The sequence below is a fragment of the Hemibagrus wyckioides genome, linkage group LG11 (assembly GCF_019097595.1).
Source record: "Hemibagrus wyckioides isolate EC202008001 linkage group LG11, SWU_Hwy_1.0, whole genome shotgun sequence".
NCBI classification, from domain to species: Eukaryota; Metazoa; Chordata; class Actinopteri; order Siluriformes; family Bagridae; genus Hemibagrus; species Hemibagrus wyckioides.
Window position 1 is genome coordinate 7,066,684 of NC_080720.1, and position 64,168 is coordinate 7,130,851.

At 39.2% G+C, this 64,168-nt stretch overlaps 4 protein-coding genes, 1 non-coding gene and 1 pseudogene across 9 annotated transcripts in view; 4 read left to right on the forward strand and 2 right to left on the reverse strand.

Moving 5' to 3' along the window:
* il23r (interleukin 23 receptor) overlaps positions 1-12,794 on the reverse strand; it is an 18,013-nt gene extending 5,219 nt beyond the window's left edge. The window contains exons 1-11 of one of the 2 annotated variants that reach the window (XM_058401894.1): positions 12,398-12,794; positions 12,239-12,315; positions 11,876-12,163; positions 9,997-10,139; positions 9,549-9,711; positions 8,613-8,695; positions 6,950-7,154; positions 5,945-6,133; positions 5,694-5,786; positions 1,156-1,227; positions 1-83 (exon numbers count right to left, since the gene is read on the reverse strand). The exon at positions 1-83 is cut by the window's left edge and continues 5 nt beyond it. In XM_058401894.1, the coding sequence (XP_058257877.1) occupies positions 1-83; positions 1,156-1,227; positions 5,694-5,786; positions 5,945-6,133; positions 6,950-7,154; positions 8,613-8,695; positions 9,549-9,711; positions 9,997-10,139; positions 11,876-12,163; positions 12,239-12,302 (1,383 nt within the window). In that variant the 5' untranslated portion in view covers positions 12,303-12,315; positions 12,398-12,794. Of the gene's footprint in view, positions 84-1,155; positions 1,228-5,693; positions 5,787-5,944; positions 6,137-6,949; positions 7,155-8,612; positions 8,696-9,548; positions 9,712-9,996; positions 10,140-11,875; positions 12,164-12,238; positions 12,316-12,397 lie in introns of both variants that reach the window. The other variant, XM_058401892.1, reaches the window with a different exon arrangement.
* Positions 12,795-21,387: 8,593 nt separating this feature from the next.
* On the forward strand, positions 21,388-27,062 carry LOC131362073 (uncharacterized). Of its 2 annotated transcripts, none has more exons than XM_058403811.1 (2): positions 21,388-23,535; positions 25,463-27,062. In XM_058403811.1, exons 1-2 carry the CDS (start codon positions 23,533-23,535, stop codon positions 26,351-26,353), a joined length of 894 nt encoding a protein of 297 aa, XP_058259794.1. In that variant the 5' UTR covers positions 21,388-23,532; the 3' UTR covers positions 26,354-27,062. The 2 variants fall into 2 exon arrangements, with proteins under 2 accessions (XP_058259794.1, XP_058259793.1); XM_058403810.1 differs by having other exon boundaries at positions 21,389-21,482.
* Positions 27,063-28,888: 1,826 nt separating this feature from the next.
* slc35d1a (solute carrier family 35 member D1a) lies at positions 28,889-45,963 on the forward strand. The gene is made up of 12 exons (XM_058403907.1): positions 28,889-29,116; positions 31,300-31,333; positions 31,415-31,501; positions 33,560-33,627; positions 34,000-34,071; positions 34,216-34,284; positions 36,770-36,872; positions 39,333-39,425; positions 42,599-42,666; positions 42,775-42,853; positions 42,937-43,019; positions 43,109-45,963. Exons 1-12 carry the CDS (start codon positions 29,007-29,009, stop codon positions 43,215-43,217), a joined length of 975 nt encoding a protein of 324 aa, XP_058259890.1. The 5' UTR covers positions 28,889-29,006; the 3' UTR covers positions 43,218-45,963.
* A 227-nt stretch (positions 45,964-46,190) lies between these two features.
* On the forward strand, positions 46,191-55,976 carry mier1a (mesoderm induction early response 1a, transcriptional regulator). Of its 3 annotated transcripts, none has more exons than XM_058403820.1 (13): positions 46,191-46,282; positions 49,009-49,036; positions 49,294-49,433; positions 50,243-50,392; positions 50,485-50,596; positions 50,680-50,735; positions 50,817-50,889; positions 51,131-51,282; positions 51,375-51,456; positions 51,634-51,728; positions 52,839-52,885; positions 53,616-53,734; positions 54,975-55,976. In XM_058403820.1, exons 1-13 carry the CDS (start codon positions 46,274-46,276, stop codon positions 55,181-55,183), a joined length of 1,272 nt encoding a protein of 423 aa, XP_058259803.1. In that variant the 5' UTR covers positions 46,191-46,273; the 3' UTR covers positions 55,184-55,976. The 3 variants fall into 3 exon arrangements, with proteins under 3 accessions (XP_058259803.1, XP_058259802.1, XP_058259801.1); XM_058403819.1 differs by lacking the exon at positions 46,191-46,282 and adding an exon at positions 46,948-48,061 and having other exon boundaries at positions 52,842-52,885; XM_058403818.1 differs by lacking the exon at positions 46,191-46,282 and adding an exon at positions 46,951-48,061.
* On the reverse strand, positions 47,386-47,458 carry trnaf-gaa (transfer RNA phenylalanine (anticodon GAA)). The gene has a single exon. It is a non-coding gene; the product is annotated as a tRNA-Phe (tRNA).
* Positions 55,977-58,675: 2,699 nt separating the features above from the next.
* On the forward strand, positions 58,676-59,211 carry LOC131361428 (sodium channel protein type 4 subunit alpha B-like; annotated as a pseudogene).
* Positions 59,212-64,168: the final 4,957 nt, after the last annotated feature.

Here is a 64,168-nt window from a genome sequence, read left to right on the forward strand (position 1 = left end):
TCTTGTACATTTCCAGTACAAAAGATTCACGAGGACAACGATAGGGACGGCAGTTATGAGGCAAATCCCGATGACCACTTCATCTGAAAAGGAACCCAGGAGATTGTATGACTTAATGGCAAGTATCTGAACTGCGCTGAGCTTGCACTTTCAGGCTTCTGTACATGTGACTTAGCTATACAGTTCTATACACTTCTGTATTTCTACTCAGATATGTAGTGCTACCTGGTTTCAATCTTATAGTGAAACTCTACAGTAAAAGCTTTAATAACTTCACTCGAAATTCTGCTGACGTTGGCCTTCATTGGATCAGGGAGCGCTCAGTCTTACAAAATACTACACATAGCTGTCTTTAAATGATTACAAATGGATTCAAGTAGCAAAGTCGAAATATGAAATAAACACATCCAATTGAGTTACCGCCAAGTTTCCGTCCTGTAGCTGTCTGCTAATCTTGCTAGCAGTAGTTTTAATGTATTGTAACGTTAGCTGGCTTTTGAATTTGGCTACTACTGTTTTGACTACACAACATAACATTTAGCATATTGCTAACTAGCCTGGGCTACTGGTTTAATGTACATATAACTTTGCTAGCAACGTCATCTAGGCCTATACAACATAATAGCCAGTTAGCACTTGTGGCTACTGGTACACAATATGATATCTTAAATATATCTGATTTGCTAGTTTTATGTATTTTAAATACGTAATAAAGCTAACGTTAGCGTACATGGATAGTTAAAATAATTAGCCACTACTGGGGTTCAAGTGTTTGTGCTCGGTTTGAATTAATGTGGCAGTGGGAACTCCTAAAGGCCTTACATAAAACCTTGAGTGACACATTTATTTTGTTAAATCTGACCATACAGGAACTAAAGAGGACTTATTTCCTAACATTAGCTGGCTAGTTCTTTCAAAGTGATTTTTTTTACCACTCTGTAGCTTGAATACTTGTAATAAGGTTACGTGTAAAGCCTAAATCAGCATTACATGAACTCCTAGCTATATTTAGACAGCTCCATTGTAAAATGTCTGTTGGAAAATGTATGCTATGTGCACTTCTGTCTTTTTTCTTTTTCTTTTAAGATACTTTTAAGCTTAAGAAGATGATTCATTACTGTATATGCTGAACAGTGCACTGTATATCAGACTTACTTCTTGTTTTTTCTGGAGGAGGATGCTTTTTTAAGTTGTCTACGTGAGGGTCATTCGGTATTGTGGTAATGCCTGTAAATAGAGGAAAGGTCAGTTACAGATTTTATTTACCATGTATTGAATGCGAATATGTATTGAAAGCATCCTCCTGCCATCTGGAAGGAGGAACTGAAGCTTTCGGGCCCTCACAACCAGACTCCTTCCCTCAAGCCATCAGGATCCTCAACATCCAGAACTGAACTGTACCAAACGCACTCACACACACACACACACATACACACACACACACACACACACTCCCTCAACTGTGTGAACTGATCTCAGCACATACATGTTTACAACTCAACATCCAGAACTGATCTGTACCAAACTCATTCACACACACACACTCCCTCAACTGTGTGAACTGATCTCAGCACATACATGTTTACAACTCCACCCATATTATAATCTGTGTACATGTTGTTTTTGCACATTATTGAATTGCTGCTGTTTTGCACATTTCAACTGCTGCCATTACAGAAGTGTATATGGTTACCAGAGCCATCTTATTTACTTGTTTACCCTCTTGTTCCACTATTTTGCACATTGTACTGCTAGTACATTGAACAATGTGTACTATTTTTTCTGACTATATTATGTATTTTGTGTGTCTGTGTACTGCTTTTTGTTTGTTTGCACTGTCCTTTGTCTTGCACTGTTTGCAGACTTTGCACTTTATATAGCAAGGGCAACTTTACTTTCTGTCCTTGGCTCTGTGTTGTTTTTGTAGTTACATCTTGTTATGTTGTTTAACCTAGCACTAGGGTCCTGGAGAAACGTTGCCTCATTTCACTATGTACTGCGTCAACTATATATGGTTGAAATGACAATAAAAACTTCTTGAATTGACTTGACAATCATTTCACCGCAACCAAAGAGTGCCCTGTTTGGACTGGATTGGTTTTACGTGATCAGTAGAGCTCAAGGGCAGTGTTATGCTCGAGTACTCCCCCCCCCCTTCCCTCTCTCTTTCTCTCTCTCTCTCTCTCTCTCTCTCTCTCTCCCTCCCCCCCTCTCTCTCTCTTTCTCTCTCTTGATTATATCCCATCTGATCTGACATTCACATGTTGGTAACAGTTACATTCTTTTATATTCCATTCACTCATATTCTGATGGAAACAAGTTTCCTTGGACAAAAATATAGATGAAATATAAAAGGCCATGTCAAGATTATAAACATGTTAAGTTTTAAGATATAACCTCTATAGTTCAACTCTACAACAAGAGACAATAATAATAATAAAATAAAATCAGTTTGCATTAAAAATATGAGGCGCTCATAGTATCCTGAAGACACTCCATTCTTTTAGTGTATATGTACATTGTTTATCCTGTGTGAATCTGTAGTACATTTCCTTCTTACTTCCTCCATTACTTAAAATGTAGACATACACCGATCAGGCATAACATTATGAGCAGTGAGAGGTGAAGTGAATAACACTGATGATCTCCTCATCATGGCACCTGTTAGTGGGTGGGATATATTAGGCAGCAAGTGAACATTTTGTCCTCAAAGTTGATGTGTTAGAAGCAGGAAAAATGGCCAAGTGTAAGGATTTGAGCGAGTTTGATGAAATTGTGATGGCTAGACCACTGGATCAGAGCATCTCCACAACTGTAGCTCTTGTGGGGTGTTCCCAGTCTGCAGTGGTCAGTATCTATCAAAAGTGGTCCAAGGAAGGAACAGTCATGGACGGCCAAGGCTCATTGCACAACACGTGATTGTGTGACTCTCATGCTGCTTCGGGAAGTGCGTACAGGAATTGAAAATACCAAGTTATTTCATAGGAGCTTAATGCACTTGTTAGAGATCTGAACACAGGGAACACAGAGACACAAAACTGAAAGCTTGTAAAAGCACTCGAGGATAACACTCAGGCGTTGCATGTTTTTATAGAACGGGTTTTGACTGACGTACTTTGGCAACAGTGAGCTGCTAAATGTTTAACGCCTTGCTTGGAACAGTTCGTTTGTACAGAGTGACACATCATCCGTTTTCTGCCTCTACTTCCTGTTACATGTTAAACCACATGTTAAAAAAAGCAGCTTATTGACTTTAGTCCACTGAAACACTTGTGTAAGGACACAAGCCTGTCCAACTAACTAACTAACTTTGAAGTTCACTTTTTTCCCCATCACCTATGAATTGAAAGATTTCCATTAAACACACTAAACAAGTCTGGAGAGGCCTTGAAATTTTTCTCTCACATTTTGTTTGTATTTATAAAACCATTAGATGGAACGTTCTAGCAGTCTTTATACTAGCCAGTTTTTTGTTCTCACACTTCTTAAGCTGAAATGAGACATAACTACTCAGTAAAGCCATCAGGTGGGTGATTCACACACTCAGGTTACTGGAAGTGGATGTAAACTTTCTCAGTATATGGTGGAAAAAGCTGCTGTCGCAATGTGGGTTTGAGTCTTAACACCAAAGAGAGGTAAACACTTTCCATGATCCATGTCTGATTCAATTCCTTCTATAGATTTATTAGGAATTTTACAGGCAGTGCAGAGCAGTAAATATGTACCGGTTGGTTGATTGCTAGTGTAACGAGTTAAAGTTGCGTGATAAACATGCGTATTTACATGCACATTTGTGAAAACCATACACCACATCACACTTCCTCTCCCACAATCCTTTGGCCCCCCTCCTCCACACATGCATGTGTGCAAACACACAGAGCCTCAAAATGACATGTATCACATGGTCTAGGTTTTTATAGAGGGTGTAGTCAGTCATCATATAAAATTAGGCGCTATACAAAATAAACTGAATTGAATTGAATCATACCCATCTTCTCAAGTACATTACTAGCCAAATGTGTTCAGTAAAATTTTTCCACAATTTCCTAACACCCAGTACAACTGTAAGGATTGTGTAGCTTATTCATACACACACTCATTAAAAGCGCACTGATGGCTTGTTTTAATTGATCCACTCCAATTTTACCGCAGTTCATTTCACTAATCAAGCCTTCATAAGCATCATTGTAAATCAAGTGTGTATGATTGCGTAGGTTTGCACGAAAACGTTTCGATGAACATGAGATAAAAGATGTCTCTCTTTGTTGCCCTCTCTAGTAGAAAAGTGTTACTGCATGGAAATCGTGGCACGTGGGTTGCACTGCATCTGTCTCTACCACATGAATTAATCTTAGTAGAAAATCAGTGCACCTTAAAGCCATAATCATGGCTGTACCACTAACCACAAAGTGTTACCTAAGAAAGATGCCTAAATTACACCACTGGTGATCTGTTGTGAGAATAAAACCATTCTTTTGTTACTGAGTATTAGGCGATTTTCAGTTATTGAGTATTATTGTCTTCCACAAGAGAACGTTAGCCAGCTAATTTTTTTCCTATCACTGATCTAACTGTCAGCATCATGGTGTAACTGTATTTCGAGCCAAGAGTGCAAGATAGACAGTTAATGACAGCTAGCTTCCAAAAAACACAAGCTCTAAGCAGTAATCACTAACGGAAAGATTTGCTTTGCGGTAATCCCTCAGTATGCTATTTGTGCCTGTAACTGGTGATGGTAAGCTAGCTGGTTACCTTTAATGAGCTGGCTAAAAGATGTTATGGAGAATAAAACTGTTGTTTGTTGAGATGTGTGTATTTGTATTATCTAATCTGTGTTGTGGTTTTGTTTGCTGATCTGTCTGGCCTGACCTTTCAGCAATCTAGTTAACATTAGGGAGTTGCTCACTGCCTTGAGCCATGTACAAAGTCACGATGAATGATGTACCCGGAACTGTGTGTGATGCATCTATAGCTAAAAATAAAAAATATAATCATAGTATGTCAAAAAACATTGTGTTTGAGTGTTTTTCCTCTCTCTGGTATTTATAATGATGTTTATCAATCAATCAATCAAAAACAAAATTGTGCATCGTTATTATTGCTTAATACGCAAGATATAATGAGTATCAAATTTCACAATACAGAGGAACTGTAAACGTGTAAATATAAATATACTATATTGCCAAATGTTTTGGGACACCCCTCCAAATCATTGAATTCAGGGGTTGAGCTTGGCCCCTTAGTTCCAGTGAAAGTACCAGTGCACAAAGCAAGGTCCAAAAAGACAAGGATGAGCGAATTTGGTGTTTTAAAATGGCTCACAGTCTCCGCTCTAATTCATCCCAAAGGTGTTCTATCAGGTTGAGGTCAGGACTCTGTGCAGGCCAGTCAAGTTCCTCCACACCAAACTCTCTCATCCATGTCTTTATGGACCTTTCTTTGTGCACTGGTCTACAGTCATGTTGGAACAGGAAGGGGTCATCCCCAAACTGTTCCCACAAAGTTGGGAACATGAAATTGTCCAAAATGTCTTGGTATGAAGCTGAAGCATTAAGAGTTCCTTTCACTGGAACTAAGGGGCCGAGTCCAACCCCTGAAAAACAACACCTGAATTTGTAGGGGTGTCCCAAAACCTTTGGCAATGTAGTGTATGTGTGAATGTAAATATATATTTAAAAAATGCATAAACATACCGTTCTTGGTGATATGAACTTGTTTAGAAGGGCACGACACTCCGTCACTGCTCTCAACATAGAGTGAAATGTCACACAGACTGGGTTGTGTAGCTGTAATTAAATGAAAGGAGAGACACATAGAGATCATCTTCAAAATCATCAAGAATACAAATATAATATAGCATATATGCAGCTTGTCAGCTTAGTCACTATACATTTCTTGCTGATTTTTTTGGGATGTGTGCTGGTTTGGGAGGCTTTGCTCTTACCCTGAATGTATACAGAGTTGGAGTTTCTTACACTTCTCTTCCACTGCACTTGAAGCGGGGTGCATTGCCATTGAACTAAAAAACCCAGCATTTTCTCTGACGTCCTAGCTGAGAAGTGAGATGAGTCCCACTTAAGGTCAATGCCGCCCCCTGCTGCATGGCTTGATATTATTTCTGGAGCTGGTATTCCTGCTAAATTGACAGAATTTGAAGACAAGAACAACTCCTTAAATACATAATCATATTCACATAACTCATTTGATGATAGATGTGATTTAACACAAGAATTTGATTCAACTCGGTATGTGAATAATATAATAACGCGTGGATAATAATAATAATAACAGAGTATAGTGCCTTGTATAATTATTCACCCCCTTGTAATGTTTACCCATGGAACTTGAAATTAAGCTGATGTCCTGGATCAAGACAAAATACCTCATGAAGATAAAGTGTAGAGAAGAGATCACTGTAGTTTATAGTGGAAAAAAACTTGTGGTTGCATACGTATTCAGCCCCTATGGTGTTTGTTTCTCAGATTAATGCAAATCACCTGGTGGATGGCCTCATTTCTAGACAGTTTTTTCCCACTCATTTCCTCTCCAAATTGATTATCTGCCAATTCCCACCTACCAGACAGCTCTGCTCGATTCATAAGACAACTACCACTTGGGGAAGATGAATGCTTACCATGTGTTTCCTCTGAGACATGTACAACAAGCCAACTGCAACCTTTTGAACTCCCGCTCATGCCTCACCGCAGGGCAGCAAAACATTTTTGGAGGAAATGCTATGTGCCTCTTCACATGCAACAGTGCTACTGTATTTTGTGAACCTTCATGACATGAAATCCCAATTAAGTCCATTTCATTTCCAGCGTGTAATAAAATGCATAAAGGTTCAAAGGACTGTGGGTGTAGTGTGACATTAATCAGTTCACATACTGAGATACTCGTACACTCATTTGTTTATTTTTAAAGGAATCATTTGTCGAAAATGTCTTACCTGAGCAGGTCAGTCTCACTGAAGCTGGTGGTGAACTTCCTGCTGATGTAACAGCACTGACATTCAGCTCTGTCACCTCCAGGGGCAGATGAAGAGTGTACTGTGTAACAGCCTTTGAGCAATTCAGAACGTGTGTAGTGCCCTTTTCTTGATAGACTATTTCATAATGGTGCAAATCTCCTTTAAAGTCTTCTGTACCTAAAGGCTGGGGATGATTCAAGTCACATGTTAGTCATTTAAGACATTTTTATGCGAAGAAATTATTTTCTTTGAACTAGACCTCATTTTTAACAATTTTATAATAAGGACAAAAACTCAAACTAAGCCATAACATTGTGACTTATGACTAATATTGTGTTGGTCCCCTTTTGCTGCCAAAGCAGCCCTGACCTGTTGGGGCATGGACTCCACTAGATCCCTGAAGGTGTGCTGTGGTATTTGGCACCAAGATGTTAGCAGCAGATCCTTTAAGTCTGCTAATTTGTGAGGTGGGGCCTCCATGGATCGGACTTGTTTGTTCAGCACATCCCACAGATGCTTGATTGGATTGAGATCTGGGGAATTTAGTCAACACCTCAAACTCGTTGTTGTGCTCATTAAACCATTCCTGATCCATTTTTGCTTTGTGGCACGGCACATTCCGCTCCCCACATGCATCAATGACCCTTGGCCGCCCATGACCCTGTCGCTGGTTCATCACTTTTGATAGATACTGACCACTGCAGACCGGGAACACCCCACAAGAGCTGCAGTTTTGGAGATGCTCTGATCCAGTGGTCTAGCCATCACAATTTGGCCCTTCGTCAAACTCGCTCAAATCCTTACACTTGCCCATTTTTCCTGCTTCTAACACATCAACTTTGAGGACAAAATGTTCACTTGCTGCTTAATATATCCCACCCACTAACAGGTGCCATGATGAGGAGATCATCAGTGTTATTCACTTAATAATGATGGTGCGAATAATGTTATGGCTGATGGGTGTTATATACATATACATTTATATAAACCACTGTGTTCATTGAAATGTTTCAGAAGTAATATATACTAATTAAATGCTATAATAAACCTTTCATGGTGACCCAGGCTAGCTAGTCAAAGCAAGTCTAGTAAAGTCAAGAGGTAACCTTTGCTAAAACTACTTAGCTAACAAGTAGCAACTTATAGTTTAGCTTTTTCTTGATTTACTTAGCATTAGCAAACTCAGTCAGACACCAAATAAATAAACAAACCGAAGGAACTTGTTTAGCTAATGTTACTTCTCTATGCATCAACATTTGACTTTACAAGCTAGCCAGGCTCACTAAGGTTAGGCTAATAACTGTCATGTACTTCAAACCATGCACAAGCAAGCCAGGTAAATCATTATTGGATAAACCAATTATGTAATTTAAATCATTGGCCTGGTTTAATCTTAGATTTATTATGTAATGTAATAGACATGAAAATCCAGATCCTAGCATTTGTCTGCAGTTTAAACGGTGCTGTTTGTGTTTTTGTCCCATAGAGGGCGCAGAGACCGAACTAATCGTCTCTACATCAGTCCAATTAGTGACGTCACCCATGTCTAATCATGATTGGCATGTATGACATGAAACTGTAGTTGTGGTATGCAGATGGTTTCAGTCCCTCTTATAAATAACACCTCACTGTAAATACTAACCTTCCACATGACAGTCACATTCTGAGTATTGCTCTGTTCGTTTCTCATGATTGTCCTCCACACATCGAGCTTGGTCGAGGGTGCTGTGGACGAGCATTGAAATGAAATCAAAGTATTAGTCAGGGTCAGTTTCAAATAAATATAGTATAAAAGGTGTTTGAATAAGTTTAACACTAGTAGTGATACTACTGTTAAATATATATATTAGTTATTCAATTATTTATAAATGTGTAAATAACTGGGGAATAAAAAGAAATTAGAAATGGTACATTAGAAAATTCGATGATTTTGCATTTATTTGGGAATTTAAATGTCCTATTCTATGAATTATCCATTACAGATGATTAAAAATATGCATTGTAGTTCCCCAACGTTCACTCTACCCTGAAAATGCAAAATGCGTTCACTTCTATTAAATATACAAGCCACATACTGAAGAGGAAGCTAAATTTCCTGACGCTCATTATCCATCCATCCATCCATCCATCCATCCACCCATTCATCTATTCCACCCATTCATCCATTAATCCATCCATCCATCAGTCCATCCATCTGATTGCTACACCACTTATTCCACTGGGTCTCTGGGAGCCTGAAGCCTGGAGCCTGAGTCTCTGGGATGCAGGGTACAACATGGACAGGATGCCAATCCGTTGCAGGGCACAATCACAATCACACACACACAAACACACACACACACACACACAGACGCATTCACACTCTATGGGCAATTTAAAGGTGCCAATCAGCCTACAACACATATCTTTGGACTGGGGCTAAAAACTGGTAGTACCCAGGGGAAACCCCCAAGCCATGGGGAGAACATTCAAACCCCACACACACATGCCTGAGGAAACAATCAAACCTGTACCAAAACATATACTGAAACCAGGGTCCTTGATGCGAGTAAAGCTTATCCATTTGAACTGTGTTTACCTTTTCCTGGGCTTCCCTGTCTGAACCTTTCACTCCACAAACTGCAGTTATTCTTCATTGAGGCTGTGCAGACTTTCAGCTCAAACTGATATAATGTCAGTGGCTCCAACATCTCCAGCAGCATAAGGGTCCCTCTGTGTATCTGAGTCACATTTCCCTCCATCTAAGCACATAAAATGTAAATCAACCTTCAGCATTTTCAGCTTTTAACAAATAACTTGATCATGTGTAGCAATAGCACAGCATTTACATCCTTATCCAGAACTTACATTTATTTATTAATTACACAACTGAGGGTTAAGGGCCTTGCTCAAGGGCCCAACAGTAGCACCTTGGTGGTCTGGGAATTCAAACTCACAACTTTCAAATCAGTATCTTAACACCCTAACCACCCTAACCACTGAGCAACCACAGTAACAGTCCTCTGGTACAAACATGCAGCTCTTACCCAGCTTGCGTTATCAAGTTTTATTTGGAACCTCAGCCTGGGCTTCAGAGTCTCCATATTGTCTGAGCTGTGCCAGTGGATGATGGGGGAAAGGGAGCCTTTTGGGAATAGAATCTCTTTAATTTGTGGACGACTTGGAATTGCTACAAAGGAACAAAAACAGTACATTACAATCCAGCTATTCGTCTTAAAGAAGTCATTATGAATCATTCTTTAAATACAGTCAGAATCAATTGAGCGCACTAAAGGAATTAAAAGTCAGACACTAGTCATACCTTACATTAACGCTAACATTATTTACTCTGTTTGTTAGAATTAACCAACTCTAACTTTAACCAGTGTAATAAAGTGACAAGTTAATGTCTATAACATAACTAATGCTGATGTCTGTGTATGTTAATGTCTTTAAGTGTGTGATGCAACACTGGAAGTTCTCATGACTCATGTTCTGCAATCTACTGTGTGTAATGATAATAAAGTTAGATTTGAGTTTTGTTACTACATGCAGCTGCAATGTATATTCTATACATGACTAAAAATAAGTCTATATCAATGACATAAATTAAATGGCTGTGTTACAAACTGTTGAAGATAGCAAAATAGGTCTGGCCCAGATCTGGCCCACACAATGCACTTACACTCAGCCCACATACCACAAAGAATGATGGCCCTTTGGTGGCCCACGTCTGGTTTGCCAGAGGGGGGCCAGATGTGGGCCAGCACAGGGTCAGCACCGGGCCATACCACATAAACCAAAACATAACCGGGCCACGTCTGGCATACCATCATATAAACAGTGCCATCACTGCCAGACCTGGTCCGCATCTGATTGACATACCACTTGCCATGCCCTAACTCAGATCTGGCCCAGACCCGTCTGCTATGTGGGATTGATTCAACCTAGGCTTCCAAGTGTGAATACTGGCTCCTACGGTTTAGTTTACTTAGCCGTTTACCCTCTATGTTCATATTTAATTCATATAAGTTATTGCAAAATTATTATTACTCATGGACATTAAAACTTTGCTCACTGCCAGTTGTTTTATTTGACTTGATGCATTGTATTAGAAATATTAGAAATATTAAAAACAGTAAAGTTTTGCTCACTGCAGCTGTTCTGTTTGACTTGATTATGTTGGAAGAAAACATTAAAACCAACGTAAACCTAAATAAGTCGGTCGGTTGCTTATAGTTCTCAAGTTGAATCATTTGGAAATGTTAAATAATGAAATTACGGGAACCTTAATGTATAAGGTTAAGCCGAAATAAGTTGGTTTCTGTAGTATCTGTATTGTAAAATTTGATTCCAGTTTTAGTCAAGTGAAAGTAGAGTAAGTGAAAGAGAGATAGCGGGCTATTTCATTATCAGAAAAGATTACAGTACATTACACCCGTTACGAATCCCATTCACAAAGGGCTGCAGATATCTTCAATCATTATCGTCGTTCGACTGTCAAGTCTGGATCCTGCTTGGTTGGAACGAAAAGCTACAGCCACACCTTTAGTGGATGGATTCATTTAGACATAAGAGTATAAGCCTGAATAAATCTGTTTAAAATAAAAAAGAAGCCAGATCTGGATGAAAATTCACTTCCATTTTTAATCTGAGAAAGGAGTCGAGGAAGCATTAATAGACTTTAGTGGCTACTAGTCTTTTAGACTACAAGATAAACACATGGTTAGACAAACTAGCCATAACGGATGTTACTAAACTCTGCATTCTGGTAGATTTCAAAGAGTTGGACTGCATCCTAGATTAATCACTGTAACCTCAAGCCAAAATGTAAAAGCCTATAAATCTAAACAGAAATAAAGAAACGAATTAAAGTCTACCATGACACAGAGACAGTATTTGAAAAGAAAAAAACGAGTAACTTACGGTTAGCGATGATGTCCTTTCCACACAGAAGTTGAGAGTTCCCTTCTTTAGCCTGCCCTTCCACTATCTCAGAACAGTAGATAGAGGATATGGGTTCGTTCACAACCACTTGTGCTGTCACGTTAAAACAGCCGGGCTTTCTAAGTATTTCTTCGCCATTAAAAGTCATGATGAAGATCTTGCCACATGTCGGAGTGGAGGATTGACAGTGTACGGTCAGGTTAGAGCCAATAGGAATGATGTCTTGATCTGCTATGAGTTTTCCTTTACAAGCCACTGAATAACAGTCTAAGAGACAGAGGGTCATATAATAGACAGATCAACTGAAATAATTTATACAGATACCTATGACAACTCACTCACCTCTTGGTTTACAGTTGAGTAGTAAAAGAAGGACAAACCACAAGGCTTCTGTGAAGATTTCCATGTCACGGTTTTCTCTTCAGCACATATCACAGAGAACGTTAAAAACCTCCACCTCTTTATTCCTCACCTAAAGCTTTAAACATCACAGAGACTTACCATATCTCTGCTTTTCTTCCTCTGATGAAGCGATTATCTCAAACCTTGCTCCGTCTGAGTGACCCATATGTGCACTCAGAAACCGCTGATGTCTTGGACTATCGCTACTGATAAAAAGAAAAAAAGAGAGAGAAAAGTATAACCAGAATACGTAAAGCAGGACCATGAGGTTTCTCAACAGTCGTGTGCAGCCTTCTGATGGCAAAATGTTTAGCACATTCTCATAGTCTGTTTTTTTTTGTGTTCCCTTTTTTGCGTAGATGACCTAGTTTGGTGGTTTTTATACTTATCTTTGAACTTCAACACGTGTGCCCCACTTTATCAACCTCCTTGTGCAGCCAACGTATTGCTCTGAGAGTGAGAAGTGACTGCCGTTCAGTGAAAATTAGAGCTAATGAAGGACTATTAAGGTTTTAACATCTTAACACCCACACGAGGTCATAACAGGTTCTAACAGTAATGTTTCCACAGCACCCTCATGTTTCCTCTCAAAACATCAAGGACGTTAAATCGTTAAATAAACACCTCGAGCAGGGGCAGAATCATAAGGGGAAACTATGTTTGTGAGTGCTATTAATGTTTTTAATATGACGCATATCAAGAGATGAAGACTAAATATTACTAAAAAAAAATGATGCAAGCTAATATGTCCCAAGCAAATGTGTAGTTTAACTCGTATTTAGCAGAATTTTTGTCTAAAAATTCTTTTCCCTAAAAAATCTGAGATACTTATACGATTTCTGGGAAAACAAAAATTCCTAAAACTTCGTATGAAACTTTGTCTTAACTGAGATACGTACACAATCTTCTGATCAGTGGGATTGAAGTGTGGAGTAAAACACACATCATGGTATTAAAGGCAAATAGAGTTACTGTTAAAAAACTCCAAAGTGGATTATTGTTCAAGACCAGCATGTCTCTCATGCAAGTGTTTTATTCCTTTTATTCCACAGCGATCTGCAGACAACTGGAATGTTTCACTCATTAAAGAATGACATGGCGTACTTTTTATTATTTGTAGCTCTATGTAAAAGTGTTCGTTGTTGTTAGCATGACCTTAAAATTGATATAAACCATCGTTCTGTCACTTTCTCTAAAGGTTAATAAGGCAAAGGTAGTGTAGTATATATATATATATATATATTCTATTTTATCAACTATTTTAGATTTTAGATGATGCCATATCATGCATTTACTGTCATAAAATAATACAATTAAATGATTAAATTAATATTATTTTAATATTTTATAATTATTATTATTATTATAATAGTAATATATTATTATATTTATTTATTATATTTATTATTATTATTATAATAATATATTATTATTATTTTATAATTATTATTTTATTTTATTTTATTTACAGACAGCACTATTGAGCCACTATTCTAAAAATGAATCAACATCTTTTAACCAATCAAATTTAAGGACTGAACACTGCAGTGGCAGAAATAACTAAAAGGAATAAAGGAATAAAGGAATAAAGGAAAAAAAAAGATTAAATCTTTTTACTTTTTAAATCCTTAAATCCCGACTAACACCGGACGTGAGCATGCTGTCTAACTAAATATCACTCGCATTGCGTCAGATGATGAAACTTTCCCACTTTCCCATGCCTTTTCACACCTTTATAATATATGACGGGGTGCTAAAAGTGACAGTTGCGACTGTAAATAAGAGTGTTACTGTACCTTGCCTTCATGTGTTCGCCACCGTTAATGTGTGAAGAAGACCAGCTTATATCAGATTTTTCATTTTCATAACCATCTTCGCAGAGCTCATGGGAAACCCCATCATTCATGTAGCTACAGAACTTCAAAAGATGCATGACATCACCTGCTTGCATCCCTAGCAGGAAATCAGTCCCCGCAGTCTATTTCTGGACTCATATTGAAGGAAGAAAGATAATGAGAGCAAAAAAGAATATATAGGGGTGAAGTTTGCATTGTATTGTACAGAACAAGTGCTTGTTAACATTTGTGTGAAACTCACAACTCTTAACCTCAGGAAGGTGGGAACCACAGTTCTAAAGAGAACGAAAGAGGAGAAAAAGCAAAGCGACCACAGACCTGTTATTGATGTAAACAACTTTTTTTTTAACTACTGTAGGCTACTGGTTTGGTGAATTGTGTTACACTGATACGGCAAAATGAGTCCTTAATTCGTCCGAGTTGAAAAATTTGCACTGTTTAAGCCTGTCTTGTCATTTTCCTGTTTTTTTTTGTTTTTTTTTTTAATATGCTGACATTATCCTATTATCTTATCAACTTTATATTTATCTGATCTCAAAATGATAAATATTACATTAGAGTAAGTTATTTTCGTTGTTTTTCCCTTGGAATATATGCGTGTGTAAGGACCTGGGTAATTCCCGGGGGAATTTCACTCATTCAGACATCTTTAAAGATGTTATAGCTAACAATTACTCATAGCAAGCTTTCAAAGGAAATAAACATCATCTTGTTTTTATCAGCTTTTGAATTATCTTGGGTTTTTCTGACGTCCTTATTAGCCCTTTTCTCTGAACAAAGTTGATATCACCTTCGCAAGCTGATTACTTAACACTTAATCACATCCTGGCTGAAGCATTTCATAAGGTTCGTCTTAATGTAGCAATGAATTTCGGCTTTGTTGAGTCTATGGAGGTTGAGAATAAGCCCTAGAATTATTTCATTAACCAAACTAATAACAGAAGAAATCAACTAATAAGTTTCCTTTTGAGTCTGGTTCCTCCCATGGTTTCTGCCTCATCTTGTCTCTGGGAGTTCGATTTCCAGCTAGTGCAGTGGATGCTAAGTGGGAGATTTGCATCAGGAAGGGTATCTGGCATAAGACCTGTGCAAAGTTGTTGTGTGGACCAGTTGGTCTGCTGTGGCGACCCCTCACACATGTAGGGAGCAGCCGAAAGATCAACAACAACGCTATTTAGTCATTTTAGGACACATGAAAGCATGTTTGGTCATTTGGGACACGTTCTGTATTTGGTGATTTAGAAGAGCATGCCAGGGACACTGGACTGTGGTCGGTATTTTGGGATTCTAATGCATGCCGTTCATTTACATTTGCATGTTTAGCTCTTTTTCAATGAAACACAACCATTCATGTTTGATAGCTGACATTTTTGGAGCCTTTTCACCAGTTTTGCACACATTGTTATGCTCTGTTGTAGTATTTTAGGCGTGGAATATAGAAAAGACAAGGGAAAGATTGTTTGTCATATACAAAAGTTTCATATTCATGCGAAGATAAGAAAGAAGAAAGATTTTTCAAATGATAAGAAATCGAGATTCCCATTCAATTTGATTCGCACTTTTTAGTGGTCAGGGTCACAAAGCAGAAATCCAGATATGGATTAAGATTTATCTTTAGTGAGCAAAAGCCAGAGGTCACAATGGTGTAAAGAAAAGTCCCTGAGATGACCTTGAGGATGAAACTTTGAGAGGAACCAAACTGGGTTACACTGGGTAGCGTGATTATGAGTCATTACTAGAGGGCAGCTGTATGAATAAAAAAGTCAAGTGTAATAGTGTTATTTAGCTTCTCATGGCAATATTCGATGTCCATGCAGCGTCATGCAGCGATTCTCCAGTGAAAGAGGCTCTAAGTAGAAGGAGAGCATCAGGTTGGATCAGACAAGCACCATGCTATGAAGTTAAAGGAAGGCACAAAAAAAAGAGATGTTTCAACATAACTAAATATCGGACACACCTAAGATCTTTGGGAAACTGGTTCGAGTTGTGTCTAGCATGAAATAAAAAATGTTGCTTCATCACTGCGTTTAAAATTCCTTGCAGCAAATGGTGAAATAAACCTTGTCATTTAGCTCAAAATGCGATGCCTACTTGTAAAAGTTGCAAAAGCCCTTTAGAACAGAAAGAGTAGGTTATGTGGTCTATTGACCCCAATTCTCTAACGGAAAAACAGAATCATTACTTGCTTTGAAGTCGAGCTTGTCGACAGTTTTCACAGCTTAAGCTCTAGATAAACATATTTTGTTTTGTTAAAGCAGACATGTATATATATATAGATCACCTGCTGTATCTCTGTAATGCTTTAATGGTTTAGCACACACATCTGATCGGGTGCAAGATACGGCCTAGTGTCTTACACAAACATACTTGGATGGCTTGCTAAAGAGGTTCTACTTAAATCTACTTAAATCCCTCTGTCCTTATTAAGCCCTCTGTTGTAAGGGGGGGATGTAGTATAGATGTTTGTACAAATCATGAGTGACTGAAGATGACTAAGATGCTATGGAAATTGCTGAAGTTCCATTTAACAAAACAGATCATCAAACAGGTATGTGTTAACAAGTGTTAGTTAGCTAGTCTGGTCCATAGTCCCTGCTTGTGCATAGTGTACATCCTCTTAGCATCGGAGAATTTGATATTCTCGCTGTTTCATACTCAAAAGGGCAAGGAACCCCCCCCCCCCCCCCCCAAAAAAAAGTGTCAACATTAAAAATAATGAAGTCCACTTTAAATAAAAGAAGTCAACATTAAAATAATGGAGTCAACTTTAACTAAAAAAAAGAGTCAACATTAAAAATAATGAAGTCAACATTAAACTTCACGTACTTAACTTTAAGTAAAAAAAAATCAACATTCAAATAATGATCGTGATCGTGATGCCCCACTTCATGCACTGTTGTTGAGGATGACCTGCACAGATACCCTAAAGATAGCTGTGGATGACCTCACTACAATAGTCTAATGATTGTGCTTCTGAAAAAAGTTTCTGCCTTTAAGTCCCATTCCTTATTCCATATAGATTTAAAGCTGAAGCCCTAATAAGATGAACAAAGTCAGCGCTGCTTGTACACTACAGTACTGCTTGGATAATGACTCACAATCACACTATCTGGTGTCGCATAGAGGAGGAAGGCTTTCCTTTTGAGTCTCATGGTTTCTTCCTCATCTTGTCTCAGGGAGTTTTTTTCTTGCCACTGTGGCTCGGTTGCACTGTGGCTTGCTCAATCAGGATCTAAAGCCACATGCAGATTTTTGTAAAGCATTATACACCGATCAGGCATAACATCATGACCACTATATTTTTTGGGTCCCACTTTTTGCTGCCGAAACTGCACTGACCATCGAGGCATGGACTCCACTAGATCCCTGAAGGTATGCCGGAGAATCTGGCACCAAGATGTTCCAAGGTGGGGCTGTACAGGACTTAAAGGATACTTACAGGACTTAAAGGACTTAACGGATTGATCAATACTGACCACTGCAGACCGGGAACACCCAACCAGAGCTGCAGTTTTGGAGATGTTCTGATCCAGTCATCTAGCCATCAAAATTTGGCCCTTCATCAAACTCGCTCAAATCCTTATGCTCGTCCATTTTTATATTTAGGACACATACTGTATTTGGTAATTAAAATAAATAGAAAATACATGATATATCAGGGGCGTGGCTAAACCCATTTTACTGGGGCACGTGCACAAAGTAATGCTATGCTGAGCCCCAGTAAAAATATAACCTCTTATTTGTCCAACATTCTCCTACCAATATAGTCACTCTCCCTCCTCTGGACATGTCCAAACCATCTTAATCTGGCCTCCCTAACTTTGTCCCCCAAACGTCCAACATGAGCTGTCCCTCTGATGTTCCTAATCCTGTCCAACCGTGTCACTCCCAAAGAGAACCTCAACATCTTCAGCTCTGCTACCTCCAGCTCTGACTCCTGTCTCTTCCTCAGTGACACTGTCTCTAAACCACACAGCATGGCCGGTCTCACCACTGTCCTGTACACCTTCCCCTTGATTCTCGCCGATATTTTTCCATCACACAGAACTCCCAACACCTTTCTCCACCCATTCCAACCTGCCTGCACTCGCTTCTTTACCTCTTTCCCACACTCTCCATTACTCTGGACTGTTGACCCCAAGTACTTAAACTCCTGTACCTTCTTCACCTCTTCACCCTGTAATCTTACTGTTTCACCTCCCTCCCTTTCATTCACACACATGTACTCAGTCTTACTACCACTAACTTTCATTTGTTTATTTTTATTTACTGTTTTACATACATATATACTTAATTTGACATTTTTGACTCAAATAAATGTTCTTTAACCTACCCTTACATTGTTGTTTGTTATATTTGTGTGTGTGTGTGTGTGAGAGAGAGAGAGAGAGAGAGAGAGAAAGAGAGAGAGAAAGAGAGAGAGAGAGAGAGAGAGACGCTCGTGCTGCTGTTGCTATGGTTACAACCTGGCGACGCATTGTATACTTTAGCTAAGTGAGACACCGGAAATGTCCAGAAGTGTCCTAAATTCTCTGGAAAAAGTGAAGCTGAATGGAAACTTAAAGTGTAAACTAGGAAAGGGACCTGCAGTGAGTCCAGCTCAGTGAGCTAACCAACTGGTTATCTTTATATAACCCTTAAATACGGGAGAAACATGACAACATGACAACGAGAGTGCTCCAGGCTTTTGACACCTTAGACAATCACTCCAAGAGCACGCTGGATAGACTGGCAAAGGTAATATGCTCTAATATAGTGTTTTAATGATTCATTGTGTGACTATAACACTTTATGGTGAATATTTGTTAGCAAACTCTATCATGTTGTATAACAATCTAGCAGTACATCATTTTATTATAGGAGCTCATGGGCAACTACACTATATTGCCAAATGTTTTGGGACCCCCCCCCAAATAATTGAATTCAGGTTTTGTTTTTCAGGGGTTGGGCTTGGCTCATTAGTTCCAGTGAAAGGATTCTTAATGCTTCAGCTTCATACCAAGATATTTTGGAAATTTCATGACCCCTTCCTGTTCCAACATGACTGCACACCAGTGCACAAAGCAAGGTCCATAAAGACATGGATGAGTGAGTTTGGTGTGGAGGAACTTCACAGAGTCCTGACCTCAACCTGATAGAACACCTTTGGGATGAATTAGAGCTGAGACTGCAAGCCAGGTCTTCTCGTCCAACATCAGTGCCTGACCTCACAAATGCATTTCTAGAGGAATGGTCAAACATTCCAATAAAACCTTGTGGAAAGCCTTCCCAGAAGAGTTGAAGCTGTTATAGCTGCAAAGGGCGGGACAACTCCATATTACATTCATGTGCATGTAAAGGCAGACGTCCCAGTTTTGTCCTGGCTCACAGTCTCCTCCCTAATTCATCCCAAAGGTGTTCTATCAGGTTGAGGTCAGGACTCTGTGCAGGCCAGTCAAGTTCCTCCACACCAAACTCTCTCATCCTTGCTTTGTGCACTGGTCTACAGTCGTGTTGGAACAGGAAGGGGTCATCCCCAAACTGTTCCCACAAAGTTGGGAGCATGAAATTGTCCAAAATGTCTTGGTATGAAGCTGAAGCATTAAGAGTTCCTTTCACTGGAACTAAGGGGCCGAGTCCAACCCCTGAGAAACAACACCTGAATTCAATTATTTGGAGCGGTGTCCCACAACATTTGGCAATGTAGTGTATGTCTGCCACACTCTTTGCACTTATGTTTACCGTTAATTTGGCAATAATAAAATTTGGAGAATAGACCTCTCCTGAAGTGCTACAAGTTCATTCCTACCCATCATTTCTCTGCATCATTCCTACTAATCAATGACTACTACCTAAATCTCCATAGTGGGGGGCCTGACTGTCTGGCGCCAAGCAGAAGCTTCTCAAAAAGTCAAATAGCCAAAGGTCACTCCACTTTTTACAGTCCACAATCACTCTTAATGTCATTTAGCTTGAAGGTTTAAGGGTTGGCTGTAGCCTGTAGTTGTAAAATAGCAGTGCTATGATAATATCCATGGTTTGCAAACATTGTTTTTCTTTTGGGCCTGAATGCATAATGTTTTTTATATTTATAGCATTAATTGTATATGAAGAAGTTAATATAGGCTTAATTTATACATTACAAATCTCGTCCTTCCTTTTAGAAAAATCTCCAGCTGACACAAATGCCCACGCAGTGCTTTGCGTATGGTAGGTCTGATACGGGACTTGGTTTTTATCGTGAATTCAGTGGCAGAAAAAAGCCCAAAGCAAACGAGGAAATTGTCAGGGATGAACAAAATCTTCTTTATAAACGGCTAAGGTAAGTTCACAGATGACCTGGATACTGGTCAGACTTTGGATTGTTTCAATGTACAATTCCCATTATACCAGGAAAACACTTACCATTATGCCAAGCTGAACTGAACAGGAACAGGAAGTGCCAGGAACCACTTTGTTCAGCCTGATGTTGTTCTGTTTAGGAAGTCTTTAGCTGTGGCAGCCAGCATGAAAGGTGGTTCCTGCAGCAAATCAGACCAAGCTGGGAAAAGCAGAGGTATCATAAATCCTGAAAAACATAAAACTAATGTTAGGCCATCGACAGGACACACCACGTGTGGGGGTAAGATATGTAAGGAATGGGTGAGCTAAAAATGTTAAAACTATGGCAATACCTGCTGAAGAGCAAAGTTTTTTTGTGTTTAATTTATTAAAAGTATGCCACAGAGACTAATATAAATTGAGATGTGTTTAAGCAGAACGTGGAATCATTATTGGGATTAGTATATGAGAACTTTATTTCTGTCTAAATGTTTTTTTGTTCTTCCCTGTAAACTCCTTTAGGACACAATAACAAATTAAGAGAGCTTTAATATCACATAATATCTACAAATATGTATGAATATTTAATCATTTAATAATTTTCTCTAATTATTACATTAAATAAACTCTAGACTTTGTGCCCAAAATATTTATAAGAAATTAATATAAATAAAAAATAATATTAATAAATGCTGTATGTATATGTCCAGTGTATTGTATGACAAATATATTGTCTGATTTGTTGCACAATGGCAAATATTTGTGGTGTTATAGCTGTTGGCTTGATTTCTTTACGTTTATTTGTTTCAGTGAAATATTAATTCACTGTAACTAGTCAATGAAACCATACCAGTCAAGCTCAAGAAACGTGATTGCCGTGTACTTTCGACGCCACATGTTTGCGCCTTATGTTGTTCTGTTTTAAAGGCAAAGAAGACGGACAAACAAGTTTCTTCACCATGCCGAAGATGCCACAGACTCCGAGGCCTTACAGTCAATCTCCACGCAGAATGACCTGGTCAAGAGAGGTCTATACAGTTCTCTTTATGCAGTTCCTATAGAAAGATTTCTACTCAGTGGCCATTTTACCAGGTCAACCTGCCCTGCAGATAAACCAACCCTGTTATAGGATTACTACTGACCTCTGTACAGAGTAGAGGAGAGCTGACTGAAGTTTTCTTAGCAACAGATGGCTGCGGTCAGTAATTATATAGCTATAATCCTATAAGTGCCCTTTTGTGAGCGAGCAGCACATAGACACTGCTGTGCAACAGGGATCAGTATTGTATACTGAATAGTTTCTAGATTATTAGTATACTTTATAGTTTTGTATACCTGTTATGTACTGGAATGCACTAAAAATGTTATTTCTTCAGGATCATGGTGCAAGACATAATGAAGTACACAGATCTACATTAAGTGCAAATACAAAGCAGTGTGAAAGGATATGATTAATATTCAGGACAATAAATATACAGGACAGCAGGCACAAACTAGACAGGACAAGAGAACAATCGAGGATAGACGAAATCAGAGAAAACCTTTCTAAAACTATAAACTATGATTTCATGTATCTGGTTAGAAAGGAAAATCTAAAGAGAAGCATGTGAAAAGGTGTCTTGTATCTGATATTATCATCTTGTCTATCAGTGTATTGTGCTCAGTGTAGCACTGTGATTACAGAGGAATTTTATTGTGTTCCTATCTTTACATCCTTACCTGTGGAACAACAACAAAGCTTACTTGACTTTATGTCATGTGTGGGGTGTAATTAATGCACATCAAGTGGATTACTTACTGTTATTGTTTGCCCACATACTGCCTTTGGAGCAGAAATGAAAAGCAGATAGAATAAGCACACATTGTCCAATCTGCAGCTAACCATTTGCCTTTAAATAGGTTTGTGTAACAGTTTGTATAACAATTTTACTGATGATAAAACGTCGTGATATAATAGCTCGCTCAAACCATTGTCCATAACTGCTTTATTCCTAATTAGGGTCACAGGGGTCTGCTGGAGCCTATCCCATTGCACATTGGGCAAAAGGCAGGGGTACACCCTGGACAGGTCACAGGCATCATATAGACAGACAACCACTCACACTCATGGGCAATTTAGAATTACTAATCAACCAAATATACATGTTTTGGGAGGAAACCAGAGTAAACTCCACACAGAAAAGCCCCTGCCTGTTCAAACCCAGGATCCGAAACCAGGACCTTCTTGCTGTGAGGCAACAGTGCTAACCACTAAGCCACCATGCTGCACCAGCTCACTCAAACCTAGCATTTTAATTGTTGAACAATTTATATTACAGGATCTATTAGGTGTTAGTCTTATGTCTAATGTAACAACCAGGTATCACTGTGTATACCTTATAATCATACTGTGATCATAATAACAAGGCTGGTGCACCTAATAAAATGGCCACTAAGTTCTGAAACAAACTTACTTGCTTACTAGCATGCTAGATAGCCAGAGCAAATGTTCTTCAAATATTTAAGACACAAACATATTTACTAAGTATGGATGTTGATGTGAAGACCAGCAATATGCATTAGCTTGAGGTATCCTTTGTTCTTCAGGTTGAGAAGGTTCCCTCTTTGCAGGAACTAACCAAAGTGAACAGAAGCAAGGCCTTAGTAGGCATCAGTCTTGGAGACACAGACATTTCTCACTGGTGCTCCAGCTCGGTTCACAGTGGTACGACTCACAGCAGTGCTGTTATTTTAGGAAATTTTAGTTGAAGCAATTCACGTTAAGCTTCGTGTTTTCCAGAAGTGGATGCACTATTTAAATCTCCAGTGCCAGATGGATCGATGAACCCTCAGCAAGAGCCAGTTCGAGAGAACACTGATCATATTAGTACTGGCACTGGTATACTTCAGAACAAGTAAGTTTATCCCTTTAAGAAGTTCAAAAAAGAATCAACATAGATCGAATATCAGAGCTTAGTCCTCTCTGTTTTTAATAGGACTGAAAAGGAAGTCTGCGCTGAGCCTGTTCCTCTTAGTTTTGATGATTTACTTAAGAGGAAAGATGTGAGAGTGCTTGCTCCTCGCCTTCATAAAGCCTTCATGGTAAACACCTTCTGTATCACGTTCACGATTAAACCCTTAACCAGAACCCTTAAGGTTCTTATCAACCTTCTGTCTCCAGATCTGATCTATAGAGAAAATGAATATTACTTTTTAAAAAGGCATTTTCACATATAAACATACACCGATCAGGCATAACATTATGATCACCTGCTTAATATTGTGCTGGTCATCTGACACCTTTCTATCAGAACCAGCATTAACTTCTTCACCAATTTGAGCAACAGTAGCTTGTCTGTTGGATCGGATCACACGGGCCAGCCTTCGCTCCTCAATGAGCCTTGGCCACCCATGACCACTGTTCCTTCCTTGGACCACTTTTGATAGATACTGACCACTGCAGACCGGGAACACCCCACAAGAGCTGCAGTTTTGGAGATGCTCTGATCCAGTCGTCTAGCCATCACAATTTGGCCCTTTGTCAAACTCGCTCAAATCCTTACGCTTGTCCATTTTTCCTGTTTCTAACACATCAACTTTGAGGACAAAATGTTCACTTGCTGCCTCTAATATATCCCACCCACTAACAGGTGCCATGATGAAGAGATCATCAGTCTTATTCACTTCACTTGGCACTGCTCATAATGTTATGCCTGATCTGTGTACATTTTCACATATTTTGCATTTACACAGTCCAGTGACTTCAGGTAGAAACTGTTAATGAGAGAGGGGAAAGGAGAATGGCCAGACTGAGCTGACAGGAAGCCTACAGAAAGTCAAATAAGTACAGTGGTGAGCAGAAAAGCATCTCAGAATGCACACCAGTCCTGTCAGCTAAGAACAGAAAAGACCACATCAATCCTGTCAGCTAAGAACATGAATCTGAGGCTACAATAGGGAAAGACTATCCAGTTTAACTATCCAGTTTATATTCAAAGGCTATGGAAACCTTTGCACTTGTATTTTCAGGCTTAGTTTGTGAATCTCATTTATCTACCCTCAGATATTTATAAAATCCACCACTTCCTGAGCGTTTTATTGAGAAGTCTTAGTCTGAGCTTCACCCTTACATTCTTGTGTCAGTAAGAGAGGACAGAAAGTTCAGATCTCTAACCTACAAAGCGTAAAAAAAACAGTCCTAGATTTCTCCCACATATGAAGGAACACACAGACTCCTTGTACAAAATGGCTTCACCTCAGATGTGGTGATTTATTGATAAAATATCCAGAATAGTGACTCATAAACCGCTCATCACTTCAAGTGTAAAAGGCTTATCAGTCTTGGAAAAATGCTTTCTGAGTAAAGCATCGCCTGCAAAAGTCTGCCCACATGCAGCGTTCATTAATCAACTACTCTACTTAGAGAGCATTAGACCATTGAGGTGAGCGACGCACGGCACATTTTGGAAAGTTAAAGATAGATAAAGATGCTTGGTGGTTTTCCCTTAACTGTCGGTGAAAGAAAAAAAAAACAAAAACACTATATTTTCAGAAAAGCGCTGAGAGAGAAGTCACGCAACCAGGTTGCAAATTATGGAGCAAGCACAACAACAACAACAACAACAACAACAACAACAAGAAAAATCCCCAAATGGCATTGAAAAAGGGGAGGTTTACAACACTGGATCAATTGTAACAATGAGCATTGTCACAAAGCAGCTTTACCTTTCCATTTTAATTTATATATATACCCCTAATGAACAAGCCTCCCTGATATAACATGAGGAAGAAACCTTGAGAGGAACAAGATTCAATCCTCATCTGTGTGAAACCACCGCATAGTCCTGATGTATTGCCTAAGATGAGATCTCCAGAGTTACACTAATATTTATTGTAACCATTACTGTAAAGCTATCATGGTTATGATTATAGTAACATATTTCCAGTTGGTACAGATATTGCCAATGGCACGTTTAGCCGATTCTCAGATTTATGAATTTAATGAGTTGAATATTTCATCTTGTTCCAGTTTGGAGAGAAATCCAGTGAAACATGTCCTGTGGTGTACAGCACTCAGCAGCGTCAGTACGAGCCTTTCAGCAGCCCGGGTTTCCACTCTCTGGATCCTCCTTCACAGATCAGAAAGAGGAGCTTGCGCTCGGCAATCGTTCTCTACACAGAGGCCGTGCAGGCGAGGTACGTGATTCGAAGTATGAGGGAAAGACAGGCATGTGGAGGATTCGGCAATCACAGGCCATACTCCCAGCCTGAGCTCGAGGTGAAGAGGACTGGAGATAATTGTGTCAACATGCGTGTGCTTACAGCTGATGGAAAGGTGATCAGATCTCCAGATCTCGCCCCACTTCCTCTCTATTATCGTGATGAAACCCTGGCAGTGCGCCCATCCACACCCACTAAGAAAATCTCTCTCATACCTAAGCAGAACGTTTTAATTCCGTGCGTTGGCCCTGTGGTTAATGGTATGAACCCGAGCCAAACCTGTGAGTCTGGAAAAATCTCTCCAGCCTGCTGTAAAGCACCGCCTGCTTCGACGAGGAGAGGTGTAAACAGCAGTGCTCACACTTCAACACCACCATCTGGGTGGAGCAGTTCAAGAAATCAGATGGATTTCCTGTCAATCTCCAGACCAGTAAAGTGCTGCGAAACTGGTGTGAACTGCATAATCAGAGAGAAACTGCTTCATCATGACGACTGTCTCAAGGAGGCAAACGAGGCGTCCGAAGTTTGTGTTTGTGAGGATTGCGATGCGTTCAGTGTGAATGACATGAGATCACCCCATGAGACTGCTGACCTGATCTCTCCCTGCTCAGCTACTGACAGTGAGAAAACGCCCAAGGATAATGCCTCATCATGGCAACCAGAGACAATAAACATTCCAACTGCTGAATATCTGGATTAAAGCATCTTTCGAACTGCATTTGAGATTTGCATATTGCAATTAAATAAACCGTTTGTGTCCTACTGTAGAAATAAACAAGTGGTTACACCACAGTGCTGTTTAATTCAGTGTGATTGGTCAGAAAGTGTGTAATTATTCCATTTCAACAGCATGGCTTAGGGATTAGAAGGCACCGATCAGGCATAACATTATGACCACTTGCCTAATATTGTGTTGGTCTCCCTTTTGCTGCCAAAACAGCCATGGCCCATTAAGCACTGTGTATTCTGACACCTTTCTATCAGAACCAGCATTAACTTCTTCAGCAGTTTGATCAACAGTAGCTCGTCTGTTGGATCGGAACACACGGGCCAGCCTTCGCTCCCCACGTACATCAATGTGCCTCAGCCGCCCATGACCCTGTCGCCGGTTCAACACTGTTCCTTCCTTGCACCACTTCTGATAGGTACTGACCACTGCAGACCGGGAACACCCCACAAGAGCTGCAGTTTTGGAGATGCCCTGATCCAGTCGTCTAGCCATCACAATTTGGCCCTTCATCAAACTCGTTCAAATCCTTACGCTTGCCCATTTTTCCTGCTTCTAACACATCAACTTTGAGGACAAAATGTTCACTTGCTGCCTAATATATCCCACCCACTAACAGGTGCCATGATGAGGAGATCATCAGTCTTATTCACTTCACCTCTCAGTGGCCATAATGTTATGCCTGATTGGTGTATCTTTATATACACAAGATGCTGTGGATGGTACCACTTAGAAACTTGGCTTTGGACTGCTACTGATATGAACAGTTTTGCTATAATAGCTCAGGGCTACAATTACCATAAACTACAATTACATTAAATTACCATGAGGCTCCTTCAGTGAACAGATGTTAACGTTAATGTTAACAGCTGTGGTAGCTTAGAGGTTAAGGTGTTGGGGGATGTGGTAGCTTCGTGTTTAAGGTGTTGTATGACTGAAAGGTTGTGAGTTTGACTCCCAGGTCTGCCGAGCTGACCTCAGTTAAAATGTAAGCTTTAGATGTATATTTATATCCTGAATTTATATATTTCTGAACATATCTATTGTTAAAAACAGCATATTAAAAAAATGAATTGATCATTAAATCACTCTTTCTAATGTGTTATCACTTCTATATCGACAGCTACAGGGACTTCCGCAAAATCTAAGCCTAATGATTACAGCATTAACATATTTTAATTTAATATAAATAATGCAGAGATTGATTATTGTTGGCAAATCTATATGGTAGAACAATAATAAAACACTTGGGGATGTGCTGTTATTGGAAATGAATCACTGCCATGTGACTTTGGCAGTGACAGTACGCCCCCAAGTGTTTGATTCCTTACTTTTAGTTTTTAAAAAATCCCAGATACCCTTTAATTCCAAGTATAGAAATTTGTTAATCACCAATATCACAGTTACACCTAATCAACTAAAATCAAAATAAATAAATCTAAACTATATTGCCAAAAGTTTTGGGACACCGCTCCAAATAATTGAATTCAGGTGTTGTTTTTCAGGGGTTGGGCTCGGCCCCTTAGTTCCAGTGAAAGGAACTCTTAATGCTTCAGCTTCATACCAAGACATTTTGGACAATTTCATGCTCCCATCTTTGTGGGAACAGTTTGGGGATGACCCCTTCCTGTTCCAACACGACTGTACACCAGTGCACAAAGCAAGGTCCATAAAGACATGGATGAGAGAGTTTGGTGTGGAGGAACTTCACAGACTCCTGACCTCAACCTGATAGAACATCTTTGGGATGAATTAGAGAGGAGACTGTGAACCATTCCAAAACTGGGATGTCTTCCTTTACATGCACAGGAATGTAATATGGAGTTGGCCCTCCTTTTGCAGCTATAACAGCTTCAACTCTTCTGGGAAGGCTTTCCACAAGGTTTAGGAGTGTGTTTATGGGAATTTTTGACCATTCCTCTAGAAGCGCATCTGTGAGGTCGGGCACTGATGTTGGACGAGAAGGTCTGGCTCACAGTCTCCACTCTAATTCATCCCAAAGGTGTTCTATCAGGTTGAGGTCAGGAGTCTGTGAAGTTCCTCCACACCAAACTCTCTCATCCGTGTCTTTATGGACCTTGCTTTGTGCACTGGTGTGCAGTCATGTTGGAACAGGAAGGGATCATCCCCAAACTGTTCCCACAAAGATGGGAGCATGAAATTGTCCAAAATGTCTTGGTATGAAGCTGAAGCATTAAGAGTTCCTTCCACTGGAACTAAAATGCCAAGGCCCAACCCCTGAAAAACAACCCCCTTGAATTCAACGAATTAGAGCGGTGTCTCAAAACCTCGTCCTGTATCCGCTAGATGGCGACAGAGCGCACTAACTATTTTTTAAGTCGCACGTGGTCGCATCTCAAATACATTTCTAGGCTTCCTCCAGAGTGCACTACATAGGGTGCAGTACACGAGCGCTCATCCTGCGCTCTGTGTAAAGTGCACCGTTTGTTTTTAGACGCGGCCTATCGATCGGTCGTCACGTGACACGTAGGCATAGTGATGGATGGGGAGGGAGGGTGAAAGATGGCGGAAGTTGAGAAACGTCAGCGTGGAGAGAAAGACGAGCGGCGCGCGGAGTAACGGGATGTGAGAGGAGAGAGAGAAAGAGAGAGAGAGAGACCCTGGGATGGCGGACGAAACCTTGACGCTGTTAATCAAGCTGCTCGCTGCGGCTTTTTACGGCGTGAGTTCTTTCCTAATAGTTGTGATAAACAAAAGCGTCCTAACCAACTACAGGTAAGAATACGGAAATCTGGCTCGCGTGGGAGTGGGAGTGGGGGTGGGAGTGGGAGTGGGGGTGGGGGTGGGGGTGGGAGTTGGAGGAACTTTTAGGGTTATATCCAAAATCGTATACTAGTGCACTTAAAATAATCCACTCATCTCTAGCTAGCAGACACACCGGATGTGGCTCGTGATGTAACTTTAAATGTAATAAAGTCAGAGGTGCAGGTTGGGCATCATGGCACTCTTATATATGTATGTATAAAACTTTAAGTGTGGAGCCGAGACACAAATACAGCATGGGTGTGATTTACAAAAGCCCATTCATGATCCTGCTGAGATTGAGAGGAAACACTCAAATCCAGGTTCCCAGTCCTTGGTCATGGAGAACCTCCTGGTCCTAAGGAGTCTTCACACCTTCTTCATCTCCTGAAGACATGGTTAGCTAACTCAGGTGTGTGAGGAGTGCAGGACAAGGAGTTCCCCAGGACCAAGCTTGGGAAGCACTATCCTATAGAAGACTAGTTTAAAAGTTGTTCACATTAAAGCTTTCTCTTCCACGTCTTTGCCTCTTCCACGTCTTTGCCTCTTCCACGTCTTTGCCTCTTCCACGTCTTTGCCTCTTCCACGTGTTCGCCTCTTCCACGTGTTCGCCTCTTTCACGTGTTCGCCTCTTTCACGTGTTCGCCTCTTCCACGTGTTTGCCTCTTCCACGTGTTCGCCTCTTCCACGTGTTCGCCTCTTCCACGTGTTCGCCTCTTCCACGTGTTTGCCTCTTTCACGTGTTTGCCTCTTTCACGTGTTTGCCTCTTTCACGTGTTTGCCTCTTCCACGTCTTCGCCTCTTTCACGTCTTCCACGTCTTCCATATAAAAATATATATATTTTTTTATATCAATTTTGTTAGAAATGTTTCAGATTGTATGAGTTTGGCATGTTACAGGCACCAGAGAAGACTTCAGATTTCCAAGCAACGACTTTTCCGACAAATAAAAATACAGAAAAAATATTTGTAGGTCGGTAAAGAAAGCAGCAGAAAGACCGGGTTCTTTTAAGATAAAATAAAAACATAACTTATAAAACTGTACAAATTATACCCGAGACTATATTTTTTCTCTTATTTTTCCCTTTTATTTATTTTCTCATTTTTTTATATGTTATTTAATTATTTTTTCTTATTAAATATTGCCTTCGTTCATACTGTATAGTGTATATATATATTTTTAAATTTAGAAACATCCTTATTTTCTGAAAGTATTTTTGCTGCACAGCTTTTTCTTTGCATGTGCCCCAGACCCCTGCGCAGTAGACTGTATTAGTATGCTCGTAGTAAACCTGGTAGTTTGTGTGAATGAACTTGGCAGATGTGAGAACAGTGTGACTTTGTTGAGAAAATCATGAGGAGACGTATATGTGAGATTTCTGAGGTGTTTCGTTTCGGGAGAAAAGAGCTGGGTGACAGGAGAGACTTAAACAGAAGACTTCTTTTTATTTTTCCACATGAACACGGTGCTTTCTGGAAATTTCTGAGAGCATAAAATCTTTTTAATTTTTCTCATTATAGGAGTTTTAAGTCAGTGTAAATCTTCAGCATTTGATTGTTAATATACAGTATATGTAATATATATATATATATATATATATATATATATATAACAGGCATAACCTGTTAGTGGGTGGGATATATTAAGCAGCAAGTGAACATTTTGTCCTCAAAGTTGATGTGTTAGAAGCAGGAAAAATGGACAAGAGTAAGGATTTGAGCGAGTTTGATGAAGGGCCAAATTGTGATGGCTAGACCACTGGATCAGAGCATCTCCAAAACTGCAGCTCTTGTGGGGTGTTCCCGGTCTGCAGTGGTCAGTATCTATCAAAAGTGGTCCAAGGAAGGAACAGTGGTGAACCGGCGACAGGGTCATGGGCGGTCAAGGCTCATTGATGTACGTGGGGAGAGAAGGCTGGTCCGTGTGATCTACTGTTGCTCAGATTGGTGAAGTAGTTAATGCTGGTTCTGCTAGAAAGGGGTCAGAATACACAGTGCATGATGGGTCAGGGCTGTTTTGGCAACAAAATATGGACCAACACAATATTAGTCAGGTGGTCATAATGTTATGCCTGGTATATATGAGTCAGTTTAATCACTGTGCATGAGTGTTCTCGCTGTATAGTCTTTTCTTTAAGCGTTTCTGTCGTTTACAGGTTTCCTTCATCGCTATGTCTTGGCATCGGGCAGGTAAGACATGTTTCTTCCTGTAGCTCTTTCCTCTGTCGGTGGTGCAGACAAACATCCTCACTGTTGATGTGTTAATGACAGATGTTGGCCACAGTGTTGGTGCTGTGGACCGGAAAGGCTCTGCGGGTGATCACCTTCCCCGGGTGGGAGCTCAACATCCTCAGCAAGGTGAGCACGCATGTGTACACACACACACACACGGGGAATGTTCACACTGTCTAAATACTCCAGGATAATGCAAGTGATAATATTCAGGCCTCGTTCATGATGATAAGATAAGAACTTTTGTAATCCAGAAGGAAATTATTTTGCCAGTATACAAGAGAAATGTATATCAATATGTTACATATACAAAATATACAAATAAGGTCCTTTCAGGATGTGTTAGAACCAGTACTGATAGCAGGATTAAACAAAGACAGTAAATATTGCACATGACATTGGTATCTTACTGACTGGAATTGTACATGATACGATATTGAGAGTTGATCTTGCACATGAAGTTGGACGCAGTTGCACTGACGTACTCGACGATGGCTCTGACCGTGGGATTAACGTGAAATCTAACTAAACTTCACTCGTTTAGAGTGAGGCCTAAATCCGAGTACGTATGCAGCTAGTTACACAACGTTGTGGATAATGTAGGAAGCCACTAGGCAAAGGGTATACAGACCATGAAAAAGTTAAAACTAGTTTCAGGATTTAATTACAAAATAAATAATATTGGTTAATATTCAGTGCACAGCAGGCAGTTTCACCCACTTCATATCAGAAATATCAGATTTCTGAGAGATCGAAATCACTCAATTTGATGACCGGTCCATCCTGTTAAACTTTCCTTGGTATGAGAAAGGCTGCGTTCAGAACAGTGTAGTAGAGATGATACGAAAAGCAAAGAATGTCTCAATAAAAGATTAATAATAATAATTATAGTCATGATGTTCTCCAGTTTTAGTAAAATATCTTATCTAAGACTTTTCAGTGAAGAGCATTTTTATTGACCTCAAAGTTTGAGTTGAGAGAGGGGAGGGAGGGGGGGATAGGGATAGGGGGAGAGAGAGAGAGAGAGAGAGAGAGAGAAGGAGAGAGAAGGAGAGGGAGAGCGAGCGAGTGACAGACAGACAGACAGAGAGAGAGGGATAGGGAGAGAGATAAGGGGAGAGAGATAGAAGGAGAGGGAGAGCGAGCGAGCGAGTGACAGACAGAGAGAGAGAGAGGGATGGGGAGAGAGATAGAAGGAGAGGGAGAGCGAGCGAGCGAGTGACAGACAGAGAGAGAGAGGGTGAGGGATAGGGAGAGAGGGTGAGGGATAGGGGGAGAGGGAGAGAGCGAGAGTGAGTAAGAGAGAGCGAGAGTGAGTGAGTGAATGAGTGAGAGAGGGAGAGAGAGAGAGTGAGAGTGAGTGAATGAATGAATGAGAGAGAGAGAGAGAGAGTGAATGAATGAGTGAGACAGAGAGAGAGCAAGAGTGAGTGAGTGAGTGAGTGAGAGAGAGAGAGACGGGAGAGAGAGAGAGACGGAACGAGAGAGTGAGAGTGAATGAATGAGTGAGACAGAGAGAGAGACGGGGAGAGAGAGAGCGAGAGTGAGTGAGTGAGTGAGAGAGAGAGAGAGAGACAGAAACGGAGAGAGAGAGAGTGAAAAGTGGCGTGCTGAGCTAAAATAAGTGAAGTAGTGTGGCAGTGAGCTCGGCCTGAAATATGTAGTGGTTTTGTTTAGCTCCAGTCAGTAATGCCAAGCTCCTTGTGTGTGTTTGATAACCGCCACATGATAACGTTACAAACACGTCAGGGGCGACAGGCAGGGGGACGAGACGACGTGTTTTAGAAGTGTAGAGGATTACACAGACGGAGGTTTACAGTACCGTCTCATCACCATGACGACAAACAGCAGTTATTTTAGTGAGGTTTTGGGGAAGTGTCCATGGAGACAGTGGGGACATCTCTGTGAAAGTCACACCCTGACATAAAAGAGACGGAAAACCACTGAAGTAAGGGAGGAAGTTGACCGGGTGAAAAAAAATAAAATAAAAAGTGGGAAGTTGTAAATGGATAAAAATGCGGTTTCATCTGTATGATCACTGTGAAGAACCGTAACTGGATCTGGAACGTGTTATTTTCAGCCATTTTGAGTCCCTGAGCCTCTCTGTGGAAAAAAATGACTCCTGGACGTTTCTTGATATTAATGGACAAATTTGTTTGTTTTTTTTTATTCTCCCTGTTTCAGACCTTTCCTCTACCTCTTCTATATGTAGGCAATCAAGTAACTGGACTCTTTGGAACGAAAAGGCTAAAGTATGATTTTTCACACCGCAAATACACCCTAAGGCTTGGTTTTTAATAAGAGTGTGAAGACAAATCCAGTCAAATCATATTGGAGACACGTTCCCAAGAAGATCTCCGAAATGCTTGTGCTGCTTTTCCTTTACTGCAGTGTTTTGTGTTGGAAGTGTAAAGGTTTTTGTTGTTGACTTGTGTACAGCGTTTCAGAGCAGACGTCTGTTCACACTTACAAACACATGTGAAGCAGAAAAGAGCAGATCTGGGCAAAGAAAAATAATCTAAACAAACAATAAGGCTTTGTAATGTAAAGCGAGAATTTAGACACTGGGAAGTATTGTGTTTAGCATCCTGGATTTAATTAATGATGCAGTTCTCCATCTCCAGTTTGCCGATGTTTACGGTGTTGAGGAGGTTCTCCATTCTCTTCACCATGCTGGCCGAGGGCTTCTTGTTGAAGTGAGTGATTAAGCACTTTGAATAATAAACAGGGCGTAACTGTAGTACTACTGTTAAAGGTGTGTGTGTGTGTTCTCACTGTGATGAGGATGAGGATGAGATGATCATTTGTTTTTAATTTTTTGTTTTTTTTTTTTTTTAAAGGAAGAAATTCTCATGGCCGGTTCAGCTCACTGTTTTCACAATGATCTTCGGGGCTTTTGTGGCTGCAAGGTAAAACCTCTCTGAAATAATTACTATTTTGCATTAGAGTTCAGGCCATATAAAATAATTACACTATGATTAATGAACAGACGAATTTGGTAGTGTGTGTGTGTGAATGTGTGTGTGTGTGTGTGCACGCAGAGAGAGAGGGACAGAGGGAGAGAGCGAGGGACAGAGAGAGAGACAGGGACAGAGCGACAGAAAGAGAGAGAGAGTGGGGGGGAGGGGTGATGGCAGACAGGCAGAGAGAGAGAGAGAGAGATGATGGCAGACAGACAGACAGACAGATAGAGAGAGAGAGAGAGAGAGATGATGTCAGACAGGCAGACAGACAGAGAGAGAGAGAGAGATGATGGCAGACAGGCAGACAGACAGAGAAAGAGAGAGAGAGATGATGTCAGACAGGCAGACAGACAGAGAAAGAGAGAGAGAGAGAGAGAGAGAGAGAGAGAGATATGATGGCAGACAGACAGGCAGACAGAGAGAGATAGAGAGAGATGATGATGGCAGACAGACAGACAGACAGACAGAGAGAGAGAGAGAGAGAGATAGATGTTGGCAGACAGACAGAGAGAGAGGGGAGGGTGATGGCAGACAGGCAGAGAGAGAGAGATGGTGGCAGACATTGAGAGAGAGAGAGAGATTGAGATTGTGGCAGAGAGAGAGAGGACTTTTTCTACTTTGGCTAATTCACATATAAAGGACTGTATGTGTCCTTGGACTGCTGGACTTTGTGATTATATAATAGTATTTTAATGGCAGTCATATTCAATTGCAGTGAGAAATATTAAACAGTACTTTACTCTGAAACACCACCTGCACTAATCAGAAATGTCCACAGCACACTCGTCCTGCATCTGCGTACAGCAGCAGAGATTCATTCAACGCTTTTACTTTGGCCACATCGTATGGAATAAAATCACGGTCAAAAATAATCGTATATAATTCAGAACATTTTGTGTGTAATTGTCATTTACTCGTGCGAAATGTAAAACTATTGGATATAATTCTGTGTTTGGATTCCAAGATCCACGGTTTACAGATAGGAGATTTTGTGTGTTTGTTAGAGTACAACTCCAAAATGTACAACTATGACCATTTACAGACACAACGCTAGTAACACACACGACATGAGAAATTACGCCCACGAATGTAGTGTGTTAAAAATACGTCATCAAGGGCCGACAGGTTTAGATATTTACCATGCCAAATATTTCACGGGTGCTCAGATCGCGTCTTTGGTCATTCACACTGCCCGGTGGTTGGGGACCCCTGTTTTATACAGTATTGACCAAATATGCAAACATTAAGAGCAGTATAAAGCAAAACAATTATATAAATATCCTATACAGTGACCACTCAGTAATCTCAACCAACAAAACAGGAAAATAAATCAAATCTCCAAAGCAGGATTCTTGGCTTGAGTGCAGAGTTTTTCCAGGACTATGACACTAATGTACAGTGTTTAGTGAAGTGTTTCAATAAATAAACCAGTGCTCTGACACTGAAACATCCAGGAAATAACCAGATTTATTCTTTATACCTGTGCACCCTGTCACAATGAAAACTTTTACAATGAAAGCTAATTGAAACCTTTATGGACAACATGTAAATAAAAAAAAATGTTTAAAGAATGTTAATTGGCCTGATACAGATGAATATTTTTATCTGATTGGTCAGATGGTGTGCTTTATTCCCGTATAAACGCTTGACAATAGTTCTAGCTGTTATGTGAACATTAGGTTAATATTAACTCAGTCCTTCTAATACGCTATTGTTTCTGTAGTAACAGGAACAGCTCATGTACAGGGACTTGTATATCAGATGCTAAAACTATTAATGGGTAAAATGAAATGTTGGAGTTTATCTGTGGTTTTGTGTGTGTGTGTGTGAGAGAGAGACTGAGAGGGAGAGAATGAAAGACAGGGAATGAACGAAAGAGAGCGAAATAATGAGAGAGAGAGAGAGAGAGAGAATTTAAGAAAGAGAAAGAATGAAAGGGAGGGGGGATAAAAAGGGACAGAGGGAGAGAATGAAAGACAGACAGAATGAAAGACAGGGATGAAAAGGGAGAGAGAGAATGAAAGACGGAGAATGAATGAATGAAAGAGAGAGAGAGAATTTAAGAAAGAGAGAGAATGAAAGACAGAAAGAATGAAAGACAGAAAGAGAGGTGGGGATAAAAAGGGAGAGAGAGAGAGAGAGAAATAATGAGGGGGGGGGTAAAAAGGGAGAGAGATATAGAGAGAATGAATGAAAGAAAGAGAGAGAATGAAAGAGACACTGGGGTTTTATGAGCTAATTTACTCAGTACAGTATTCAGTTCACTTCAACAGCCCTCTGTAGATAACTCTAATACTGAAAGGGTTTATTGAATCTCTGAAGGAAGGTGTGTCTCAAATTGCCATGTTGATGTCCTGAAAATACTTTACTGTGCCTCTGAGCTTTAATTACTACCTCTCCGTTTTTTCCCCCTCACTTCTGTTTCGTCCAGCGCCGACCTGTCCTTTGACCTGCAGGGTTATGTGTTCATCTTAATGAATGACGTCTTAACTGCTGCTAATGGAGCCTTTGTCAAACAGAAGTTGGACTCTAAGGTAGGAATTATTTTTACGACCTGGAATGAATGGAGTGAATGTGTGAGAACTTGATTTTATTTAGGAATAATCAAGGATTAATGTTATCGATAATATTTCTGTAAAGCTGCTACATTTAGTGCTGTCTGATGTTAGCTAGCTGCATATTTCTCACTGTAACACAGTTGTCAGTTATATACAGGATACTGTACTTAACATCAGCTAGAATAGGTTCAAGATTCAGTATATATTGCCATATGTACAGGTCTACACTGATCAAGCATAACATTATGATCAACTGCTTAATATGGTGCTGGTCCCCTTTTTGCTGCCAAAACAGCCCTGACACATTGAGGTATAGACTCCTCTAGATCCCTGAAGGTGTGCTTGTGGTATCTGGCACCAAGATGTTAGCACCATATCCTTTTAGTCCTGTAAGTTGCGAGGTGGGGTCTCCATGGATTGGACTTGTTTGTCCAGCACATCCCACAGGTGCTGGATTGGATTGAGATCTGGGGAATTTGGAGGCCAAGTCAACACCTCAAACTCGTTGTTGTGGTCATCAAGCCATTCCTGAACCATTTTTGCTTTGTGGCACAGTGCATTATCCTGCTGAAAGAGGCCACAGCCATCAGGGAATACCATTTCCATGAAAGGGTGTACATGGTCTGCAACAATGCTTAGGTAGGTGGAACATGTCAAAGTAACATCCACATGGATGGCAGGACCCAGGGATTCCCTGCAGAACATTGCCCAAAGCATGACACTGCCTCCATCGACTTGCCTTCTTCCCATAGTGCATCCTGGTGAAAGTGTTCCCCAGGCAACGTACAGGACTTAAAGGTACTTTTGATAGATACTGACCACTGCAGACCGGGAACACCCCACAAGAGCTGCAGTTTTGGAGATGCTCTGATCCAGTCTGAGCCATCACAATTTGACCCTTCATCAAACTCGCTCAAATCCGTACACTTGCCCATTTTTCCTGCTTCTAACGCATCAACTTTGATGACAAAATATTCACTAATATATCCCACCCACTAACAGGTGCCATGATGAGGAGATAATCAGTGTTATTCACTTCACCTCTCACTGCTCATAATGTTATGCCTGATCATATAATAAAATTCTTATATTTGCACACATATAGCTATAAAAGTTGCCCAATGAGTAAATCTGGTGTGAAAATCCCTCTTATTGTATTGTTTTCAGCTGGTATATTCAGAAGTATAATGGATTTCAGTGTTAGTGATTACTGACTGAATATATGAGGAGTTATTTGGCACATAGTTGTTTGGAAAGTGCCAGAACAGTCTTCAGTTTCCCATTGCAATGTGCCTGTGGCTAAAAACCCTTGAACAGGGATCAACTAACAGGTTCCTGTGCAATGCTGCATGTATCGACTCTTTTAAGCAAGGCCATATCTCCGTCAATCTTTAGATGTGCCAAGTGGTTTTTATTGTGCATTTTATCTGCACTGAAATCAGTGAAATGATTGACTATAAATAAGAAGAGGAGCTGCTTCTTGCAGGCTGTTTGGGCTTTCAATCTGGACAACACATAGAACTTGTGTTTAGATTTGTCTGCACAACAACCAGCGGGTGCAAAACACCTTCAACCAGATACTCATCCTAGTTGATGGACCCAATTCTAATAAAGGTTCATGGTCCTCATGCAACAGAAGAACTATTCTGTGCTGTAGAAGCTTTCAGACTGTACACATGGGCCATAAATGATACCTGGTGTTCTATAGGAAGCACATACCTTCGTATTGAGTATGAGTACGGCTTTGACTATGCTGTAAATAGCGATTCCAGCTCTAGAATGATTTCTGAGTTTTTTTTTTATTAGTACCCGATCTCAATTAATAGGGATGTAGGAGCTTAGTGGTTAAGGTGTTGGACTACTGATCAGAAGGTTGTCCACCAAACTGCCACTGCTGGGCCTTTGAGCAAGGCCTTTAACCCTCTGTTGCATAATGAGATGGATTGTAATTCGCTCTGGATAAGGGATATGCCAACATGGCAGAAATATAAATGTAAATTGATGAAAAAATGTAACATCTCCTCCATATTAATATGTAAGTCCAGTATCAGGACATGGCGAGAATGATCAGCTATGATATGACAAAAATGTATTTTATACATATATCCAAAATGTTAATTCTTCACACCAACATTTCAGTGTGTTGAGCGTTTTTGGTTAGAATCGCTTTCTAGTGAGGTTAATTTTAATGTAATAATTTAATTGAATTTGTATATTAGTTATATCTTCGGAGACTAAGAAGGAGACATGGACAGAAGGGTTTGTGATGTATTGTGGCTAGTAAAGTTGATCCGTAAATCATATGTCCTGTATTTTTAGTTTGGGAGTGTCAGAAAGAGAGAGAGAGAGAGAGATGTGAGGAATGCATTCATGACATCTGCAGGCTGGAATGTACCATAAATAACTCTGTCTCTTTCCCTGTCTCCCCCTCCTCAGGAGCTGGGAAAGTATGGTCTACTCTATTACAACGCTTTATTTATGATCCTGCCTACACTCCTTTTGGCACATGTCACTGGAGACATGGACAAGGTAAGCAGTCTGTAATACAGAGCAGGCATTGAGACACACGGGGCAGTTGATCTAAACTGTTTAAAGCTCCAAATGTAGAATTAGTTTCTCTTGAAAGACTTCTATAATAACCTGTAATGCCTGTTTGATGGACGTCCATCAACAATCCCTCATCACCAGAGCTATCTGGCAGCTTGGGTCAGACCATCTGCTTCGAGGTCACATATTCAGTTTCCTTCTTTAGAGCTGCATTAGTTTTCCATTTAGATGGTCAGAAATTCCCTTCAGGATTGTTTTGTTCGACACGAAGGGCAAAAACATCATTGCTGAGAGCATTTTATTCCATTTAACTTTTCACCTTGAATGCATATTTCACAATTAGCTGCTCCATTTCAGGACTCGAATCATGATAAATGCCTCATGAATGGCTCATTTTATGCAGCGCTGTGTGTTCACAGCAAGGCCTCAGTTTATTCAGCACGCCGCCTCTCAGAGGAACACGAGCGCTCGTACACAAAGCCACCATTATACCCACTCGGCTAAACAGGAGCAATATAGTGGCTCATGGAGATGTGCATGAAGTTAAAGCAAGGTATTTTGCCATATAAGTTAAAATCATGGTCATGTTTTTCTTTACCATTTCCTTAATTATGGTTATTTAGTTCATATAATAAACCGTGGACTTCAGCATTAATAAAATGCAGGTATAAAATGCTGTATATTGAATGTTCATTAAATACACATTCATGAGTCTATGTAGATTATGAAAGCTTAAATTACAGCACGATTGTAAACATCCGACTGAACTCATTAATGTTAACTGAATATCCGATCATAGTTTTAAGCCTTGGTTAAAGCTTATGACTGTATTCAAAATATTCATCTCATTCAACTGTCCAAGATACACTTGGAATTGGCCTGAAAGTCCCTCATTATGGTATTATTTCTAGCTGTTACGTTCAGAAATCAATCATACATTTCAGCATTAGTGAAATCACTGAATATATGGAGTGGTTATTTGACTCATGGTTGTTTGGGAAATGCCAGAAAAGTCTTCAGTTTCTCACTGTAATGTGCCCATGGGTAAAAATCATTAAACAGGGATCAACTAACACGTTCCACTCTGTACAAAGCTGCATGTGCAAAATGTTTTAAGCAAGGCATAATCTCAGTCAGTCCTTGTACATTTCATCTGTGTTACCTGCACTGAAATCAGTGATTAGTCTATCGTGATATGAATGACGATAAATGAGGTGAGCATGAGGAGGAGTTTCTTCCTGCAGGCTGTTTGGGCTTTCAACCTGGACAACACACAGAACTTGCTTGGACTTGTCTGCACAACAACCAATTGGTGCAAAACACCTTCAAACAGATACTCGTCCTAATCGATTTACCCCTATAGAGGTTCTTGCATATGCATGTCCTACCGGGGTCTCTGGCATGGGAGGCAGGCGCACTAACAAGGAGGCTAAAGACTGCAGCCACTAGCGTCAGTCGCTAGTTGCACCTCTTGAGATCAGGGGAGTAAGGTTTACCTTCACAGCACCTACCGCTGGCCTCCGTTACACTCACCCCCCCTAAACCTCACTCCCATCCGGGTCACGGCACCAATGTAACCCTCTGAGTCCTACTCGCACCTGCACCGAGCGGGTCTCCAAACGGGGTCTCCAGCATGGTAGACGGGCTTACTAACAACGAGGCTAAAGACTGCAGCCTCTAGCATCAGTCGCTAGTGCGCCTCTTGAGATCGGGGGGGGGTGAGGTTTACCTGCACAGCACCTACCGCTGGCCTCCGTTACAGTCACCCCCCTAAACCTCACTCCCATCCGGGTCACGGCACCAATGTAACCCCCCTCGGGTCCTACTCACAACCGTTCCGAGCGGGTCTCCAACCGGGGTCTCCGGCATGGTAGACAGGTGCTCTATCAAGGAGGCTAAAGACTGCAGCCTCTAGCATCAGTCACTAGTGATAACCTGCAAAGCACCTACCGCTTGCTTGTTTTTATTTGCAGAAGTTCTCATTTTTACCATTTAAGGTTGTTTGTTGGTCATGTGCTTAATTTTACGTAAGGATGATACGAAAGCCAGTGATGAGTGGCATGGGTTGATAATTTGGTTTATTTACGACCAAATACAAGTATTGATATTATTGTTAATGTTATTTATGCTGTTTTAAAGCTGATGTTTATTGTTTGTTCATGTTAAATGATGCCAGATTAGGGAACCTTTAATGCAAAGCATTTCTTATTATTAATTTAAATATGTTTTTGTAATGGATCGACCTGTTAGAAGCAGCTGGCTTTGAATTTTATTCACATTCTAACAGGAACAGCCAGTTTTCTCCACACCCGACCTGCAGGGACATGCAGTTCAATAGTTCAGGATCAGGTTTACTTCTGAGGCAGCGGAGGAGATTTTTTTTAATCTCTGCATTACATCAATGTTTTGTTCTTCTACTAAGATTTCCTTTCCTACTCCAAAACCAGTAGTTTTGGTGGTGCCCCCAACACGGAAGTGCAAATAAATTCCAGGAATCTTCTTTCGATTCTTCGGCCTAGATTTTGTGCCACTTTTACCTCTAATCTCTCGTGATGAAATTGACTAAAGAAGGCTTGTACATCAACCAGTGCATATCCAAGTAGTTTATCTAGCACAAGGGGTTAAAAAGGCTTCATGTCCCTAAAAATTCAAGGATTGAATTTTGCTGTCCTCTCGCACACACACTGAATATTACTCACTTGCATTAAACTGAAGCTAATGTGACCTCCTGCTGAGTCAGCATGCACGTAAAGCTGACGTGGGAAATATAAATTCAACATAATCTAACAGGAGAAAATACTCTCCATGATTTAAAGCTTTTATTTAAGTTGTCTCGGTAGAGTTACTGTCTTAGTTTTACATTTTTCTTGCTGTAAAATACACGTACTTAAATATATGAGCTGCTATGACATGTCTTTACCCTAAGTAAATCCCGTGAAAGTGATGTGTTCTCTCTCTCTCTCTGTCTCACTCACTCACGCTCTCTCTCTCTCACTCCCTCTCCCTCTCTCTCTACCTCCCCTCTCTGTCTCTCTCTCTCCCATTCCCTCTCCCTCTCTCTCTCTGTCTCTCTCTCTCTGTCTCTCTCCCTCTCTGTCTCTCTCTCCCTCTCTGTCTCTCTCTCTCTCTCTCTCTCTCTCTCCCTCTCTCTCTAGGCCCTGGATTACGATGGCTGGTCAGATACACTCTTTGTAGGACAGTTCATCATGTCCTGCATAATGGGGTAAATTAATATAAACAAATAATCGTTGAAAATGTGCAGTTTTATTTACAGCTTGTTTTATTATTATTATTATTATTATTATTTTTATTTATTATTATTTTTTTTAAGATTTATCCTGATGTACTCCACCGTGCTCTGCACTCAGTACAACTCGGCTTTAACGACTACCATCGTCGGCTGCCTGAAAGTAAGCTTAGTTCAATTTTTTTTAGGGATGACATGACCGATGTTGCATTTTGTCATTAATTTTTTTTCTCCACGTGTTCACAGAATATATTAGTGACTTACATTGGAATGGTGTTCGGAGGGGATTATATTTTCTCCTGGACTAACTTCATAGGTCTGAACATCAGGTACGGTATTAAACTTTATCGACAGTTTCTCTCGTCCTGATTTCACCTGTGCCACTGTGATAAGTGTGTGTGTGTGTGTGTTTCCTCAGTATTGCTGGTAGTCTGGTGTACTCTTACATAACGTTCACTGAGGAACAGAGCAGCAAACAGGGCGAGAGCATCAACAAGCTGGAGGTGAAGGGGAAAGTGGCTGTATGAGCAGCACTTCAGCTCAAGGCTATCATTCAGTGTTTTAACTTCGAGTGCGCCAGAACGTGAAGAGCAAAACACAACAGGATTGATGTACGAACATCGCCTGTGAACCCAGCAAGAAAAGACACGTCAAGCTGCCAATCGTGGGACGCCATCGTCGCAAAAGAAGGACAACATTGGACACGTCAATTATTTATCGTCCAGCTATATCTCTATAGAGTAAAAACTATTCTACTATAGAGTAAAGAAAAACATATGTTTATTGGAGGTCTAGACTGTATTTTGAAACAATACTGTTTTCTTTTTCTTTTTTAAGGTACATTCAACTTGAATTTCTATATTTTCTTATGAACAGTATGATTTGTCATTTATGGCAGTATTATGCCGTTTTTGTTTCCATGAATGTGCCATACTTTGCTATTTTACGTCAGCATTTTATGTTAGTAATAGGCTAATGATATGTTTTATGTTTGTTTTTTGTTTTTTTTTCTCCCCTCAGTATTAGAAATGTCGGTGTAGACATTCCATCTGCTAGGATCATGTAGTGCTTGTGTTACCTTCTAAAGTGAACAACGCAATACTCGCACTTTAAACAGTTCACAGGTACTTTTTATTTCACGATGAACGACGAGGAAGTGTTTACGGTAGGTTAGTGGAAAAAAGCAAAGAAAAAGACGTAACTCAAATTTTCCATTGTATTTAGAACTGCATTCGGGTTGTCGAGAGGAAAAGAAAAGATGTACGTCTTGCGTACGTCAGCGTTAATATCATTGGTACTTTTTGACCGAGTCAAAATGTGAAGACGAGTTCAATCAATGCTATCTAGATGTTATACATCTGGAATCTTCAGTAATTTGGCTGTATCCAGTCCGTATATATATGTATATGTATGTGTATATATGTATATATGTATATATAATGTGTGTATATATATATATATACATATACATATATATATTTTTGTCTGCAAGAAAGATAGAACATTTAAATATAAAACATTTATCACACAGTCGAGTTTTTCTGTCCCTCAGAGGAATGATCGTCTTTCAAGACATAGATGTTTCTGTTCATTTTGTGTTCTTTTTCTCAGTCAAGGTTATTCATAGAGCACTGAAAGCATTAAGACATGGACACAGCTTGTATTTTTTTTATTTTTCCTTTAGATATTGTTTCTTTTTTACTGCTTTTCTTTTTTATTATTATTATTATTATTTCTTTCATATGAACAAGAGCTCAGTGACTGTAGCAGTGCAAAAGAAAATAAATCTGAGCTTGCATGTATGTTATTAAAATACCTCAGTTTTCCTATCGGTTGGATTTTGGTCACTTTTCTTCAGACAACTGCTGTTTTCTGGAGTAACTAATGAGACAAAAATACAAGGCAATACATCAGTCTTATGGGGTTTTCTGCTTAGTGTGTACTTCAGCATCTGGTGCAGGTGTACATGTTTATTTGCCCTGCCTTTTTATGTAAAGACAATAAGGAAATGTGCAATATTACATGTTGTATCATTTCATATTGCTTTGTTGTTTTTCTTCTTCTTCAGAGGTGGTTTTATAGTTGCTACCTGCTAACTTATTGTCCCAATAATTTCAAGTCCAATCTTACCTGTTAGTTGGAGATCTGATCATGTCATGTATAATGTAAACTGTTGAGTAATTGCAGCAAATCCAACAAGGCTTTAGTCCTAATCATCTACATCCCATGTTACTTGTTCAATTCAGGTCTAATAATTTTACGCCCAGGGGAATATGCCATATAAGTACAGCTCCAAGGACTAAGAGCCTGAGCCTGGGTCTGTATGGATTTGTTTTGTTTTATATTATTTCCTTTTGGATTCTCTAGTTTCCTTGCATGCCTGTAGGAGTGAATGAGGGTGTCATTTCCAGGGTGTATTTCTACACTATATTGCCAGAGGTTTTGGGACACCCAAAAAGGTTTTGGGACACTCCAAATCATGGAATTCATGGGTTGGGCTCGGCCCCTTAGTTCCAGTGAAAGGAACTCTTAATGCTTCAGCATACCAAGACATTTTGGACAATTTCATGCTCCTAATTTAGGAACAGTTTGGGGATGACCCCTTCCTGTAAGCCAGGCCAAAACTGGGATGTCTTCCTTTACATGCACATGAATGTAATATAGAGTTGGCCTGTCCCTTTGCAGCTATAACAGCTTCAACTCTTCTGGGAAGACTTTCCACAAGGTTTAGGAGTGTGTTTATGGGAATTTTTGACCAATCCTCTAGAAGCGCATTTGTGAGGTCGGGCACTGATGCTGGATGAGAAGGCCTGGCTCACAGTCTCCGCTATATTTCATCCCAAAGGTGTTCTATCAGGTTGAGGTCAGGACTCTGTACAGGCCAGTCAAGTTCCACCACACCAAACTCTCATCCATGTCTTTATGGACCTTGCTTTGTTCAGTCATGTTGGAACAGGAAGGGGTCATCCCCAAACTGTTCCCACAAAGTTGGGAGCATGAAATTGTCCAAAATGTCTTGGTATGCTGAAGCATTAGGAGTTCCTCTCAGTGGAACTAAGGGACCGAGCCCAACCCCTGAAAAACAACACCTGAATTTAATGATTTTGGAGGGGTGTCCCAAAACTTTTGCCAATATAGTGTACTTCATACCCAGGGATCCGGGGACTGGTGACAGATTCACTGAGAACAGGATTTCTAATCTGTCTGTTATCCATTTTTACTTCATCTTTTATCAAGAAAAAATAAATTGTACTCGCATTTTTAATTAATAAAATGTAATAAATAAAAATAAACATAGTACTTTCTATACTAAATCTCCATTTGGGTTTGTTCTCCTTGTTTTAGATCGCAGCTTAATATTTGTTTTAAATAACGTGTGTTTTATATAGATATATAATATATATACTTTTACCTCAGGTTTAAACTACAGGAAATATAAGGCAGTATTTATTTGGTTAAGAACGAGTTTTAGTCTGGTTTAGAAGTATTTTTTGTTTATTTCGTGTTGTTGACTTTTATATTGAATAACTATAGCGTGCGCGCGCGCTGCCGCCGCCTTCACAGGTTCACACAGTAATCAATAATGGCGGAGGTAAGAAAGAAATCACGCTTATAAATAAACACTTACAAACCACCTAGAGCTACAAAACTGTCGTTTCTCGGTGCTTTACAGCCGAAAGAGCTTTCTGGGTTGTTTATTCACCTCAGAGTTAACATACTTAAACTTCTATTTCAGGCTTCAATCAGTTGGTTAGCTTTCCTAGCAAACTTTTATTTTTCCCACCCTAGTTAGCCACATAGCGCTTTATAGAACACGATCAATACTACCGTACTAGATAGTACGCGTGAATAGCGCGAAACAGTCGACACTAATGGGTGCGCGCGCGCGAGTTTCTTGAATACTATCTATCAGGTTAGTATGCAAGGTTGTTTTTTAAACAAAAACCCGCTAATACTGACTGAGAAAGCTACAGGGCTAGCTGGCTAACTAGATAGCGCGCAAACGAGCAAGTTGTGTTAAACCTGTTGCACTTTGGGATGTTATTTAAATCTCCGGCATTTATTTAAGCTGTTAATAACAATTTTAAAGCTATAAAAGTAATGTATATTAGTGGTAGGGTGTTCTCGGTAGGTATAGATGTGGCTAGCGTTAGCCGCTAGTTTGGGTTACAGTAACTATAAGCCATGCAAAATGTGTGTATATATATATTGCATGGCTTATAGTTCTTTATATATATATATATATATATATATATATTAGAAAATTAACCACTATTTAGTAAAATTATGCTAGTTATGTTTGCAATGAAATTAAAATGTCTGACCACAAGTCAGTGTTTAAATAGCTCGCGCCTGCTTACAAGTCACATTTGTTGTATTGTAATGGTTGAATCCCAAATGTTTTCTTATTGCATATGATCTATTTAGGAGTTATCAAATTTCACCCTTTATAGTGCACTACTTAGCCATTTGGGATCAGACCGTAAACCGATCTAATTGTGACCTGGAGAAAAGCTAAACACGCCTCATCTGTGTTAACGACATGAAACCATTTCCCTAGCTTGGATATATTATAAGATACACAGTCGTTATACAGATATAACACTTTTCTTTAGTAGCTTGTAAAACGTGTTTTTTTTTTTTGTTAAATAATACTAGGTTTTTATTTGTAATTTAAAAACGTCCACCCTCAGCTGCCGAAACCCGGGATCGAACCAGGGACCTTTAGATCTTCAGTCTAACGCTCTCCCAACTGAGCTATTTCGGCGCGTTGTATTAAAGGGGTGACCAATAAGATGCTCAGTCATTTATTAGCCTATTGATGGCTCCTATCGCCTTACACCGATCAGTAATAACATTATGACTACCTGCGTGCTGCCAAAACAGCCCTGACCCGTCATGCACTGTGTATTCTGACGCCTTTCTATCAGGACCAGCATTAACTTCTTCAGCAGTTTCAGCAACAGGAGCTCGTCTATTACATCGGATTACACGTGCATCAATGAGCCTTGGCCGCCCATGACCCTGTCACCGGTTCACCACTGTTCCTTCCTTGGACCACTTTTGATAGATACTGACCACTGCAGACCGGGAACACCCCACAAGAGCTGCAGTTTTGGAGATGCTCTGATCCAGTGGTCTAGCCATCACAATTTGACCCTTGTCAAATTCGCTCAAATCCTTACGCTTGCCCATTTTTCCTGCTTCTAACACATCAACTTTGAGGACAAAATGTTCACTTGCTGCCTAATATATCCCACACACTAACAGGTGCCATGATGAGGAGATAATCAGTGTTCTTCACTTCACCTCTCAGTGCTCATAATGTTTTGGCTGATCGGTGTATTTCTAATCGATGTTCGGGATGAAGGTCTGAAACTTTTTTGCTTTAATTTGGCATGTTCAGATGTGGATTGCATTTTTACGTTGATTAGATTAATTATAACATTGCATTGGAAGCCACATACCTACACAAAAAGTATGTGGACGTCTGACCATCACACTCATATATGGATTAATACTCAATAATACTATGGATTAATAACTCATATATTGCACTCATATATGGTTTAATCTTAACACATATAACACACCTATAAAAATGACAAACGTTTTGCACAAAGCAAGGTCCATGGGGACAGGTTGGAGTGGAAGACGTCAAGTTCCTGTACAGAGCCCAGACTCACACTTGGGAGGCACTGGAACACAGACCTTCTCACCTAACATCAGCACCTTGTGGATGAATGAACACAAATCCTCACAACCACAAAGGGACTAAATCTGGAATGTTGTCTTCAACAAGCACATATGGGTGTGACGATCGGGGGTCCAAATACTTTTGAACATGCGGTGTATCAGTGGATTATGTTTATGATAAACTGTAGGAAATTAACAGAGGAGATGCATCTATTACCACAATGATGATAGTTTTTTTCCCCAGAAACCCAATAACACCTTGAAGTTTTTTTATTCCACTGCTTTTAGATTCATGATATAACACTTTTGATCTATGACATATGACTTCTTCAGCCTGATATTTTTTCAATCCTGAATTTTTCGGCTTTAAAGACGTCACGTAAAGGCTGAATACTTTTGAGTATTAATAGTCAGCATTTACAAACTGAGTGATTGGCACCATCTAGTGTCCAGGAATGTTGTTCAAGACTAATCTGTGATTATATCAGCAATCTGTGTAGAGGTTATAGCTGAAGTGTTTCTTCTTCTTCTTCTTCTTCTTCTTCTTCTTCTTCTTCTTCTTCTTCTTCTTCTTCTGTGAAAGGAAAAATAAATTTTTTTTTGCTTTTACTCTTTATCCAGCTTTCCATAAATGGAGCAAGTACCAAAGGTAACAATTAACAATTTATAGTATTTACAATTTACAGCTACATCATTTTATACACCTTCATTAAGATTTTAAAATCACTCTTATGTAGTCCTGCTAAAGTCCATGCTTGAAATCACTTCTGTCTTTAACGACCTAATAATAACACACAGTTAATAATTACTAATTAGGCTAAACAAATGCTAACAGATAAATATTTCAAAAGGAATGGAATAGACCGACAGAAGGAAAGCGTCTGGTTAAACCCGAATGTGTTTCAGGTGTGAAGGATGAGGACGAGGAGTTCGAGCCCTCTGCAGACATGCTGGTCCATGACTTCGATGATGAGCAGACGATGGAGGAGGAGGAGATGCTGCAGGGAGAGACCAATTTCAGCTCTGAGATAGACGACCTCACTCGAGTGAGTAACAGCTTGTAATAGGTGTGATCCTCTGACTGTTCCTGATCGAACAGTTCTGCAGTTTTGAGCAAGAGTTATGACCATAATTTTTAAGGTGTGAGATCTTCTGTAATGCTTCAAGACATTTACATCGATTAGATCAGGAGTAGGGGATTATTTAGGCTTTTTTTATTAACATTAACTGGATAGATAGATAGATAGATAGATAGATAGATAGATAGATAGATAGATAGATAGATAGATAGATAGACAGACAGATAGACAGACAGATAGATAGACAGATACTTTATTCATCCCAAAGGGAAATTCACAGTTTCCAGCAGTATCCACAAACACAGGTAATAGATAAAATAGGAAGGAATATAACAAAAATACTAAAATACCCAAATTTAGGGTACAAAAATATAACAAAAAATATATCAAATAACAAAATATAACAAAAAATATATCAAATAACAAAATATAACAAAAAATATATCAAATAACAGAATATAAAATATTACAAAATATAGCAGAATATAACAATATAACAAAATATAGCAGAAAAATACTAAATACAGAGATTTAGGAATAAATATGGAGAATGAGACTTAACTGGACACAAGTCATTCTGCTGCTTAAATAGGGTTCAATGTTTTTATCCTGTATTGTAAATTAAACTTAAAGCCGATTTCAGAATAAATTAGCTTAAATGTGGTAAGAAACATTAACATTTAATATTTGTTAATGTTATATATATATATGAGACATCATTCTCATTTGAGTATTTGCCTTTCCTCCCTATGTACCTGTTTTTTTTTTTTTTCCAGGAAGGAGAAATGCCCCTTCATGAGCTGTTAAAATTGTACGGCTACGGTGCTGCAGACTCGGCAGATTCAGAGGATGAAGGTCCTGTAGAACAGGATGTTTCAGTGAATGACCAAAGCAGCAGTGACCATGGGAACGTTAAGTCAAACAAGGTTAATTAAAAAAAAAAATAAAAACAAAGACATCATGTAACAGAGAGAAGGTTGTTACAAGTTTTCCTCTTCTGTGTGCTTGCTTATGTAAGGAGGACAGAGAGGACGAGGACCAGAAATCGTCCAGCGAGGAGTCCCCTGACCGCGGCAGGACACACAGCACCGCTCAGCTTCTCTACGCTGGACCATGCAGCTACTTTGATGGTATGTTGATTCACATTTGATTTCCTGAAGCGGATACACATCAGGTTTCTACCTAACCATTCAATACTCCACCATTTAAATAGGTGATGCTGACGAATCTGAGGATGAAGATTATGTTCCATCAGAAGAGTGGAAGAAGGTAAGGTTTCTAAACTTCCTACACTTACAAACTGAAAGTTAGGTATAGTCACACAAGTGAATTATTTTTTTGAATATACAGGAAGTGAAGGTTGGGCCAATGTACCAGGCTGAGACACCGACTGAGCTGTGCAAATATAAAGACAATGAGAAAGGTAGGAGGTGACTAATTGGAGACTGTTTAAAGTGAATACAACAATTTAATCATAGCATGAAAAATTCCTACGAGCTATAAATACAGGCAGTGATATTTCTCATTTTGAGATTCATCTCAATAAGGAAAGGAATCTCAGTCCAGTGCTTTAGACTGTTCAAACATTCTGACATTCATTTTGAGAATACTATATGACTATATATATATAACCCTATTAATTTATGCCCGTTTTGCAATCCTAGTGTACGAGAACGAGGATCAGCTTCTGTGGAATCCAGAGCTGCTGCCAGAAAAGGAGGTGGTTGAATTTTTAGCCGAAGCCTCAAAGCGGACCGGAGAGCAGACTGGAGCGGACCCTGTCCCAGAGAGGCCTCTAATCAAAGACAACGAGGAGGTGACTCACTGTCAATACTATACTAATATAGGGGAAGCTGTCCATCTGGATGCTCCGAGGCTGAAAACCATCGTTTATTGTCTATATTTCAGGCTCTCTACGAGTTGATAAAATGCAATTTTGATAAAGACGAAGCTTTAAAAAGACTTGAGTTTAACCCCAAGCCTGTTAAAGGTAAGCGTCTAATGTTCTTACTTTCACGTGCGTGGAACTGATATAGTTATTTTGACGATATTAGATGTTTTAAGTCATCAAGCAGGACAGTGATATTAGTGTGTCGCAGTGTTTCCACTGTGTTTGTTACTAAAGTGAATGATGTGACATTTTATTACTAACTCTCATTCACTTCAGATGAGCTTCCAGTGTGGACTGAGGAGGAAAGACGTGAATTTCAGCAAGAGGATGGAGCTTGTGGAAATGATTTCAACTCGCTGCAAGCTGATAAGGTAAACTTGTTAAACTTATTTAACCTCCTACAACCTGGCATCCACATACTGTGCATGGACATCATATTTTTGGTTGTGTGCACCATAGTAGTTAATTTTTTGTAACTGGAACCTGTTGTACACAAAAGAAGTGGCTTCATGTTCAGTGATAATGTCTGGTTATTATATTTATTGGTTCCTCCTAACCCCAAATAGCTAGAAGAAATCTAAAATGCAAGCCAAACCAAAGCTCGGGTCTTAGGAGGTTAAACTATAGATGGCCATGTTGGCACAGCAGTGGTTCTCTGGATTTCTCCCAAAAACATATGAGTAGGTGACTGGTTACTCTAAATTGCCCCTAGGTGTGAATGTGTGTGTGTGCACGGTACCCTGTAATGGGCTGGCATGTTTTAAGCAACGAACCATAGTGGTAAACTAAATTTATGGCAAAAAATCCATCAAGGCTCTCTGAGAGTTTACCTTCAAAAGAACTGTAGTAAGTTCTCCAAGAAGGCTGAAACAAAATACAGGCAAATGGCAAATTTTAAATGGCAATGCAAATTGTAATTTGATTATTTTTTTAATGGACTGTTAAAGTGTACTGCTCAATATAGTAAATATCAAAAACTATAAATTTAACAAATAAAAGCACTTATGTCCAAAGCTATATTAAAATTAGTTTGAGACAATTAAAGTCATGGTTCTTGTTTTAATTACTATATCAAACCAGTCCATCATTTTGCTGAATTTTGTATATTACAACACCGCATTACAGTGATGTTCCAATGTGCAATATTTTACCATTTTATAATTTTTTATATGTTTATAATTTTATATAATCTTACTTTCTTTTACTATTTGTATTGTTATTTAATTTATTATTATTTGTATTGTGCAATATTTTTTATTCATTTTTATTTTCTTTTATAATTTTTACATCATTTCTTTTCTTTTACTATCTGTCTTTTTAATTCTCTTTCTTTCTATCTTTAGGTTAAAAACCTGCACGTTATCTTATCTTATCTTATCTTATCTTATCTTATCTTATCTTATCTTATCTTATCTTATCTTATCTTATCTTATCTTATCTTATCTTATCTTAAAGATCAAACTTGTTATTTCTGTGTACAGCAGATCAAACTGTGGAGGAGAAAACCTGATCTTCATCCTGCTGTCATGTGAGTCCCTCAAATCAATATCGTGAAATCTCAAAACACAAAAAAATAAATTTGAGAAAATATAAAAATGTATAAGATATAGTCTAATTTTCCTGTATTTTACCGGACTGTGGGTTTGGCGATGTCACCAGAAATCTTTTCGGTTACACGTCCTTCTTCACCCTAGGTTTCTGTATAAAATTCTGTATTTCCCACATAATCATTTTCTTTTATATATTTGAGTGTATAGTAGTACATAAAAATTACTCTAGCATTGTTAAACTGACAGCTTTATTATGATGTAAGCAAAATAAAACTTTCTTAGCTTTAACAAATAAGTAAGCACAATATTTTATTTATTTTAGATTTTTTATATTTATTTTTTAAATAAATATTTATTAAGTTCCCCTTTGGCCAGTATGTACATTTCTATGCTACTGAAATTTTAGGCTAATGAAATGTTGGCTCTTGGCTTCTCTATAGCTCCAGTTCGTGTAAATATTGCCTTAGCATTAAAAATTCCAAACATTATTATAAAACTGTGCCAGCTTTTATATGCTAATTTAGAAGAAACTTTGTTTTTCTTCTGCACAAGTATAAGTACATTTGATTTCCATACAAAAAATACGGAGCTAAAGAGTGTGATGATGAGAGTGGCCTTCAGTCACTGTTTAATACAATCGCTAAAGCTCATACTGTACAGTTAACATTGTGTTGTGTGATGTTTATCTGTGTGTGTGTGTGTTTTCAGGGACTCCACAGAGCAGATGGAGAACACGGAGGTCAGCCGAGCAGCTACTGTTCCTAGAGGAGCTTCCAACTACAGCAGCCACCAGTCAGATAGTGAAGCCAGCAGCACAACACACAACGGTCAGTCTGACGTTTATCTTCTCTTAAACCACTACGCTATTTAATCCTCAATTCTGATTGGTCAGAAAGTGCTGATTTGCTGATTATAATAGCAGCTCTGCCTGTAAGATAAATCAGAGCTGTACATATAATGCACTTATTCTGATGCTGTATTGTTTGTATGGTAACAACTGGTAAAGCAAACAGATATTTAACCTTTATGGAAGGAGCTCCTGGTGCTGTGCTTGTCTTATTAATCTCTACAGTAAAAAGATACTGGGAATGTTAGGAACAACAGATAAAAAGTATGACAAGTTCTTTATTTAATAAAAAAAATTGAGGTGTAAGAGGAATGAAGCATGACCCATTTTATTTGTTGCATACTACACAGACATTGAAAAATAACTCAACTAGGACACTTTCACATGAATTGCTTTCAATCAGAATATGTATATACACAGATCAGGCATAAGATTATGAGCACAGAGAAGTCACGTGAATAACACTGATGATCTCCTCATCATGGCACCTGTTAGTGGGTGGGATATATTAGGCAGCAAGTGAACATTTTGTCCTCAAAGTTGATGTGTTAGAAACAGGAAAAATGGACAAGTATAAGGATTTGAGCGAGTTTGACAAGGACCAAATTGTGATGGCTAGACCACTGGATCAGAGCATCTCCAAAACTGCAGCTCTTGCGGGGTGTTCCCGGTCTGCAGTGGTCAGTATCTATCAAAAGTGGTCCAAGGAAGGAACAGTGGTGAACCGGTGACAGGGTCATGGGCGGCCAAGGCTCACTGATGCATGTAGGTTGCTGAAATTGCTGAAGAGGTTAATGCTGGTTCTGATAGAAAGGTCAGACTACACAGTGCATGGCGGCTCAGGGCTGTTTTGGCAGCACAATATTAGGCAGGTGGTCATTATGCTATGCCTGATCAGTGTATAGTTTCATTCAGACTCTACAAAATAACATATGGGTGTCAAACAGTGTTGAAGAGACTATACATAGCAGAAGGCTTGGGCTTCAATGTGCTTTCTTTTCTGTTTGTCTGTTTTTCTAAGGCTGAATCTAGGCTATGTTTCACTTCACACATCTCCGTCTCTGTCTTGCTTTTGTCTGTTGTGTTCAAACAGAGGGCAGAAATGCATCAAGTTTCCATTTAAACTGATTTCATACTGCATCTGCACCCCAAGGATTACACCAGACCTGATTAATGTGAACATCTTTGACTAATCGGAGTATTTTGTGTCCCTACTACAGGTGCAGATTCCCGTTCTGTCGCTCCCACGTCCTCGTGTGTCTCGGATCGTACCACATCGAACACACAGGTTCATTCCAGCCCCGATCCCGACATCAGCAGCTCAAACACGGGCGCAGCCGGACGGCAGCGGGAGGACGAGGAGGATTCAGAGAGACCGGTGAAGAAGCAGAAGACCGAGATGGAGTTTCTTGCGGCAGCAGCAGTTTAGCATGTTCACAGAGGATGCAGAAGTTGCAGATGTATTTTTCGCTGCATTTCAGGGATTTATTTGAAGAATGCTCTTGGATGCTTTTATGATCTAATTCATACCCAAAAGCAACACAGCCCAAAGGTTCACGTGTAACGATTTACTGCTCTGTGTAGGATCAGGATCCTAGATAAGAGAGGAACACAACCTTCATATTTATAAATCACATCTTGACAAATAGGAAGTGATATTGATCTCATACAGCTTTAACAGATATTTACTACCCAGTTCATTTACATAATCAAAAGTTCTTAGAGTTACAGTCACTAAACAAATATAATCTCCATCACCCCAGAAAATCTGACATGTTCGACTACCAGCTGTTCGACGCTTCATCTTTTTCCACATGAACAGTTAATTGGGGAACTTCCTCTTTCGTATTATTCCAAAAAAGTTGTTTGTATGAAAAATTTCTGCTTATTTTTGTATTCGATAGCTATTTATATTTTGTATACAGTTCTGGTTGAGCACATGCTTTCAAGGGGAAATGTAAGACTGAATATTTATTTCTAATGTACTCTCTGTGTCTGTAAAGACTATTACACTATCGTTTCAGCCTTACAATGTTTTCTAAAGTTTATACACCTCTTCCATGATGTCTGAAGGATCTTATCACCATACATTGTTTTGTTTCTGTAAGTGGTATAAAAACGTTTGACCCTGTAAAACTAAACTTTTTTTTTTTTTTGGTAACATTTCATGCGTGGACATTTTTTTAATAAAGAAAATAAAGTTCTTAATTATTTCTCTGTAAGCAGATTTTGTCTCTTTGATTTAATTGAGAAATTAAAGAATGTGCACCAGCTTAATGTTTTAAATCCTGACCCTGTGGACATACAAGACTTACTCTACATTCACTGTGGGTGTAAAGGTATAAACGATGATTATGTTGTTTCAAACTGTACATAGGCTAATAATCAGCAAGGGCAACTGAATCAATCAGGCATAATATTATGAGCAGTGACAGGTGAAGAGAATAACTGATGATCTCCTCATCATGGCACCTGTTAGTGGGTGGGATATATTAGGCAGCAAGTGAACATTTTGTCCTTTGTGTTAGAAGCAGGAAAAATGGGCAAGTGTAAGGATTTGAGCGAGTTTGACAAAGGGCCAAATTGTGATGGCTAGACCACTGGACCAGAGCATCTCCAAAACTGCAGCTCTTGTGGGGTGTTCCCGGTCTGCAGTGGTCAGTATCTATCAAAAGCGGTCCAAGGAAGGAACAGTGGTGAACCGGCGACAGGGTCATGGGCGGCCAAGGCTCACTGATGCACGTGGGGAGAGAAGGCTGGCCCGTGTGATCTGATCCAACAGACGAGCTACTGTTGATCAAACTGCTGAAGAAGTTAATGATAGAAAGGTGTCAGAATACACAGTGCATGATGGGTCAGGGCTGTTTTGGCAGCAAAAGGAGGACCAACACAATATTAGACAGGTGGTCATAATGTTATAGCTGATCGGTGTAGATATATTTGCTTTTAGCTTTTCATTGAAAGTAGATTCAACAATCAGGAAAAGAGAGAAAAGAAAGCTATTACAGACCAACCTTTCCAAAACAAAAAAGTCAGTGTTGAAATTAAAGGTGCATTATTCAAGATTACTAAAAGCAATGGTTAAGTATGTGTTTAAACCTAATATAATAAGAATCATTTGTGCTTAAACAATTTTTTTCTTATCTTGTATATATATATATATATATATATATATATATATATATATATATATATATATATATATATATAAACTTTCCAAGTTATTTGAAAATAGGAAAGAAGGAAAGAAAATAGAAGTGTGTACATAGTGACCCTGCTTCATTACAGTTCTGAAATGAATGTCAGTGTTTATCCTTTGGAAATATTTACCTGGAAAACAAACCACAGCTTACATAGAAGAAGGAAGAAAATAAAGTAAAATAAAATAAAATAAAAAATGACAGCACTGTTGCATCGTCCAGCATCCTGAGTTCGAGTCTCGATCCCACTCACTGTGTTCTCCCCGTGCTTGGCGGGTTTCCTCCAGGTGCTCCGGTTTCCTCCCACAGTCCAAAGACATGCTTCTAGGCTGATTGGAGTCTCTAAATTGCCCGTAGTGTGTGAGTGAATGTGTGTGTGTGTGTGTGTGTGTGTGTGCCCTGCGATGGGTTGGCACTCTGTCCAGGGTGTGTCCTGCCTTGATGCCCGATGATGCCTGAGATAGGCACAGGCTCCCTGTGACCTGAGGATAGATCAGATAAGTGGTACAGACAATGAAATGGTAAATAAATAAATAAATAAATAAATAAATAGCTGTAATAATGATGCTGTTATCATTACTACAGTCATTTTTAATTTAATTTTATTTAATTAATTTTATAAAATTACAATGATAGATAGATAGATAGATAGATAGATAGATAGATAGATAGATAAAAAAATAAATGAATAAATAAATAAATAAATAAATAAATAAATAAATAAATAAATAAATAAATAAATAAATAAATAAATAAATAAATAAATAAATAAATAAATAAATAAATAAATGGCTGTAGTAATGACGCTGTTATCTGTGGGTAAACTGTTAATCAACCACTAGGTGTCAGTGTTACTCTTCAAAAAAATAAAAACTCTCCAAGCAGACAGCATCTTTACTGTCTCAACAACGCTGCTGAATATTTAACACATATTTCACATGTAACTGGTGCTTCAGTCACAAACTAATTACATGTAAACATAGCTACATGTAAATCAGTTAGTGAGCTAGAGGGATCTAAGCCACAAGTCTTTCAAAGATAAAAAAAATGAATAAGGATCCACATCACTTATTTGCACTTATAACACCACTTGAAAAAGTTTTATTTGGGATTTTTTAATGAAATCAAGTGCAACAGCACCGCCAGAAACAAAAACAAAACAAAACAAGAAAATGACAGCAGAATGACATGAAGTGAGACAGTGGGCTAGCTGTAGAGTGGTTAGGGTTAGGGTTAGGGTTAGTCACACAGCCAATCAGAGACAGTTTAATGTCGGGTGATTACACACATCTTAGAGTGACAAGCCTGCTAGCTTTAACTTTCCACGAGGGTTCAAATCTTTCAGCCAGCTTTAGTGATTCATCTAAAGCTAGGGTTCGGGTTAATGAAGCTTCCTATGTGTCTGTACTGTGTGTGTGTGTGTGTGTGTGAGAGAGAGAGAGTGTAATCATTTACTAATTTTTTACATTTAAAAGCCCTCAACCTTCATCTTCTTCTCCTTCTTCTTTTTCTTCTTCTTATTATTATTACTGAAAATTTGGGATATTATGCATTGTTCAACTCTATCACCGTTGACTGTCACTGATACACAAACACATCCACGAATATATTTTCACAACACTTTAAAACACTGCTTTCTGAATTGCTTTTTAAGCTTAAATCCATCATTATGAATTTATTCACCTTTAAATAATCGCTGATTGCTGTAGTGAGTTAACAGCATGCGGGTCTGCACAGGTACTGTCCTAAATAATATGTGCTTGATTCTGTGATTATACTCTATTGTATAAGAGGAAATTTTGCTAGGTAGCTAATCACCAGTCTGCAAATTCCTGGTCATGTTCATCTTCTCCATGTTTGGCATGTCCAACTTCGCCTTATGTGAAACGGGAGGTCGGCATTGACGTACAGCTTTGAGACGTTCGGTAACAGCATGATCATCTTGTTCGTGATCACCATGTCAACAGGATGGGACGGTTTGCTTGCTCCCATCCTCAACTACCCACCTGATTGCAACCCTAAGAAGGGGAACCCAGGAACCGTGTCAAACCCTTCTGTGGGAATCTTCTTCTTTGTCATGTACATCATTGTGTCCTTCCTGATTGCTGTAAACATGCACATTGCCATTATTTTGGAGATGTTCAGTGTTGCAACAAAGGAAAGGGCTGATCCATTGTGCGAGAAGTTTGCAACTCTAATGTGTGACTGTAATTCACTCCTGCAGTATTTATTTACCAGGAACTACCAGAGGGGGTAAAGAGAGGTATATTGCTATACCTTGTTGAATGTCATGTGGTTATGTCATGTGTCTTGTCACCTGTTTCCATTTTTGCTCCTAATGTGTTGCCTTATTTATACCCGCCCCCTCGTGTCTGTCTTTGTCATGTCATTGTTCAATGTTGTGTTTGGTTCCTTGGGTTTTTTTTTTAGGTTGAGTCTTTGTTTTCAGTGATATTTGGGGAAGTGGTTGCTTGGTGGTTAAGGTGTTAAGGCCTATTGATTTGAAGTTTGAACCCTAGGTCCACCAAGCTGCCACTGCTGGGCCCATGAGCAAGGCCCTTATCCGTCAATTGCTCAGTTGTCACTCTGGATAAGAGCATAAATGTATTTGTGTTTTGTTTATTTCATGTTATGGTGGTTACATTGTGTGGTTTGTGTTATTTTTAGTTAATAAAAACAAGGACTGTTTTTTATCCTGCACTCGGGTCTGACTGGCTGCATCCCTTTGAAACATGAAAGTTATACAGCCTGCAACCCTGTACAGTCATTGTATGGATTAAAACCCGGGCTCATTCTGTCATTTTTATTCTGCAGCCCATTTAAACTTAATAGTAATAAAAAATATTTTGTTCCTCCAGATCAGTGTTTCTCAATCTTCATATCATACACTATATTGCTATATATATCCCATTCTAAATCTGTAGGGTTTAATATGGAGTTTAGGAGTGTGTTTATGGGATTTTTTGACCATTCCTCTAGAAGCACATTTGTGAGGTCAGGCACTGATGTCGGACGAGAAGGCCTGGCTTGCAGTCTCCGCTCTAATTCATCCCAAAGGTGTTCTATCGGGTTGAGGTCAGGACTCTGTGCAGGCCAGTCAAGTTCCTCCACACCAAACTCGCTCATCCATGTCTTTATGGACCTTGCTTTGCACTGGTTCTTCAGCTGATCTGAAGGCCACATGAAGTGTAGAGGTCTGTAGCTATTGACTCTGGCGACTTTTGCGCACTGTACATGCGCTGACCCCGCTCTCTGATTTTACATGACCTAACACTTTGTGGCTGAGTTGCTGTTGTTCCCAATTACTTTCACTTGGTTATAATACCACTAACAGCTTGACTCTGGAATATTTAGTAGTGAGAAAAATTTCACGAATAGACTTGTGACAACCTATCATGGTACCACGCTTGAATTCACTGAGCTCCTGAGAGCGACCCAGTCCGACTGCCTAGGTGTGTGATTTTATAGACCTGTGGCCATGGAAGTGATTGGAACACCTGAATTCAATGATTTGGAGGATTTTTAGCGATATAGTGTACGTCATATTTGCCAAATCTGTTCCAGCCATTCGCAGGACACAATCACATACCCATTCAAACACTACAGACAATTTAGAGATGCCAATCAGCCAACCTACATATCTTTAGATAGGTTGGGGGAGGACTCCAGAGCACCCAAAGGAAACCCTCAAAGCATGGCAAGAACATGTAAACTCCAAAGAGTGGATACAGGTATAAAATTAGTATGATAATAAGCTACCTTCGATTGCTTTTAAATACTGAAACAGACTTGTGGTTGGTTGAGTGAACATATTCTCACAACTCGATTAACCAGCAGCTGTGATGTGAGCTAGAGAGACACTAAGTCACTGAGGTGGCATCACAGCTAACAAGCCTATATTAAATTGATTAATATAAGTAAAAACATGTGCAGGATGGAGATACACCAGGACCTGGATTGAGAAAACAAAAATCCTGAAGACAGAAATCAAACTGGAAGTAAAATGACATCCCGTTTTAGCAGGACATCACATTCAGGACTTAGACAAACAGACAAAGACTAGATGTAAAAAATCTACTGCAATGTCCTAAGTTAAAAGCCTTTCAGAAAGCAGTACAGGTGTGTCAGCTCCTCTAAAATGCAAACACACACTGAGTAATGAAGGTCATCGTAATGTAGAGGGATGAGTAATAGAAAATGGCTTGTGGTCTTCAGATGATTAGGCAAGAAGGTAAATAGGTTTGGAGTAATAATAGATAACATGAATAATTTGGTTAACTGACCAAGAGGTTGTATTTAAAGAGCATGCTTTCAAAATCATTTAAGATCTAAATGTCACCCATTAGACTAAAACGAACAAATTACACCATGGAACACGGGTAACCTTAAAATATTCCATCCTTCTCCAAGGCCGTGGACAAAAGGAAAATGATATTTCAATATGACAAAGATGAACGCACTGGTGAGTGGCACTCTGTTGTGGTAGGATGGATGTGTGAAGGCATTAAGTCCCCTGGGAGTGTTAAAGGGCATTTGTTTACTGTACAGAAAGGAGGTTGAGGCTAAGTCATGTTCTAAACCTAGTTAAACCTACAGTAAAGTAACAGATGGGTCGATATTTTATTTGAATACGGTCCTTAAATATATACAGAATCTTTAACACAAACAACAGACTTAGATTTTATTCATGATGTAAATATCCTCACCTATATTCACATGTACAGTGCGTTCAGAATGTATTCAGACTTCCATATTTGATTGTATTATACATTCAGGGACTCTAAATGTCCTTCGAGTGACCCGGTCAACGCTCAGACGTGAAGTCTATGGAATATCTGTGGAGAGAAACGATTCACCGATTCAGATGACTTTCGAGTCCGGTTTCATCTCAAGGTTTCTTCCTCATATCGTCTCAGGAAGACTTGCTCATTGAGGATAAATATAAATTAAAATTTTTATTTAATATTTCTTTTTTCCCTAGTAAGTAACATTGGAGATAACAATTCATGTTCAACCTGTAAGAATGGTAGAAAACACCCAGATCCAGGCGTGAAAAGTGTGCAAAGTTTTTTCCCAAACAACTTCAAGATTTCAGTATTCAGGTAAATAAATGTTAAGATCTGAACACTATCTAAGCCTACTGTAATTTTTAGATCTTACTTCACAGACCACTGGTAATTATATACAATAGCAAGATTCTTCAGAGCCTGAAAAAGCACTGCATGGTATCCCACAGGGTTCCGCTTTAAGTCCCTCATCGTTCTCTCTATTTCCAGACCCTTGGAATTTCTTTGTAGACTCAGTTCTAGATTTTACTTCACCACACTGACAACATGTTTTTCTACTCATTCACTGGATTAGATTCTCAAACACAAACATTGAAATCAAAAAAGCTAAACACGATGAAATGTCTTAATAAGACAAGAATATTAATGTTGGGCGTTGAGTCTCAACAGACATAAAGCACTACAATGCAGTCAGCTACATTACTCCACACAGACCTAACACCCAACATACACCGATCAGGCATAACATTATGAGCAGTGACAGGTGAAGTGAATAACACTGATGATCTCCTCATCAGACACCGGTTAGTAGGTGGGATATATTAGGCAGCAAGTGAACATTTTGTCCTCAAAGTTGATGTGTTAGAAGCAGGAAAAATGGGTAAGAGTAAGGATTTGGCTAGATGACTGGATCAGAGCATCTCCAAAACTGCAGCTCTTGTGGGGTGTTCCCGGTCTGCAGTGGTCAGTATCTATCAAAAGTGGTCCAATGAAGAAACACTGGTGAACTGGTGACAGGGTCATGGGCGGCCAAGGCTCACTGATGCACGTGGGGAGCGAAGGCTGGCCCGTGTGATCCGATCCAACAGACGAGCTACTGTTGCTCAAACTGCTGAAGAAGTTAATGCTGGTTCTGATAGAAAGGTGTCAGAATACACAGTGCATGATGGGTCAGGGCTGTTTTGACAGCAAAAGGGGGAGCAACACAATATTAGGCCATAATGTTATGCCTGATCAGTGTATTTATGTAGCGAGAGAGAGACAAAGAGAGAGAAATTTTTAATAAGTTAATATATATTACATTTAAATATATTTTGTAAATTTTTTATACATATACATATATATTTACATATTATTATTATTATTATTACTATTATTATTATTATTATTATTATTATTATTATTTTCCTATATAAATAGCATCTCTAAAATGTCATCATATCTTTAGAGAAAGAAGCATAAATCCAGTATGGAAATCTAGTATGCTAAATGTTGCAGAGATAAATGATTTCAGACGTGTCCTGCTTGTGAATCTCTTGTAAAAAATCCAGTTCAAGCTCTGAATGATTTAGAGCTGGTGTATGGTGCTGAACTCCTAAAGCAGTAAAACCCACTACAAGCACTGTGCTCCGCTGAGGCAGGGTTACGTTCTCGAGGTTCCTCGTTACTTGTGGCTCAGACAATAAAAAATCACTTTTCTTACATCGCCTCTGGCTTGGAGCAGATTATATGTAGGGGAGAGTTAGGGCACAATCAAACACCGGGGGCACTTTGTAACTGACTGGACTGATAATTAAGCAATAAGTAACTAATCAATCAATCAATCAATCTATCACTCAACAAACCACCTTTATGTTTTGTATTTATAAATAATTAAAAAAAAATGTATTTATGCTAATAAAGGTTTTTCCTGAATAATATCATAGTTTATCTTGGATGGTTTTTAATCATTGTAAATTGTAAGCTGTCATACCGTCCACCTATGGGCCATGTCCTAATATTTCATATCTCTGTTTTTCTGGGAGCAAAATGAAAAAACGATATGTTTTATTCATAAAACCAGACCACATATTCGTACCAAGAAAAATGCTTTGAACCCTAAGTAAAAAAACAAAACAAATATTAATATTAAAAAATATATTCAATTAATATTTTTAAAAAATCTCAATTAAAATAGATGTTTAACCTGTGTCTAATTTCCGGTTATTTCACTAGATAAATATTCAGAGTAATTATTAGATATTTAGAGTCGATTACTGTAGAATTAATTACTTTTCTTTTTATATTACATTTACATTTCAATTCAATTCATTTTTATAGCGCCTTTTACAATGGACATCGTCTCAAAGCGGCTTTACAAAGGTAGAGACACAGAGAAAGGAATATTAAATTATTCAACTGTTTTATCCCTGTGCATACAACAGACAT

Bases quoted from the DNA above. Each gene is read 5' to 3' on its own strand.
- LOC131362073 (XM_058403810.1), top strand. From the start codon at position 21,414: ATGCCGAAGATGCCACAGACTCCGAGGCCTTACAGTCAATCTCCACGC. The intron at 21,483-25,462 runs GTCTATACAGTT...ATCTTGTTCCAG, and splicing joins GAATGACCTGGTCAAGAGAG to TTTGGAGAGAAATCCAGTGA.
- slc35d1a (XM_058403907.1), top strand. From the start codon at position 29,007: ATGGCGGACGAAACCTTGACGCTGTTAATCAAGCTGCTCGCTGCGGCT. The intron at 34,285-36,769 runs GTAAAACCTCTC...TGTTTCGTCCAG, and splicing joins GGGGCTTTTGTGGCTGCAAG to CGCCGACCTGTCCTTTGACC. The intron at 42,854-42,936 runs GTAAGCTTAGTT...ACGTGTTCACAG, and splicing joins CCATCGTCGGCTGCCTGAAA to AATATATTAGTGACTTACAT.
- mier1a (XM_058403818.1), top strand. The intron at 50,393-50,484 runs GTTAATTAAAAA...TGCTTATGTAAG, and splicing joins GGAACGTTAAGTCAAACAAG to GAGGACAGAGAGGACGAGGA. The intron at 50,597-50,679 runs GTATGTTGATTC...CCATTTAAATAG, and splicing joins ACCATGCAGCTACTTTGATG to GTGATGCTGACGAATCTGAG.